Source organism: Vicia villosa, linkage group LG3, assembly GCF_029867415.1.
Source record: "Vicia villosa cultivar HV-30 ecotype Madison, WI linkage group LG3, Vvil1.0, whole genome shotgun sequence".
Classification (NCBI taxonomy): Eukaryota; Viridiplantae; Streptophyta; class Magnoliopsida; order Fabales; family Fabaceae; genus Vicia; species Vicia villosa.
Window position 1 is genome coordinate 57,683,299 of NC_081182.1, and position 55,971 is coordinate 57,739,269.

The window sequence follows — 55,971 nt, forward strand, 5'->3', positions numbered from 1 at the left end:
ATTTAATTTTTTATTATTCACTATCATAATAGTCATTTTAATGATTTTGGTAATAAACAGTTTTAATGCTAAAGTTTTTTTTTTTTGTGATAACATAGACTTAGCCAACAAAAGTAAATAATTTTATTTGGTTCAAAACACATTCCAATGCAAGAAAATGTAATAATTTTAAAAATAAATATTGAAAATATATTACTTTATTACTACACCAATAAACATAAATAATTGATGTTAAATTTTTAACAAATCTTAAAAGTGATATCCTATTGCATACAAATTGTTGTAATTGTTTTTGTTTATTGTCTATAGGGGTCACGGAACATTAGTCTCACCATTTTACGTGAGTCAAAATAGAGCTATTTTTTTTAATGTTTGACATTTATTTTTATTATTAAATTGTTTTATGTTTATTATTATTAATACTGAGATATTTATCAAGTAGAGGTGGAGTCAATGTTATAATATTTATAATAATTACCATTCAATGTTCAATATTGTTACAGACTGCTTATTATTATATAATTTATTACATAATGTTGAAGTTTAAAAATTAATGTTGTTATATTATAATAATTATCAAATTAATGTATATCAAGACAAACATTTCTCAATTTTTTTCTAAACTGCCACTTAAATGTAAACAAATGTTTATACTATGTACTGAATAAAAAAAATAATGTGCTTAATATGAATTTTTGAGGGTAAAATTAAAACAAAAATAAGTGATTCTAAAATATATTTTATTTTTTATTATATGAAGTGTGTAAACATTTTTTTCTTGAACTAAGAACCTGCAAGTTAATTTATATGGGTATAATATTGTGTCTTTTTTTAAGAAACTAGACTTGACAGGGCTATTTAATTGTAGCATGGCAAAGCTATTTACTTGTACCGGTGATATTGCTATGTCTTGTCATATTATTGTGTTGAAAATTTATATGAATATTATATACTTATTATTTATTATCCAACGGAGAAAAAAAGTTATATATTTCCTTGAGCAAAATCATACATTTTAATGTAATTTAATCCTGTTTATTTTTTTACTTAATGGTATCGGTATTTGATTTTGTTACATAAAAAAACATATAAAAACATATAAAATATTCGATGTTGTTTATGTTATATTCATGTAGTATCATCGTACAAATATTTTAAAATAGAACTTTCAGAGAAGTAATGTTTATTGTCTCTGTTTTCATTTTTTGAAATATCTTACTTTAACTTTTCTTGACTTGTGTTGAATAAAGCCTTTTTATATACATATACACATGCACACTATATTTTCTGAAACAGTATAAGTGCACAATTTAATAATATATTAATTAACACAAACTTCTTGATTCGACAGCGTCATCATAGCCTTTCTCTTCACCTTTTTGAAGTACTGCATAATGCATAGCTTAACCTTCTATCGTATACCACTTTTCTCACAACTCTCAAATTACACGGATCCCTACAAACAACTAATATTGTTTTGTCTTAACTTTATCTAAGCTAATATTCTTCATCTCTCTTTATCTAATTGCTACCGGTGTTATGGAGATGAAGAGAGGGGGAATTTTTGGAGACAAATGCGTTTTAAATGTTTGAAGATTAGATTATTTAGATTTGATGTTGGAGAAGATTGAATTATTTATACATTTATTAACATATATTTTTAAATAAAAAATTAAAATATTAATCTATTTCTTTAAGATGAAAATACCTAAAATTTTAATTTGTATTCAGGAAATATCTCACTATGATATGACTAACTATTATTTTAAAATTTATTTAAAAAGAGAAAGTAATTGTAGTCCCTATAGTTGTCTGACTATTATTAATAGCTATCTTATTTTTCTTAAAATTATCTCTTAACTGTCTATCAATTCTCAGTCCATGCACTTAAATTATCATAATGTATATCTGAAAAAAATATTGATTGTGTACAGAAGAAAAACATGTGAAAGGCAAAGAAAAAATATGACACAAATATATTGTCTATTTGTTAATTAATGAATATTTTTATTTACATGAGTTACTTATATAGAAATATTTTTTATTTATTTTAAGAATTATAACTTACATATTACAATGATTATATAACTATAAGACATTTTGATTATATAACTTAAATATTAAAAAAATCATAAATATTATTACAACACAATACAATAAAACTAAGTACAATATAGAGTATTATGACTCTACATCATATAACACTATTTTATTATATTTTATCTATGATGTAACCCATTTTAACACGTCTTGCCGTTACTTTTCATCAGTTGCTCAGCTCACCTTTGAACTGCTACATGTTTCATCGTCCTCAGGATCAAAAGCAAAAACAAAATTTCTATTATATTGTTATACAACACAAAAAGGATACAAATGTCACACAATCTTTGAATTAATATGAATTGATATTATAAAAACTTAAAATTTTATTATAGTAATATTATAATAAATATGATTTTCATTTGAAGATATTTTTAAATAAAAAATATAATATTTTTAAAAAATAATAATAATTTGTTAGTTTAAAAATTCATAAATTTTTAAACAATTGAGTAAATTCATGAATGTTTCTTTGGTTAAATACATTTTTAAATAAAAAATAAAATATTTTTTTAAAAAATAAATAATTTGTTAGTTTAAAAAATCATAAATTTTCAACAATTGAGTAAATTTGTTAGATAAATATTGAATAATAATAATAACTATATATATATATATATATATATATATATATATATATATATATATATTATTCGACATACTTTGATTTAGTTATAATTTGCATTTAAGATAATCAATGACAATAAATGGTAGAATTATAATTTTAATTGGAAGATGGATGTTTATATTAAATAGTAAAAGATTAAGGTTTCAAAATTTTAAATATGCACTCATTAAAATTAGAAGTTGAATTATATATAATTATTGATATTAAATAATGAGTAATAGTGTTTTAAATGTACAATAAAATATTTTTATGAAAATTTTTAGAGACAATTTAAAATTTAAATGGATAAATCATCACTGATAGTAAATATGTAAAGATCTAAAGAATAAAATTTACAATAATATGTAAATAAATATTTACGTTTTTTATAATAAAAATTTTTAATCTAAATTTTTTGTTTGTTTTTTATCGATTAACTACTTATGTTTTCTAAAAAATTTAAAGAATATGTAAATAAATATTTATCGATTAACTATTTATATCATATGCTATTTTTTTTCTTTGGTTCAAAATAAAATTTTTATTTTCTTTCTATTTTATTTTAAAATTATTTTATTTTTTATTTTTTTTCTTTTAATTCCATCAATATTCATTTACTACGACATTATTCTCGGTTTGTTCAACATTCATCCACTAAAGTGTATATCATTTTTTAGAACATAAAAATTATAAGTTTTAATTTCATAATTGGTATTTTTAAAATTTTCTGATAAATTGATAGAAGTAGATCAAGGTAGTTGTTTTGGAAAGACAAATATTTAGACTTCAGATGCTTATAACCAATTAACTTAATTAAAATACTGAATATAAAAAAGTCAAGTAAAAAAATTGATTGAAATTTATATGAGACATGTAAATTTAAAAGAAGTAAAGATTTTAATGTTGTTATGTCACAACATTGCAATCACTTTTATATATATATATATATATATATATATATATATATATATATATATATATATATATATATATATATATATATATATATATATATATATATATATATATATATATATATATATATATATATATATATATATATATATATATATATAAAGTTAGTTTTTGAGATAACATATAAGAAAATTTATGTTTCTAAAATGAAATTAATAATATCTTTTAAATTAGTTTTAGTGTATAAAATGTGATGCAAAAATACGATTATGTTTCACTAAATCTTTTGTACATGGAACATGAAGTTATTGATCAAAATATTGATTATTAACGGGACATGAAGTTATTGATCAAAATATTGATTATTAACGGGACATGAAGTTACTGATCAAAATATTTTTTAAGGTACACGGGGACATGATGTTATCGATCAAACTAATATTTGTACAAAATATTGATTATTAACAGGACATGAAGTTACTGATCAAAATATTCATTATTAATTATACATTCAATTATTATTTTTTTATAAATAATCAGATATTCTTTATTAAAAAATATACATTTGAAACAAATGCGCGTTACGTAGCAGAACCCGTGCAAACGCACGGGTTTGTTACTAGTTTTCATATATAAATGTTCGTAAATGAGTTAAGAAAGGAAATTGGTGAACGGAGAGAATCAATTTTAATTTTAAAAATAAAAAAAATTATATTTAAATGTCATAAAATTCATTTAATAGTATGCCTTTTAAACATTTTGTTATATAGAAAATTCAGAACACAATACTAATATGATTCATTTGATATAAAAATAAATAAATATTGATTATTAATTTCTCAACAAAAAATAATTAAAACTGGTACTAAATGCAATAAAATGCATTATATAATATGCCTTTTAAAAAAATTGACAAAAAAGTTAGAGAAAGTAAAAAATGAAAATTAAATTAAATAAAAAATATTATATATTATGTATTAAATAAAATGATTATCAAATGTCAAAAATAAAATATTATCAAAAATAAAATATTTAAAAAATCAATTTAGAACTTATCTTTCCGAACAAAATTTTTCAAACCATAATTTTTTCAACTATAGACGAGAGTGATCGATTAACTAAAATGGACCACCACTAAGCTCCAACAGATTACTATCACTTAATTAACAATTATGGAATATAAACAATCGGAGGGTCTCGTAATTGATTAGATTACTTAAGAATGACATGATATATGATCAAAAACATCTCTAGACATACTCCACTGAGAAGTCACCCCATAAATCTCACCAACCATCAAAATCGAGAATTCGATCAAGTTTATTAGCATCCTCCCATTATATTAGAACTAGGGGTGGCAAAACGGGCCCGGCCCGCGGGGAAAGCACGTTTTGCCCGCACTTTTACGCGGGGCGGGACAAGGTTTTAGGCACGCTCCCTTTAATGTGCCCGCCCCGTTTTTTGCGGGGTTTTGCGGGCATTAGTTTTTTCAAACAATTTTACTATTTTTAGGTCTAAAAGGTTCAATGCCCGCGGGCTTTCCCCGCTCTGCCCTCACTTTTTTGCGGGGCGGGGCAAGGTTTTAGACTCGCAAAATCAAATATGCCCGCCCCGCCCCATTTTTTCGTGGGCTTTTGCGGGGAGGGCATGCCCGTTTGCCACCCCTAATTAGAATCAAGTAAAATTCCTCCTTAAAAGGGAAAGCTAAAACAAATCCATATGAGAAATAAAGTAGGTAAAGGCTGAGTAGTCAGTACTCCTATATAGGGTTGAGGTACTATCACTACTATAAATAATATATTTCATGACAAAATTTTCACCTTATCCAACAAAAAAATCACGGCATAATGTTAAGGCGCACCATGTTTTATTTTTAAAAAGTAAAAAAAACCACTTATTCCTTCTGGTTTTAATATAACTGAGAGAAAAAACAATTCAAGACATGCTTCGAATCCCAGCTATTGCAGTTTGTGTTTTTATTTCCTTATAAGTGTAAACTAAATGATTTATCCTTTCGGTTTTTGTAATAACTAGGGGATATAATAATCTGATTTTACTATAAAAGCACTTTTAAACGGATTTTACCCTAATTATAACTTATGTAACCGCCCCAAATTAGTAACTATCCTTCTTTAGGATGGATTGCAAGACTGAAAAAAATGTTCAATGTTTTGTGTTCTTCTATCTAAAACAAAATATTTTTTTCTACCCTTGTAATCTATCTCACTTAATGGTGTTAATATTGTTGTTGTTGTATTTTTGGAATAACCTTCTTATGTTGTCAATCAAAGAAAACAACATTGCTTTCCTCGATTGACAATATTGAAAAATGTATTCCTAAACATGATGTAAACTAAAAAAAATGGTGACTGGTAAAAAATTGAAATCGAAACATGGCATGTTACTTTCAATTATTTATCATTCACCATTTGTTTCTTGAAACTTATTACTTCGGTGCACTTATAAGTTACACCAGGTCTTCTTCTTCTAGCATCATCGGTCATCCTCACCACATTCCATTATCCTAACCTTTCTTGGTCTTCCTGGTTAATTTTTATACACTAGAGGTTGAATTTTACGCTTGGATTTTATAGCATATGTATGCTTGCGGCCCACTTTAGAGCATAAAACTAAAAAACCACATTTATCCTTGCACTCTACTCTTATTTTTTACAAAGGTAATTTCCCTACTGTAACACCCCATATTTTCTAAATTTAATTTAATTGGAAATTAAATTATTATTTGGAATTATTCAGTATTTTGTGGAATTATTTGGAAAGAAATATGAGATAGGCTATTGGGCCAAGTGTGGTGTTAGTAAAGAGGGGGTACTATGTTAGTAAAGCCTTTACTAATTAAAATGTTATGTTTCATAAAATAAGGAAAATTGGGAATTGAGGAAAAGAGTCAGAAAGTGAAAAATGAGAAGTGGAAGAGAAGGGATGAGGAACGTAAAGAGGAACCAAAGAGGAAGAGGACCAAAGATCAAAAACTCTTGGCTAAGGTAAGGGGGGACTCTCTGGTTATCATCTATTATCGTGTTCTTAGATAATAATATTGATTAGGGATGTTGTTGAGTCAATTGGATCATATGTTAGGTTTAGGAAGGTTATGAATTGATGAAAATTGCATGAATTATTTATAGATTATGTGTTGTTTTGATGTGTGATGATGAATAGTGATGCAATTGATGATTAACTGCCTATATATGACGTTTAGAGACAGTTTTGGACTCAGATTGAGTCAGATCGCAGGATCTGACGCAGACCCGATAGTCTGCGAAATCGCTAGTTCGCGCCGCGTCCTAGTGTTGGCGCCGCGAAGGCGTACTTGTTTTCTCGCATCGCGCCGCGTGCATAGGTTGGCGCCGCGAACGTGCTTGTGTGCTTCAGGTCGCGCCGCGAAGTCTTGGTTGCGCCGCGTGCTGTAGCGTTAGTTGTTTTCTTGGAAAAGTTAAATGATGTGTAACTTTCGAACCGTAGGTCCGTTTTTAGTGCCGTTTCGAGCACGATGAATCTTATGAGATAGCCTACGTGTTTAAATGATGGAATGAGGTGTGAATCCAATTATTTTAAATATGATTTTATTTCTTGGTGAATGATGTATTGTACATGTACGTGATGAGATGTGTTAAATACATGCTACGTTGAAATATTAATCATGTGATGATTTGTTTAATTGGATGATATATTGTGGACATATGTGATAAAATGTGACAATATAAGATGTTGTTTTGAGAAACATTATGATGTGATGAATTGCTGAGAATTGTATGATGTTGATTGATTTGTTTTGGAATGATGTGGATACATGTGTGTTCTTCTTATTAATGATGATGATTGATGTGGACACATGTATGTTCTTTAATGATGATGATGATGATGATGATTGATTGTGAATGAATGATGTTGAAAAACATGTGCATACTTATTGGTGATGTGGTGTTGAGATGAGTTGTTCATCGTGATTCGATGATGTTTTTAAGTATGTTATGTGTTTTTCATTCATTCATATGCATTTGATGATGGATCCCGTCGATGAGTGGATCGTTGGTGGCTAATTCCCATTGTGCGGAGATTAGTAAGCAGTCATCGTGTGCCCATGGGGGTGTGAGCGATGAGGTTAATCGTGTGCCCATGTGGGGTGTGAGCGATTAAAGGGCAGTATCGTGGAGAGAAGTCCTGTGAATATGATTCACGAATTTTGGTACCACATGCATAGTGTCAGTTCATACATATGCATACTTTATAACATGATTGGATGTATTCCAGTGTTATAAATATTGATGATGTGTTGGTTGTGTGTTTTGTTGAATTAATGTTGAGTATGATTGCCTGTTTGAAAGATGTGTTCCGTTGATGTTTGTGTAAACGATAGATGTTCCTGATAATCTGAATATGATGAGTTGGGTGAATAATATAACTATGATGTGTTGTTATTTAAGATGCAATAATATTTGTTAACTGTGATGAGACTCACCCTTACTTTGATGATTTCAGATTGGCGAGTAGCGGCTTTTGGCTCGGTGAGGATTAGCTCATGAGTCAGTTCGTTTGGTATAGCGTCGGTGTCATGCTCTGATATTGTAACACTGGGGGGAACGTTAGTTTAGAGTTTATGATGATACTCTATTTTGTTTTTATTGGAGTAATTTTGTGGGATATTGCATAGGTGATGTTATGCTTATCTGTTGATTAATGTTCCGCTGTATAGAAACATGATTTGGTTAAATGGATGATTTTCCCCTAAGTGAAGCATGACAATTGATTTATGACAATTTGTTTTAAATTGAATTGTGGCACCCTTGTTTTCATGTTTTACTCTGAATTATTTTATTAATTTCCGCGGGGTTTAGAAGGGTGTTACAATAGTGGTATCAGAGCAGGTTGGTCCGTCCGGCCAATTGTTGAGTCAGTTGAGTTGCACGACAGTTGAATACTGTCGGTGTTTTATCCCTTGGTACGCGACATGTGAGTGAAATCACTGTCGGTACTTGGTTGTTTGTTGAAGGAGTTGGTTTGAAACCAGTGGGGGAGAAGCTTCGCTTCTCGGTTATGTTTCAGTTGAAGAAGATTTATTCAGTAGGCTGTTGTTGGAAACAGTGCGAGCGTTGTCAGAGTTTGTTGTTTCCCGAGTTAAAGGTGACTTGGAATTAAGACTTCACTGGGAATTGAGTTGGAACATCTTGAAGGAAGGTGACTAGAGGTAATTGACAGTTATTGTAAGAGAAGGAGATTGGAGAGTTGCGATGCCAGCTCTGCTGGTGTGCTGCGAAGTTGTCAGTTGAGTAGCCTTGCGTCTCGGAAGGGATTCAGTTGCAAGTTGCAAAGAGGATTGATGTAGTAATGTTCCAGAAATCGCACTTCGGCGATAGGATGTGTTGCTCAAGTCATAAGAATGTTTGGAAGTGAAGAGATACGATAAGGGGCTGTTTGGAATGTGGTAGAGTTGAAGAGAATGAGTTTTTGAGAGAGACTTTCGTAAGCAAAACGCAGGAAAATTGCTGAATAACTGCGAAACTTCGAAAATTCATAACTGGAGTTCTAGACATCCGAATTAAGTTCCGTTTGAAGCGTCGGAAAGCTAACGAGATGAACTTTGTTATAAAAATAGTTGCAGCAGCTGTAACATATTTAATTGTGACAGGATAACATTGGAAAGAGGTGGAGTTACGGTTACTCGTGTTCTTATAACTAGACTTGTTTATTGGTACTGCACGGGATGTCAGTGTCAGTGTTGAATGGATCGAAGGAATAATTAGAAGGTTTGTTAAGAAGTAATTTTAAGAATTGAATTTACCAATTGAGGAGTTTTGGATATATCGTATAGAGTGTCACTGCATGATGTCAGTGTTGCATTTTTCGGATAACGATTGGAAAATTCATATCTTGAGTTCCGAGTGTCGGATTGATGTGTCGTTTGAACCTACGAAGAGGAGGGATTGTGTTCTAATTTATGGGAGAGTTATCAATACCGTAGAGTGACCCTATGAGGAAAGGTTCTGAAGTCGGTTATGGAAGCGTGAGACTTGTTGAATGAGAATGCTTACTACCGTGATTGTCGGAAACAAAGTTGAGTGTAACATGTTGTTGATGAGATGTTCGGTAATAAGGATGGTTTGAGGGCCGATGAATTTTAGTGAAGAATGCATTAGTAGTAAAGATGGGATAAACTTTAGAACCCTTGGAATCGTATTTGTGATGGCAAAATAACGATAAGTATAAAAGAAGAATTGTAGGGAATTTCTAACATTTGTTGACGTGAGGAAGACTTTGTTGAGATTCCGAGTGAGATGATATTTGGACGTGAAGGATGTAATAGAATTTGGATTAAAACCACGAGTTATGAATGTTATCTTGGTCTTGCAGGTTAATTGTATGGTTCAAAATTCGAAGTGTTCAGTGATCATAAGAGTTGAAGTACCTCTTTGATCAGAAAGGGCTTAATATGAGGCAGTAGAGATGATTAGAATATATTTTTGGATTAGGATTTTGGTTTGGATTACCATCCTAATGAGGAAAATGTTGTGCTATTGTGTTGCGTAAGAAGTCCTTAAAATGTCGGTGCTAATGATGAATGAGTTGGATTTAATTGGACAATGTAGAGACTTGAGTTAGTATGTGAAGGCACTCCTAATAGTGTTAGATTGAGTATGCTAAAAGATGACTAGTGGTACTCTTGACGAGATTAGAGAAGGTCAGAAGGCTGATGTTGAGTTGATCGATAGGCTGACTTTGAATTACCAAGGTAAAGGCGGTGAATTCGGAATCGACGGGAATAGTATAATGAGGTTGAGTGATTGGATTTATGTAACTAATGTTTTGAGCTTCGGAAGAATATTCTAGAAGAAGGACACCGTAGTGGATTATTGAACTATGACGATGTTAATGAGTTTGGGTGCAAACTCGGAAATGGACACTATTATGAAGTAACGACGGTTTATGCTTAAATATGATTTTCAACTAATATTGACAAATTTAGGACTTGATCACCCTAAATCTCTTGTTGGTAGTAGATGGAATCATATAGAAGAGATAAGCTTGTTTTGTTACCTTAATGGTATAAGATGTGATGAATACTAAGCCGTGAGAATAATCACTCACTATGTTGTGTGAACTTATGAAGAAGTGAATATGAAAGAGTGCGACATGGTGGATGATGACTTGAGACGGGTAATCAGAGTCGCGCAGCGAAAGTGTGATGTGGAGTAGTGTTATGAGTACTACTCGCGGGCAGTAAAGGAATTAATATGTCAGAAGCCTACATAGAACATATGTGTTGATCTATATGTTGGATTTAGAATCCAGTGGATGTAAGGATGTCGTGTCGAAAAATTATAACTCTTTGGAATAATTTTCGAGACGACGAACATGTTATTATGGTTGTACGTAGTTAACGGGTATGCATTTGGCAAAGTTAAGATGACGAGTTGATACTATATGATGTTATAATAATTTTATTTCGTTGTTAAGGTGATATTGTGGATTCCAGATATAATGAGGAATTATACTCTATGAAGGACGAAGTTGATTTAATTCTTAAAGAAGAGTGAGATTCAGTTTGAGCTATTATGTAAGCAATGGTATATCCAGGCCGATGAGTGTGATTATAACTACTTGTGTACACTCATTCCGATGGTGGAATGTTTAATAGAGGAAGTAAATCAGGAATTGGTTCGTTGGATGCGAGTAAGGATTGCTAAATGGTAGATTAGTACCATGAATGATGAAGAATGATTCTTGAAAACGAATGAGTAAAGGGAGGCGGAATCGGGTAAAACTCAGAAAATCTATTTGGTATAGATGATGGTGATGAGTAATCAGAGTAATGCGGAAAAGCGGAATGTAACGTGTTGGATAATTGCTGGTGTGACTTAAGAGGAGTCAGAAAGTTGAAAATCCGATGATATATGAATATTACAGTTGAGTTCCTTGAAGGAAGCAGCTGGTGAAAAATGTAAGTATTATTTTATCGCTCAGATGGAAGAGGGTGTCTAAGGTTGGTATGTTGGTAGATGGAATTCATTACTGCATTGTTGATCAAGTGTGATCATACTATGGATTGTGTAGTTGTATTACTCAGTTGTGGAGTGTATTGTATAGGTTATGCCTCAACGTTCTATTGTAGTTAACCTTTTAGAGATATAATGAGTGGTACAACTTTTGATGGTCAAATGCGACGTAAGAATTGGGATTTGAATGTATGAAACATGTTCCCTGTTGGTGATGTCAGATAGATTTTTAGGATTGACCGATGGTAATGTTAATTGGGAGCTGAAGAGTACGGTGGAGGACTCTTATACGAGCTGGTTACTGGAGGTATGTTTTCGAGGACGAAAACTCTTTAGTGGGGGAGAGTTGTAACACCCCATATTTTCTAAATTTAATTTAATTGGAAATTAAATTATTATTTGGAATTATTCAGTATTTTGTGGAATTATTTGGAAAGAAATATGAGATAGGCTATTGGGCCAAGTGTGGTGTTAGTAAAGAGGGGGTACTATGTTAGTAAAGCCTTTACTAATTAAAATGTTATGTTTCATAAAATAAGGAAAATTGGGAATTGAGGAAAAGAGTCAGAAAGTGAAAAATGAGAAGTGGAAGAGAAGGGATGAGGAACGTAAAGAGGAACCAAAGAGGAAGAGGACCAAAGATCAAAAACTCTTGGCTAAGGTAAGGGGGGACTCTCTGGTTATCATCTATTATCGTGTTCTTAGATAATAATATTGATTAGGGATGTTGTTGAGTCAATTGGATCATATGTTAGGTTTAGGAAGGTTATGAATTGATGAAAATTGCATGAATTATTTATAGATTATGTGTTGTTTTGATGTGTGATGATGAATAGTGATGCAATTGATGATTAACTGCCTATATATGACGTTTAGAGACAGTTTTGGACTCAGATTGAGTCAGATCGCAGGATCTGACGCAGACCCGATAGTCTGCGAAATCGCTAGTTCGCGCCGCGTCCTAGTGTTGGCGCCGCGAAGGCGTACTTGTTTTCTCGCATCGCGCCGCGTGCATAGGTTGGCGCCGCGAACGTGCTTGTGTGCTTCAGGTCGCGCCGCGAAGTCTTGGTTGCGCCGCGTGCTGTAGCGTTAGTTGTTTTCTTGGAAAAGTTAAATGATGTGTAACTTTCGAACCGTAGGTCCGTTTTTAGTGCCGTTTCGAGCACGATGAATCTTATGAGATAGCCTACGTGTTTAAATGATGGAATGAGGTGTGAATCCAATTATTTTAAATATGATTTTATTTCTTGGTGAATGATGTATTGTACATGTACGTGATGAGATGTGTTAAATACATGCTACGTTGAAATATTAATCATGTGATGATTTGTTTAATTGGATGATATATTGTGGACATATGTGATAAAATGTGACAATATAAGATGTTGTTTTGAGAAACATTATGATGTGATGAATTGCTGAGAATTGTATGATGTTGATTGATTTGTTTTGGAATGATGTGGATACATGTGTGTTCTTCTTATTAATGATGATGATTGATGTGGACACATGTATGTTCTTTAATGATGATGATGATGATGATGATGATTGATTGTGAATGAATGATGTTGAAAAACATGTGCATACTTATTGGTGATGTGGTGTTGAGATGAGTTGTTCATCGTGATTCGATGATGTTTTTAAGTATGTTATGTGTTTTTCATTCATTCATATGCATTTGATGATGGATCCCGTTGATGAGTGGATCGTTGGTGGCTAATTCCCATTGTGCGGAGATTAGTAAGCAGTCATCGTGTGCCCATGGGGGTGTGAGCGATGAGGTTAATCGTGTGCCCATGTGGGGTGTGAGCGATTAAAGGGCAGTATCGTGGAGAGAAGTCCTGTGAATATGATTCACGAATTTTGGTACCACATGCATAGTGTCAGTTCATACATATGCATACTTTATAACATGATTGGATGTATTCCAGTGTTATAAATATTGATGATGTGTTGGTTGTGTGTTTTGTTGAATTAATGTTGAGTATGATTGCCTGTTTGAAAGATGTGTTCCGTTGATGTTTGTGTAAACGATAGATGTTCCTGATAATCTGAATATGATGAGTTGGGTGAATAATATAACTATGATGTGTTGTTATTTAAGATGCAATAATATTTGTTAACTGTGATGAGACTCACCCTTACTTTGATGATTTCAGATTGGCGAGTAGCGGCTTTTGGCTCGGTGAGGATTAGCTCATGAGTCAGTTCGTTTGGTATAGCGTCGGTGTCATGCTCTGATATTGTAACACTGGGGGGAACGTTAGTTTAGAGTTTATGATGATACTCTATTTTGTTTTTATTGGAGTAATTTTGTGGGATATTGCATAGGTGATGTTATGCTTATCTGTTGATTAATGTTCCGCTGTATAGAAACATGATTTGGTTAAATGGATGATTTTCCCCTAAGTGAAGCATGACAATTGATTTATGACAATTTGTTTTAAATTGAATTGTGGCACCCTTGTTTTCATGTTTTACTCTGAATTATTTTATTAATTTCCGCGGGGTTTAGAAGGGTGTTACACCTACCATTTAACACTGACCACTCACATATTGCCTCTCTAAAATTAACAAGAGAGTTAAATTCCATACCCCCACTTAAACTTGTAGTCCTTATTGAGCTTTTCTTTCCTAAACCTTTCAAACTTGAGTCTTTCATCATCACCAGATTCATCTGGATATGAGCTGTCCAATTTATCACTCCAATATTCATCATCTTCAATTTTCTTTTTAGGCTGACCTACTAATCCTGCAACTATGTTCCCTTCATTTATAGGTACAATTACATCAACTCCCATCAAATACATCTACAAAAGCAATAGCTATATCATCCTCACAATCATTAAACCCTTCAACCACCTCATCATCTATTTCGTCCATAGATGCACCTCCCGAAAAAACAAATTTTATTAAGAAAAAGTACTTCCTGATGTGTATATCCGAAAACAAAGGCACAAATGAAAATTTGAAAGGTGGCTAAGAGTTTCAAAAGTGTATTGAAATTTTGCGTTAAAATATCTCGAGACAAACAAACTCAAAAATAAAAAAATTATGGGTTATTACCATTTTGCCCCGTGCCATATAGGCGACTTTTGGTTTATCCCCCTATAAATTTTTTTTTTGTAAAACTAACCTTGCCAAATGAAGATTCTGTCGTTTTAGACCTCGCCAGCAAATGGCACATGTCATTTGCTTATGTGGCATGCTGGTTGTGTAATTCTTTTAATTTTTTAATTTTTTAAAATTCAAATATGCTGACGTGTAATTATATTTTTTATTTTTTATTATTTTTAATTCCACGTAATATTTATTTTATTTATTTTTTATTTTATTTTAATTATTTGTTTATTTATTATTTATTTTATTAATTTATTTGTTAAAATTCAAAATTTTAAAAAAGTCTAAAAAAATTTGTCTCAAGTAAAACTTGAACTCATGCCCTTTAACTCCTTACCACCAATGCACTTACCACTAGGCCATATAAATTTACTTGTAACATTTTTACACAATGCACATATTATTATCACTTCGTTATCACTTAATTATAAATTTTACTTTAATCGTATAATAAACTGAAATTAATTATATATAAAATAACTAAACAGAAATAATATATATAAAATAAACTGAAACTAATTGAAATAATTTAAATATATTAATTTAAATAATTAAATTATATATATATATATATAGATATATATATATATATATATATATAAATCGAAACTAATATAAACTTAAATTATAAATTATTCTCCTAAATATATAATTTTATTCTAATAAATAAATTGAAACTATTATTAAGCACTCCCCTCCACTCAAATGCTTGAGCCTTTAACACTACACTATAAAAATTTGTTTGTTAATATTTCACATGATATTTATATGTAGTAAACATTGTCAATACATAGTATTTCACATGTTCTCTTTAAAAATATTTTGTAATTAATGTTTTAAATACATTTGAAAAATTAATATTTTAATTATTTTAATATTAACAACTATTAGATTTATTTTAATTAATTTCCAGTTTTAATGTTTTGTTTTAAGTGCTTTTTATAATATATAGCATATAATAATAAACTGAAATTAATTTATAATATATAGTATAATTTGGATAAATAAAATGGAATTAATTTTTCAAATTATTTCAAAATATATACTATAGTTTATTATTTTATTTTATTTCTAAATTTATCTTAATTTATTCTTACATATCATTTTAAAAATAATCGTACATCAAAACACATTTTAATAGTATATATTATAATAAAAAAAGCACTTAGAATCAGAAATTAGTTAAAATAAATTTAATAATTCTTAATATTAAAATAATTAAAATATTAATTATCTAAATGTATTTAAACTACAAGGCAAATTAATTCAATGTATTGATATGTTTACTACATATAAGTATCATGTGTAATATTAACAAGGCAATTGTCATAGTGTAGTGGTCAAGGTGGAGGGGAGTGGGTTCAAGTCCCATGTGAAGCAAATTTTTTAAAATTTTATGTGTTTTGAATTTTAATAATATCAAAATAAATAAAAAATAAAATAATATATTACGTTAAAATAAATAAAAAATAAAATAATATATTACGTTAAATAAAAAATAAAAAAAGAAAAAAAATTAAAAAAATAAAAAAAATAATTAAAAAAATAAATATTACGTGGAATTAAAAATAATAAAAAATAAAAAAATATAATTACACGTCAGCATATTTGAATTTTAAAAATTAAAAAAATAAAAGAATTACACAATCAGCATGCCACATAAGCAAATGGCATGTGCCATTTGCTGGCGAGGTCTAAAACGATAGAATCTTCATTTGGCAAGGTTAGTTTTACAAAAAAAAAATTTACAGGGGGCTAAACCAAAAGTCGTCTATATGGCAGGGGGCAAAAATGGTAATAACCCAAAAATTATTTATTTATAAGATTTCTCAACATACCCCATGCCCTTCTTACGCACCACTAAATTGACAAAAATGCATATCCGGAAGCATATCTTTTTTGTTTAATGTTGCTTTGTTCCGTAGATGCACATACGGAAAACTTCCGTAGATGCATCTACGGAAAAGTTTGATGTTATAACTCGCGCCAGACCTTTCCCCTCCCCCATTCTTCACATTTTCAAACTCAATCTCTCTTAAACCTCATACTCTCTCAACCCCAAACTATATTTCCCTTACCTCAAAAGAGATATCAAGTACGGCTACGTTGTCAACATCAATTTCAAATCGCTTTCAAGTTCAAAGCGATATTTTAATCGGTAAGTTTTTGGAATTTTTAGTTATTTTAGAGTAGTTTTGAAATTGAATTAGAATGTAATATTTATATGTAGAAATGAATTGATAAGTTTAGCAATAGTGTTTAGAGACAATGTAGGGGTTGTTTGACATTTTAAACGGACGATCAAGCCACAAAAATAGAGTTTGTGGTGGCTGGAACAGTACTCAAACGCTATTGTTGCGTTTTTGAGTTTCAGTTGCTTCCGTAGATCCATCTATGGAAGAGATGGACGTTAGGGAATTCCGTAGATCCATCTATGGAAGCACCCAATGTTTTTTAAACTAACATACTTCCGTAGGTCCATCTACGGAAGCACCAAATATTTTTGAAGCTAACATACTTCCATAGGCGCATCTACGGAAAAAGTATTTTTTTTAATTTCTTGTTTATTTATATTTCATTGTTTATGTATGGCTACCTATTAGTTAAGTAGATGTTTTTACAATGCTGACATTATGACTCACGGGCCAGATAAAGATATACATGGGAGGACTGCCCAACACGCATATGTGCGTCATGAACGGGCACGTGTGTCATACCCCAAAATTTGCCCATCTCATTTCACCTTTCAAAACTCATACCAAAGTTCAACACTCAAGGGCGCACTATCCTAGACAATGACCTCCTGAACTAGGGTTTTAAATTCTCTGAAGAAAATGAATGAATCAAGGTCTGTAAGGGACTTCATAAGGCTTATGATGTTTCAAATGATCTCTATGACAAAATTCACGCTTCAATTCCAATGATTGCTCAGTCAATTGCTCAGAAAGTCAACAGTCGACTAGTTTGACCTAAAAGTCAACTGTAGTCAAAGTACAGTCAAAATTCATGATTTTTGGTCAACATCCTTATTTTGAAGTTTCATTCATCATTTGATCAAGGATTGATCATGATTCATCAAGGAAAGTTCAGAAATCAACAAAACCTAAAGTTTCTAAATTAGGGTTTTTTGACCTAAAGTCAACTGAACTTTGACCAGCCATAACTTTCACATGGAACATCAGAAATTTTCTATCCAAAGCTCAATTTGAAGGAAATTGAATTTTCTACAACTTTGTTGAAGGATAGAAAAAACACTTATAAAGGGGGGGTTTGAATAAATGTAGCTTTTAAGATTGTAAGATAAAAACAAATTTCACAATGATTTTTATCCTTGTTCGTTGTTAACTAAACTACTCCAGTCCACCCCCTTGGAGTGATTTACCTCACCTGAGGATTTAATCCACTAATCACACAAGATTACAATGATTTTCCACTTAGACAACTTCTAAGTCTTCTAGAGTATACTGATCACAACCTGATCACTCTAGGAACAAACTACTTAGATACCCTCTAAGACTTTCTAAAGTATATTGATCAACAACCTGATCACTCTAGTTCTTACAACTTAATGTAAACAAATTCTAAGAGTTACAATGCTTCTTATAAAGCTATTATCACAACTGTGATTTTCTCTTAAGTTTAAGCTTAATCTCGCTAATATATTACAACAACAATGTAGTGAGGTTGAAGATGAAGTTTGAGAGCTTTTTGAATTTGACAGCGTTTCTGTATATTTTGCGCAAGTGTTGTATTCAAAATTCGTAACATAGCTTCTCATCAGAACTTCATATTTATAGGCGTTTGAGAAGATGACCGTTGGGAGCATTTAATGCTTTGCGTGATCCGTACAGCATTGCATTTAATGTTTCACTCTTTTGTCAACTACCTCGAGCCTTGCTTTCGCTGTGTCTACTGACGTTGCCTTTAATAGCTTTCAACGTTCCTTTTGTCAGTCAGCGTAGCCTGCCAGCTAGTACTTGCTTCTGATCTGACGTTTGTGTAAACAACGTTTGAATATCATCAGAGTCAAACAGCTTGGTGTAGAGCATCTTCTTGTCTTCTAACCTTGAAGTGCTTCTTAGCGTGATACCATGAGAACTTCAGTGCTTCTGCTTCTGATCTCAAGTTCTTCTGATGCTTTCATAGACCATGTTCTGATTCTGCTTGACCATCTTCTGATGTCTTGCCAGACCATGTTCTGATGTTGCATGCTGAACCTACTGAGTCAGTGCTTCTTGCGCTGATTTTGTGCATACTCTTTATATAATTCCTGAAATGGAAATTGCATAGTATTAGAGTACCACATTATCTCATACACAATTCATATACATTGTTATCATCAAAACTAAGAATATTGATCAGAACAAATCTTGTTCTAACAATCTCCCCCTTTTTGATGATGACAAAAACATATATAAATGATATGAATTTGCAATCAGAATATCAGACGGCTAAAGACAATTACACAACTATAGCATAAGCATATAAACATAGTGTGTGAATATGTCTCCCCCTGAGATTAACAATCTTCCCCTGAGATAAATAATCTCCCCCTGAAATAAATACTAGAAGAAATTTATAAATAAAGGACTTCCCTGAGTATTTTCCATTTCAGTTGAGACGATCACATATGCTTAGATCTTCAGAACATTCATGGCTTCTGATTCTTGCTTCCATAGGATAGCTTCAGAGCTTGAATTTCTTCTTGAATCATTGCATGCTAGATTGTATCAGAACATTGTTGAATGTACAAGAGCATCATCAGAGCTTCTCTACATCCTGAAATGTTACAGAATAAACTAAACGACAAAAGTCAGAGCATGAATGAATCAGAACATAATATATGTATCAGAACATATAATATGTATCAGAGCAAAAACAATAATGTTTCAGAGCATATTTAGAACTAAAACATGCATCAGAACATATAAGGAATAAGAATGAGTTAGAGCATATTCTATCATCATAATATCATAACATTCTTCCTTCTTGCTTCTGATCTTGAAGCTTCACAACACTCAGCTTGCTTCAGTTTCCATGAGCTTGATTCCATACAGAATTGCTTTTTCCCATGTCTTTGCTTCTCATGTTGAGCTTTTAAAAAAATCTTCACTTCCTGCAAAACACTCAAAGACATAGAACTTGCAATTTCTTGTTAGAAATGTGGAGACTTTCTCCCAGCAACTGATAATATAAATCAGATCATTTATCACATTTTCTCCCCCTTTTTGTCATAACATCAAAAACACAAAAGTTTCAGATGAAAAACAAAACAATTATGAGAGAAAAGAAGGATAACTTTCATTGATTGTAAAAAGAGAAATATCAGAAAGTACAAGGAAAATGCATAGAAGACAGATGCAAGAAACAAAGAGAAACTACTAAGACACAAAAGGACTAAGACGACCCTAGCTTAGACATAATCTTGGCCAGCATGTCATGAATCCCAGCATTGCTCTCAGTCTGCCTCTCCATGAAAGAGCGGAACTCAGCATTGGTGTCTTCTTGCTTGTCCATACGAGAAGCTAACTCAGCTTGGTTCTTCTAAATTACCTCTAGAGTCTTCACCAGAAGAGAGGGTTCACCAGAAGAAGCTTCACAACTTCTGTTCAGAGGGACAGCATTCCCAACAGCAGCTTCCATTGTGAGATCATCATCTTGATTTTCCTCAACAGGAATAAACTCAGCAGGATGATCTTCAGCATCAGCTTCTCCCATATCAGCATCTTCTTCATACTCAGGAGCAGGAAGATCAGAATCTCCATTGTCAAGAGCTTGAAGAATGGCAGCAAGATTCCTTGGAGCAGAAGGACCTTCAACTTCTGGCGGGTCAACAACTTCTGGAATGACCAAATTGGGGTCTTCCTCAGAAGGATTTTCCCTCAGAAAGTCAAACAAGGACTTGAAGTCTCCAGTCAGAACTGGATACTTAGGTCTCCAGACCACAATCTCCCTGCAAGGATTGTCCAGCAACTCATCAACAAACACCTTCTCCTCAAGAACTCTCCTGTTTCTGATGGGATGATAATATACACCATTATCAACTTCAAGAAGATATCCAGCATAACCAGGTGCAGCAACCACTAGTCTCTTCTGAACAGCCATAGCTCCCACCTGAAAATCTTGGTGAAAGCTTCTCCAGAGGTTTCTAGTAGAAACATCATCAAGATCATTGAAGAAGACATCTTTCAAGAGATCCAGCCTACTGATAACTTCTTGTTTGAACAACTCCAGGTAGATATGAGGTTCAGGTTCAGGAGGATTGAAAGTGAATTTGTAGTCAGGGTAGAGAAGGCAGTATGGGTTGGATTTTCTGATAGGAAAGGGATGGGATAGAGAAGTGGAGCTGCAGTGGTTGAAGAGGATGGAATATCTGTGGAGATGGTTTATGAGGATGGTATATCAGTGGGTGTGGGAGGATAGACATTTAGTGGAGTGGGGTTCAAAACAGGTGTAGAAAGAGATGGTTGAGGAGGATTTAGAATGGTGAAGGTGTTGTGAGGTTCAGAAGGAGAAGGTTGGATGGAAGATTGAGGTTCAGAAGGAGGTGGTTGGTATACTTGCCTGGGAAAATTTGTAGTTCTTACAGTACGGAATGATTCCCTGATGCGCTGGTCTTGAAATTCTGGAGAGTTTACTTTGACAGGATCAAAGGTGACCCTTTGCTTCTTGGCTTTCTTGACTTCTTCTTCTTGAGCCTTTCTTTTTAGCCTTGCTTCTCGCTTCTTCTGATCCTTCTTCTGAAGGTCAGCCAGAGAAGGAAGCACTCTTCCACGAATCCACGCAGGATCAACAGAAGATTGAGTTCTTACAGAAGCTTCCAAGTATTGCTTAACAGCCTTGTGAAGTTCTGCTTGGAACAAGGTAGCAAAGCCTTCAACCGGAATCCTTCTGGTTAGAATATCTGGGGAGATTACAGGAACCGAAGTTACCTTCGTGATAAGTTCCAGTCTTAGCAGATCAAAAGCATTGATGACATGCCCTTGAATGGCTCCAAAGAATCTAAACGTTCCAATAGTCTTTAGAGAGTCCATCAAATCACTTTCTATCAGAATGTCTGAGATCATTCTGGAGAAAGGAATAGTATTTCTTTGAAGATGAGGATACTTCTCACGTTCTTCATCTCTTGACTCTTCAATAGCCATCTTCAGATTCTGAAACAGAATGTTGGAGATGTTTAGTTCAATTCTTCTTCCAATGCAGAAGAGAGTGTATTTGTGATCAGGACTAATGTACATGGAGGATAATGATCTTCTTCTATGATGAAGAGATCCCAGAATAATTTCAGCCCAGACTTGATAGAACGCCCTCAATGTACTAGTTTGGTGAGATTGAAGACCAGTTGCATAAGATATTTGTCCTTCAACCTGTGGCCAACTAACCCTGGCAGGAAGTGGACCAGTACATCCTTCTTCATCATCCAGGTTGTACAACTTCCTTATCAACTTCTCAGTAATCACAACTTCATGCCCTAACACGAAGGAGATGATTGCAGTTGGAGTAACTGTTGCATGAGCCCAGAAATCTCTTACAAGAGCCGGATAAATTGGTCCAACCTTGTGCCATTGTCTTTGCTTCAGGTTTGAAACCATGTGCTCTCAGATTTTCAAAGTCCACTGAAGACTCACAAAGAACTTCCATCTCTGCAGTAGGAATGGAACAGGTCTTCAATGGAGCAAAACCTCGCTTGCTCAAAACCAGTTGAGTGGAAGACATTTCTGCTTGATTTGAGGAACTTGATGAAGGATTCATGATGATATGCTAAGTTTCAGACACAAACTAGGGTTTATGCGATGAATGCAAAAAGAGAGGGACGAATGAAGAGAGAGAGAGAGTGAAAAAGATGAAATGAAGATGAAGGGGAGTATATAAAAGGTTGGAAAAAAAACTGCAAAATGGTTTAAGTGAAATGATTACAGAAAAACATGACATCAATTTGCATTTAATGAGATATGACATTAGGAGAGATAAAGTGACAAAATGAAATGATTTGCACAGTTACCTAGGGCGGCGTCTCCTCAACTGCATGCATGCTTGTCCAAAAATAGTGAACACGTGTTCATTTTCTGGAGAACTGGTGACAGCTGTTTTACTTTAAAAGAGATTCTCAATCAACTTAGATAATGAAACGTTAGTAATAACATAATCAGAACTTCTAATTGATCATTGTCAGAACTTCTTATATACACATAATCCCAACACATTTCAGAATTTAACCATACATTAGATCTTCTCATCTTCTCATTCTAGGCATAAATCCATACTGATATTGTTCAGAATAAACTTAAACCTATCTTCAGCAAGGGGTTTTGTAAAGATATCAGCCCATTGATGGTCTGTATCCACAAAGTTTAAAGAGAGAACACCCTTCTGAACATAGTCCCTAATGAAATGATGTTTAATCTCAATATGTTTAGCTTTGGAATGTAAGATAGGATTCTTAGATAAACATATGGCAGAAGTATTATCACAGAAGATAGGGATGTTACTCTCGTATATTTGATAATCTTCTAGCTGACTCTTCATCCAGAGCATTTGCGTGCTACAACCAGCAGCAGCAACATATTCTGCTTCTGTTGTTGAGAGAGCAATGGTAGCTTGCTTCTTGCTGTACCAAAAGATCAGATGACTTCCTAGAAATTGACAACTTCCAGAAGTACTTTTCCTTTCAATTCTATCTCCAGCATAGTCAGCATCACAAAATCCTACTAAGTTGTATTCTTTAGATTTTCTGTAGACTAAACCAACATTAGTAGTACCTTTCAGATACCTCAGAATTCTCTTAACAGCAGTTAAGTGAGATTCTCTAGGATCTGATTGGAATCTAGTGCACAAACAAACACCGAATAGAATGTCAAGTCTAGAAGCAGTTAAATATAGAAGAGATCCAATCATACCTCTGTACAACTTCTCATCTACCTTCTTACTTACCTCCTCCTTACCTAGAACACACGTTGGATGCATAGGAGTTGTGGCTTCTTTGCTTTCTGAAAGATTAAACTTCTTCAGAAGTTCTTTCACATACTTTGTTTGATGAACATAAGTTCCATCAGAAGTTTGATTGATTTGAATCCCAAGAAAATACTTGAGTTCACCCATCATACTCATTTCAAATTCAGCCTGCATAGACTTAGCAAACTCCTTTCCAAGTGAAGCATTAGATGTTCCAAAAATAATATCATCAACATAAATTTGACAAATTAAAATGTCCTTCTTAGATGTTTTACAGAAGAGAGTCATATCCACTTGTCCTCTAGTGAAACCATTGTCCAGAAGGAAAGAACTTAATCTTTCATACCAAGCTCTAGGTTCTTGCTTCAATCCATACAATGATTTCTTAAGTTTGAAAACATGTTCTGGAGACTTATTCAAAACCAGGAGGTTGGTGGACATAGACTTCCTCATCTATATAACCATTTAAGAAGGCACTCTTAACATCCATCTGATACAAAGTGATGTTATGCTGAGTGGCAAAAGAAATTAATAAGCGAATAGATTCTAACCTGGCCACTAGTGCAAAGGTTTCAGTATAGTCAATTCCTTCTTGTTGACTATATCCCTGAGCCACCAGTCTGGCTTTGTTTCTTACCACTTCTCCCTTCTCACTAAGCTTGTTTCTGAAGACCCATTTTGTACCAATGATGTTGAATCCTTTTGGTCTAGGAACAAGATCCCATACATCATTCCTTGTAAACTGATTTAGTTCTTCTTGCATAGCAATTATCCAGTCTGGATCTTCTAGAGCTTGATCAACAGAAGTTGGCTCGATCAAAGAAACAAGACCTAATTGACATTCTGCATTGTTCTTAAGGAATGCTCTGGTTCTGATAGGATCATCTTTCTTTCCAAGGATCACATCTTCTGAGTGAGCTGAGGTGAGTTTAGAAGCTCTTCTGATGGTTGGCTCTTCAGAAATTCTGAGATTCTCTAAAGATGAAGCAACTTGATCTTCTGATTCTTTGCTTCTGAGATTTTCAGCTTCTGAAACTTTGCTTCTTGGTTCTACAGCTTCTGATATATCAATATCTATATCTGCAAAATTCTCAAACTGCTTTGGCTTTTCAAGACCAAGCTTATCATCAAATCTAATATTGATTGATTCTTCTACAACCAATGTTTCAGTATTGTATACTCTGTAGCCTTTAGAGCGTTCAGAATATCCAAGAAGGAAACATTTTTTTGCCTTAGAATTAAACTTACCAAGATGATCTTTAGTATTCAGAATAAAACACACACATCCAAAAGGATGAAAATATGAAATGTTGGGCTTTCTGTTCTTCCACAATTCATAAGGAGTCTTATTTAGAATAGGTCTTATAGAGATTCTATTCTGAATATAACATGCAGTGTTTATTGCTTCTGCCCAGAAGTGCTTAGTCATATTGGTTTCATTGATCATGGTTCTGGCCATTTCTTGTAGAGTCCTATTCTTTCGCTCTACAACTCCATTTTGCTATGGAGTTCTAGGGCAAGAGAAATCATGGGCAATACCATTTTCTTTGAAGAACTCCTCAAAGAATCTGTTCTCAAATTCACCACCATGATCACTTCTGACCTTTATGATTTTGCACTCCTTTTCAGATTGAATCTGAGTGCAGAATTCAAAGAACACTGAATGAGACTCATCCTTGTGTTTTAAGAACTTTACCCATGTCCAGCGGCTATAATCATATAGGATGACTAATCCATATTTCTTCCCTCTGACAGATGTTGTTTTGACTGGTCCAAACAGATCAATGTGCAGAAGTTCTAACGGCCTTGAGGAAGAGACAACATTCTTAGATTTGAATGCAGGTTTGGAAAACTTGCCCTTCTGACATGCTTCACAAAGAGCGTCTGATTTGTATTTCAGATTTGGGAGTCCTCTGACTAGATTTAGTTTGTTAATCTGAGAAATCTTTCTCAAACTAGCATGTCCTAATCTTCTGTGCCAGACCCATTGCTCTTCAGAAACAGACATAAGGCAAGTCACCTTCTGCTTCTCAAGATCTGAAAGATCAATCTTATAAATGTTGTTCTTTCTCTTGCTTGTAAATAGGATTGAGCCATCCTTCTGACTTACAGCCTTGCAAGACTTTTGATTGAAGATTATGTCATAACCATTGTCACTTAATTGACTTATGGAGAATAAGTTATGCGCTAATCCTTCTACAAGAAGTACATTAGTTATGGAAGGAGAGTTACCAATACTTATGGTTCCAGAGCCAATAATCTTGCCCTTCTGATCTCCTCCAAACTTGACTTCTCCACCAGATTTAAGCACCAGGTCTTGGAACATAGACCTTCTTCCCGTCATGTGTCGCGAGCACCCAGAGTCCAGGTACCATGACATTTTGTGCTTTGTCTTCTTTGCTGCTAATGATATCTGCAACATAAATTATCTTCTCCTTAGGTACCCACAGTTTCTTGGGTCCTTTCTTGTTAGTTTTCCTCAAGTTCTGATTGAACTTGGGTTTAGCATGATAAGTAACAGGAGGAACAACATGATATTCTTTAGGTTTGGCAGCATGATATTTTTTAGGTTGTGTCACATGCTTCTTGGTGTGTGAAGTGTTAAAACTTTTGGCATGTGAAGTGAGCCTAATATCATGTGAGTGGCCATATTTGAACTGATCATACAATGGCTTGTATGTGATTTTCAAATCATCAACAAGTTCAAATTTTTGTGAGGTATCACCCTCATAGCCAACGCCAATCCTTTTGTTTCCAGAAACACCATATATCATAGAAGCAAGATGACTTCTGCCAATATTTCTGGATAGGAACTTTCTGAAGCTCGAGTCATATTCTTTCAGAATATGATTGAGACTAGGAATGGATTTTTCTGATTCAGAAGGAGATCAAATATCTTTGGATAATTTTAAAACTTTTTCCTTTAGTTCAGAATTTTCCACTTCCAGCTTCTTAGTTTCAAATTCAAATATCTTTTTCAGCTTTTTGTATTTGATACTAAGATGAGCCTTGAGTTCCAGAAGTTCAGTTAAACTAGAAACTAACTCTTCTCTAGATAGTTCAGAAAATACCTCTTCAGAATCTGATTCTGATGTAGATTCTGATCCGTCATTCACTGTCGCCATCAGTGCAAGGTTTGCCTGCTCACCTTCAGAGTCTGATTCTGATTCTGATTCTGAATCATCCCATGTTGCCATAAGACCTTTCTTCTTATGAAACTTCTTCTTGGGATTCTCCTTCTGAAGTTTTGGACATTCATTCTTGAAGTGTCCAGGCTCATTGCACTCATAGCAGATGACCTTCTTCTTGTCAGATCTTATGCCTCCAGAAGATTCTCCTCTTTCAGGCTTCTTTGAACTTCTGAAGCTCTTGAACTTCCTTTGCTTGCTCTTCCAGAGATGGTTTACCCTTCTGGAGATCATGGATAGTTCATCTTCTTCTTCTGATTTTGATTCTTCAGAATCTACTTCTTCAGCCTGAAAAGTGTTAGTGCATTTTTTATAATTAGATTTTAACGCAATAGACTTACCTTTCTTCTGAGGTTCATTAGCATCCAGCTCAATTTCATGACTCCTCAGAGCACTGATCAATTCTTCAAGAGAGACTTCATTCAGATTCTTGGCAATTTTGAAAGCAGTCACCATAGGACCCCATCTTCTTGGCAAGCTTCTGATGATCTTCTTGACATGATCAACCCTTGTGTATCCCTTGTCAAGAACTCTCAATCCAACAGTTAGCGTTTGAAATCTTGAGAACATCTTCTCAATATTTTCATCATCCTCCATCTTGAAGGCTTCCTATTTATGGATCAAGGAAAGAGCTTTAGTCTCCTTGACTTGGGAATTTCCTTCATGGGTCATTTTCAATGACTCATATATATCCTAGGCAGTTTCACTGTTAGATATCTTCTCATATTCAGCATGAGAGATAGCATTCAGCAAAACAGTCCTACACTTATGATGATTTTTGAATTGCTTCTTTTGATCATCATTCATTTCTTGTCTTGTAAGCTTTACACCAGTAGCTTTCACTGGATGTTTTTAACCATCCATCAGCAGATCCCATAAGTCACCATCTAGACCAAGGAAGTAACTTTCAAGTTTATCTTTCCAGTATTCAAAGTTTTCACCATCAAATACTGGTGGTCTAGTATAACCATTGTTACCATTTCCATTGTATTGCTCAGCAGAGCCAGATGTAGATGTATTTGTTGGATTTTCACCAGACATCTTGACTTAAGCGTTTTTCTCTTCCTGAATCTTTTCTAAACACGGTTAAGTGCTTGCACCTTAGAACCGGCGCTCTGATGCCAATTGAAGGATAGAAAAAACACTTAGAAAGGGCGAGTTTGAATAAGTGTAGCTTTTAAGATTGTAAGATAAAAACAAATTTCACAATGATTTTTATCCTGGTTCGTTGTTTACTAAACTACTCCAGTCCACCCCTTGGAGTGATTTACCTCACCTGAGGATTTAATCCACTAATCACACAAGATTACAATGGTTTTCCACTTATACAACTTCTAAGTCTTCTAGAGTATACTGATCACAACCTGATCACTCTAGGAACAAACTGCTTAGATACCCTCTAAGACTTTCTAGAGTATACTGATCAACAACCTGATCACTCTAGTTCTTACAACTTAATGTAAACAAATTCTAAGAGTTACAATGCTTCTTATAAAGCTATTATCACAACTGTGATTTTCTCTTAAGTTTAAGCTTAATCTCACTAATATATTACAACAGCAATGTAGTGAGGTTGAAGATGAAGTTTGAGAGCTTTTTGAATTTGACAGCGTTTCTGTATATTTTGCGCAAGTGTTGTATTCAGAATTCGTAACATAGCTTCTCATCAGAACTTCATATTTATAGGCGTTTGAGAAGATGACCGTTGGGAGCATTTAATGCTTTGCGTGATCCGTACAACATTGCATTTAATGTTTCACTCTTTTGTCAACTACCTCGAGCCTTGCTTTCGCTGTGTCTACTGACGTTGCCTTTAATAGCTTTCAACGTTTCTTTTGTCAGTCAGCGTAGCCTGCCAGCTAGTACTTGCTTCTGATATGATGTTTGTGTAAACAACATTTAAATATCATCAGAGTCAAACAGCTTGGTGCAGAGCATCTTCTTGTCTTCTGACCTTGAAGTGCTTCTTAGCGTGATACCATGAGAACTTCAGTGCTTCTGCTTCTGATCTCAAGTTCTTCTGATGCTTTCATAGACCATGTTCTGGTTCTGCTTGACCATCTTCTGATGTCTTGCCAAACCATGTTCTGATGTTGCATGCTGAACCTACTGAGTCAGTGCTTCTTGCGCTGATTTTGTGCATACTCTTTATATAATTCCTGAAATGGAAATTGCATAGTATTAGAGTACCACATTATCTCATACACAATTCATATACATTGTTATCATCAAAACTAAGAATATTAATCAGAACAAATCTTGTTCTAACATTTGTATCTCACATGCCAAGTCTAAAAATTCTTCATTTGAGAGATATGGATCAAAAGATTATAGGTCCTTTTTGAAAGTCAACCAAAAGCAGTTTTTTGTCAAAGCCCATATTATCAAGATAAAATCCTCACATGGAAAAAAGCTTCCAAAGTGGCTTGTAGAGGACATCTTGAGTTTTCAAAAAAGTCCTAGAATTCCTCCGTATCTTAAAAATTGAGGGAGATATGCCTTGTCAAAGTTGAACCATTTTTAAGGAAAAAATGTGAAATAAAAGGCTCCAAAATGAATCTTTTTGCAAAGGGACCCAATCTTTTTTGGCCCAATCTTGTTACCCAAGTCATCAAAGAGATCCAATCCCAAGGCCACGAATTTGTGTTAATTATTTGATTTTTTATATTGAATTTTATTCATTTAAAAAATGATATAATTCAAATAAATAAGATAATTAGCAAATATTTGATTGGAAAAAGCATTCCAATCATATTCAATCATCAATTAGACAATATATTTGACTCAATTTCGTGGAAAGAAGATTGGTAAAAGATTGGATTGAAATTGGCCTATTTTAGAAGTTTTTACAAATCAATTTTTCCAAAAAAAACTTCAATCTTTGATTCATCAAGATTTTGTCTATAATTATTGACCTAATTGGTTCTATTATAAATACATGGCATGCTCAGACCTCAAGGATTGGGATTTCTGCCCAAAAAATCGTATTCCAACCTCCATAAGTTCAAGAAAAAATCCAAGTCGGTTCTAGTGCTTAAGAAGGATTCAGAGATTATTGAAGACTCAGAGACAATCCTTGGAGGTCCAGGAAAGTTTCCCAATCGCTCCTAAAGCTTGGCAGCTCCGAAATCGTGCTCACACGGTCACGGTTTGTAATGATTTTTTTTAATTTCGAATTCATATATATATATATATATATATATGTGCATCATAAATTGCATTTGAATGCACACTCATGTTTGGAATTAGGTTGGCAATCTTTCTGTACAATTTAATTGGTGTTTAAGTGCAGGAACCATGTTACACCATGGTTAGGGTTCTTGGATCGTGAATTGGGGCTATGCGATTAGAGGCCGAATTACCCAAAACCAGTGGTGTTTTCATGCTTAGGGATTAACATATAATTGATCTGGGCTTTTAATTTGAGGTTTTCATGATGATTTTGAAGCCTTGCAGGTTATAGCTACGAAGAGAATCGTAGCAAAACCATAGCGAATTCGTAGCAGGAAAAACAGTCTTCAGGAGGAAGACGAAGACACCAGGGCGCGAAACCTTTTTTTGTTTAAACTTTATTATTTAATTCATGTATATTACGCGTGTTTCATTCTGATTTCAACTAAGCGTCTTAGCGCAGCTGGTAAGGGATATTGCTGGCATCCCGCTGAGCTAGGGTTCGATCCCCAACATCGACCTTATTTTTTAATTCAACAGCTGAACATGGATCCCACGCCTCTCTCCCACTCGTACACATGGTGAGTTCACTCCCAGCCACCGTCAGATATCCATCAAATTAGATCCATTGCTCCAGAAAGCGCAGGTGTATCATGGAACTCCCAGGCTTGCCACACCTAATCAAAGCTAAGTTTTTTTTTCAATTTTTTTAGTTTTAATTACATAAATCTTTTTTTATTTATTTACTTCTTTTTTCTTTCTCTTATTTTATTTAATTTATTTTATTTAAAACATATTATTATATAATAATTTTATATAATTACTTATCTTATTTAATCGAAGATTCGTTTTTTTCCTCGTAATGTTAAGAATAATTGTTTTTAATAATAATAAAAAATATTATTCTTCATGTATGTTTTTTATTGATTAACTAGGATTCATCCAATAATTATTTAAAATAATTAACTATCATATTTAATCGCACGTTCAATTTTCTTAATTTCTAAACAGTTATTTAAAATGTTAGAGTAACTGCTTTGCCTGTTTTGATTTAAATTAGGGTTTGTGTAAATAATCGATTGGTCTTTAATGCACTAACCTTTCTCTTCTTCATTCTTATTTTTCAGGGTTTATCAAGGATCGATGAAAGCTCAAGCCATTCGATTACCCTAAGATAATTATATTCCTTCTATATTTTGCCTCTATTTCCCTGCAGGTGTTTATTGTAATAGTTTAGGTTTATAATTCCTGCCTTTATTTTGCTGCCCACAGGTGCTTATTGTAATAGCGTAGGACTTCGTTTTTTGCCTTTTATTTCGCCGTAATATTAATTGTTGTGGTTAGTAATCCTAGGGAGTGCAAGCCTTGAATTAACCTAGAATAACTAATTACAAGATAAAATAACTGAATTTAACCACGTGATTATGCCACACACACACCTTTAGGGTAACCTCTCTTGTTGCCTGTTGCCTTATTATTTGCTGCCGTGTTGCCTTATTATTATTATTATAAAATAGTCAAGTCCCTCGATCCCGAGGATACCTGAAGCAAATGTTGCCCTCAGTTCATTCATCATCAATTCCGTCCCTCGATGTTGCCTCGGTAAATGATGATTTGTCCCAATTGCTAAGGTATCCTCGCATGATGCCTAAAAAAGATTAATGACTATTATATCCTTCCCTAAGACTACCTGCCCTATTTATGGTAGGATCAGTCTTGTGGCGAACGATAACTCTGATGACCCTTTACATCCAATAGAAGGACTTCCTACCCTACAATGGTATTGATAGCCCTGAAAAGCTAATAGAACAAATTTTAAAACTTAGGGTAGTTGCTACTAATTGCTTGCTCTAAAATTCAAATTACTTTTCACACCTCCTTTTCAAAACGATTTCCAAAAGGATACGCTTATTTACAAGCTAAAGTCCTTATTCAAAAATCTTTTCTAAACACACACGACACTCCAAACATTTCAAACATTTCAAAGTGAGCTAAGCAATTAAGAGCCCATGGATAACCATGGATACAAAAGGTGCTTTAAACCTTTCCTTTGTATAATTTCCCCCCAAACTCAATCTCTTTCAAAAAGTTTTTTTCTGTTCTTTTAGCCTTTCTTTAAATTGGATAAAATAAAAGTCGGTGGCGACTCTTACTTAACCACGACATTTCTTTAAAAGTCAGTTTTCCCACCGTATTACAACGTGTTATATCCCATGTGACTGATGGGGCTGCTGTTTCACCTGATACACCTACTCCAGTCGGGACTTCTACATCTGTCCTAGTTGAGGGGCTCTCAAATGCTGTTCCAGTTCATACACTCGCTCCATCTGTGAATTATACACTTGTCCAAGTTGAGGGGCCTTCCCCGTCTACTACTACTTCACGGAGACCCCGGGATGATGCTGAGGGTTCCTCATAGATGCCACCACCCTACAGACATCGTTGGACACTTCTTCTACTTCTATTCCTGTGCCAATGACGGGCGATGCAGGATGTGCTGTGCCACCTCCGCAGGGACACGAAGATGGGCCGGTGGTGCTAGAGCCTATCTGATACCCTGGGGGTTCTATAGACGCATCCCTTTTGACAGGGTATGACAATCGTACAGCTAGGCGTATATGAGATTGAGAGGTAAATTTTAGTTTTTAGTTACTTTTTATTTTCGTCAGTTCTGACCTTGCTTATTACTAACCGTTTGATTTTTTTATAAATTTCAGAGTAGGGATCCCCAGAGGTTTTACAACCATGGGCGGAAGATTACGAATCTCGCGCAGATGAGCCATAGTTTCAGGAGGTACTAACAGCATTAGGCATGAGAGACCTCTGTACGCTCGGCTACCATACTATACATAATGGTATGCTTGGAGAGGGATATAACACATATCCATAAGTACAACTGGAGAGCGACTGTATTGGCGTACAACTACCACAGACTTGGAGAGGGATTCCCGTGGAAGGCAAGGACAGTTGCGGGCAGCCGTACTCTATTGGTGGTAACAATCTTATACTCTTCTATTTTTTTAATATTTTTTATAGTACTTTAAAATAACCGCGTTTTTTTCCAGGGTTAGATACTACAACACTTCCCAGACATTATTGATTGGGGAGAGGTAGAGGAGTACACAGAGGTCATGTCGTGTGCCCGTGCTTTCACCCCCTTAGAGGTAACCAGGTGCCGGATCCCTACAGGCGCAGTCATGACCGCATGGCCGCCCAAAGACATCAAGTACTACTGCTATGCTGAGTACCAGGAGACGGTTTCGTTTGACGAGATAGCTCTGTATTCTGGATGGTTGGCCGTCAGCTCGATCATTGTTGTACATTATCTTCCTGAGCGCTTCATGCGTTAGTTTGGATATAAGCAGATGATATCTCGCGATCCTACTGTCTCAGCTCCTATCTCCATGACCCGCAAGAAATTAGATGAGGTCTTTGCAGACTGGGAGCATCACATGGTCCCTGATGAGGCACGGGCGACGGTAGTAGAGCACAACTGGAGCTGTGCCGAGGGATACATCACCTGGTACTACAAAGTCTCACACCCATACATGCTTCCAGCTGCAAAGGGAGGTCCACCCAAACTAGCCCACGAGGAGATTCTCCGTGCGCATCAGGCTCAGTTGGACCACACTCAGGATCTTCTTCCTCTGTATTGTCAGATAGCTGACAGGGGCCTCAGAGTCATTGCAAAGGGTTTATTCTCTGAGGGGACTGCTTTCTAGGTGTGTGCTGGATGATATGATCAGACAGGCAGAGAGTGCATTTCTGTACCGTTAACATCGTGCCAGGACCCGCGGGACACTTGACGCTAGGGGTAGAGTCAGCAGAGCCATTGGTGAACTCGGAGGCGGAGGTAGAGGAGATGCGCAGGATGACACCCGACATACTCAATAGTTACATTAGATGATGTATTTATATTTCATTTTTGTATGTATTTGATGATGTATTCGACACTTTGACCGACATTATTTATATATTGTATATTTATTGGTCTACCTACTGTTGTCTTTTAAATGCAATTACTTATCGAACCAAGAGAAATAAAAGCATACTATTAGCACACAACAATTGAAAGAAAACTGGCTAATTCTTGCATATAATTTCATTCTGTTTAAATAATTCTCCATTGGCGAGAGTAAGATATGACATAAGTAACTTTTGGACCACTACAAAAATAACTTTAGGTAGATACCCTTCCTCTATTGAGTTACAAGCCTAATAACATATATAAAATTTAGTGGTGTATATTTATGAACAATAAAACAATAAGAAAACATCTTTGAAAAGTCCTTAATTCCATCTTCGAATTTGCATCTGCGAAAGTAGGGGGACAAAATTGAAATTTTGCATGGTGTTGGTGTATAAGATATTCGAGGTTGGTTGAGAAATGGGCTTTTATTTATTATTCTGTCAAATAAAAAGAATCGAACAAATTCCAGTAAAAAAAAAAGGAACGATTAAAATAGTGAATTGCTTTGGACTCAACTTACCCCACTCGCGAAAATAACAAAACCTTTCATGATCCCTTGATTACTCTAGTTTGAATTTGAAAACTGGGTGGGTATTTTTCACAAACACTTGGCACGGATTCGCAATCGCAGAAGCAGAGACTAGTAGTTCTACACAAACATGGCGCATCCCAAAGTTCTCATGGTATCAACTCTCCAATTTCAACACACGTTGTTTTCGTATCTTTGTTACTTACTATTTTTTTTGTACTTTTCATTTCAGGTCGCAGAGAAACCTAGCATCGCTCTCTCCATCGCTACCGCTCTTTCCCACGGGCAGGTACTCTACTACTTTCTCATCAGCATTTTGTTAGGAATCAGGAATAGTTTAATTTGATGTTTTAATTTAGTGGATTTATTGCTTTGCTAGATAATCGACCTAAGATGAATAATTATACAACTATGAGCTGAAAATTTGCTGAAAAATGCAATTAAGCAGCTGTTCAGTTGATTTTTACAATGTCAGTGACGTTTTCTGACACATTTATATGAACAGATGTCTACAAGAAGAGGAAGCACAGAAGTTCATGAATTCGACGGGAAGTTTCTTGGAGGGCATGCGCGTTTTAAAGTGACATCGGTTATTGGACATGTATTCAGGTTCTTTTCCGACTAATTCACAACGAAAATACTCTTATTTATAAATTATATCTATACATACCGTAGTATTTTATGATTCATTCGTGCTTCTTGTCATTTCTTGTTCTTTATGTGGTAATCACACTCGATTAAATGTTAGTGACTGTGAGTACTTATAGGCAAAACAGGAAAATTTATATTATGATGTTGTTTTGTCTGTTCTTGGAAGGAAAAATAGCGCACTAGTGATTATTAAATTACCCTAGTTGTTCGACACAAACATCTGTACGGCTTATGTTAAAATTGTAGTCATTAGATTGGAAATATAGCAGGCAGAAATTGTCTTGTTATGTACTTAAAATTTTGAAAAATAAACGTCAGTTAATATTGCAATTTGCAAACCATGCTGTTTTGTTTTTTTTGATACCAGCATGTTCATTCCTGTTTGGTTTGAGTATTCACTGCAGTTTTTATTTCTTTTGTTGATGATCTAGTGTAGATTTTCATGGTAAATATCAAGATTGGGCCACCACAGATCCCTTAGATCTTTTTCATGCTCAGATTATAAAGACTGAATCAAATCCAAAGGTATTTCTTCATGAATATTTCTTTTCAGTTTTAGTTCCTTTATATCATTTCATATAATCATTTATGCATTATTTTGAGCTATTGGGGCAAGATAGATTGAACTTTTATGTGTATTTTTCAACTGAGACCCCATTTTGTGATGCTTTATCTAATCATTACAAGAAGTAAGAAGGGTAACAAAAGAGTATTTTTGTCGGTGATATGTCACTTACAGTGTTGTCAAATATCCGGTTATATCGCCGATATACCGGTTTTCCATATCGGAATTTGCCTATCCAATACGAGATCCGATATCCCGTTTCAATTTCGCCACGCTCCGCATATCGGCCGTTTTCCGGTATACCGGTTTTGAATTTCATATCAGAATTTATACAGATCTAACTAATGCTAACCCAATGCACGCGCTGCATTGCTCTGATTCCCTAACTGATACAATCTTATCATAATGCAACATATGTGATCATATCTGCCTTTAAATATGGACAGCACATATTCTGTAAACAATTTTGTGTTAATAATGAACCATACTTTTGATTTAAATCTACTTGATCTTTTTATTCTATAGATCATAGTTTATTTGGTCAAAGAAGGCACTGTTTTAAAGTTTCACTTAATCTTGACTCTTAGAAAGGATCTTTTTCATATGTTTTTTGAACTTTTGTATTATTTCTTATTTTACCACCCGTTATTTCAGTGCTGAGAGTTGATGGTTGATACTATTTTAAATGCCTTTTTAATGGTGTCGAGAAGCCCCCACCCCCATATTTAAAAGTGTTAGTCCATTAAAGCTTGTTGCTTATAATTGGGTTTGACTGCATATGGAGATGTGTTATCTACATTTGATTTTTTTCCAGTAATTTCTCTTAAGTTATTAACATCATGTGTTTCATTCAGGCACATATTTGTAAACATTTAAAACAAGAAGCTCGTGGTTGTCATTATTTGGTATTGTGGTTGGATTGTGATCGTGAAGGAGAGAATATATGTTTTGAGGGTAATTATTATCTTTTTTTCCTTTTAACATAGTCTCCATCATTGTTGTTATTGTTGTTATTATTATTTATTATTATTATTATTATTATTATTATTATTATTACTATTATTATTATTATTATTATTATTATTATTTATTTCTTGATACTTTTATAAGTGTAATCTTTCTGTGCTTTTGTTATAGTAAATTAGTAATGCAAATTATTATTTTGATGATCTGGATTTTTTATTTGGGTCATGAGAAAACAAATTTTAGCCCTTCAAGCAAATATTCTCCTAGTTGTCGGTAATCTTCACAAAAAGAAAGTATAAGACAATCACCCTTAAGTTATGTCCTTTTTGCTTAGATATTCTTCTAGGTAGTAAAAAGGGATTTTTCGGCTAACATTAGCCTTGTATGCTAAATATCACTTTGGATTTGTGAAAAGGAATTAATCTTCCCCCCTATTATCAGTGCCTTCTGTGTATGGCCTTCATTTGACCTTAATAATTAAATTTCACTCCCCTATGTAAGCACTAAGATATATTGTTTTACTCAGAATCTTGCCATTTCTTTTAGTGTTTTTTTAGCGATTTATATCAAATTTCAAACAATGTAACAAACACCAACACATACTAAGACTAACATACTAATACTTGTCATTTCATAATTATTTTAACTGTTTGAAATATTGAATATTGCAGTTATAGAATCAACCGGTTTCAAAATAAATGATGTCTATCGCGCACGGTTTTCTTCTGTTACTGAGAAAGATGTTCTGAATGCTCTAGCCAACCTTGTCAGACCGAACAGGGACGAAGCAATGGCTGTAGATGCCAGGCAAGAGATAGATTTGAAAGTTGGAGTTGCCTTTACTCGATTTCAAACGAGTTTTTTCCAGGGGAAATATGGGAACCTAGATGCCAGAGTCATCTCGTTAGTTTTCTGCTCTCTTCTGTTGTATTTTCTGCTCCACAATTTTTCTAATTAGTTTTTCTTTAAATTTAAAAATTGATGAAGGTTGGCTTCTCACTCTTTTAGATTTATTGGAAAGTAAAATAATGCATCCTGTGCACAATCCAGATCAACAATGAACTGAATAAAGATTCATTGCTCAATGCTTCAAATCTATTCCCTGCTTCGATAATAGTGTCAATAAATATTAGCAAGTCAGTGTGATTTGAGTGAGGGGTTACTTAGTTTTAGGTTTGGAACTGTAGCAATCTCAGATAGTTGAGGACTTCTTAACCACAGATAACTGCCAAGTATATTGAGATCACCAGGCTTGAGGCTTCATTTTGATACTGCTAGTTCCAAAAAAAAAAATATTTGGACTGATCAGCTTTCGGTTCTCACAATTATACAAGTGGTTTTGAGGTTAGCTTTCTTTTAGTTCAAGCTTTTAGGACAATTAATAGTATGACATGGTATCCTAATTTGATCCTTTATCAGTATTTAACTTAACTAGCTGGTAATCCCTTTCTAATAAATCAGTAACTACACATTTACTATGACCTTGATGTGCTTAGTTATATGTTTTCCTGTTCATGTTTCAATTATACGTTTGGGAATTGAGATTGGTTAGGTTGCTAGGCTGGATATGCATTGCCAACCGGTAATGCAAAATGCAATATCATACTCCATCAGATTGACTGGCTTCTCAACTCTATTCAACTGTAGGAATGAATGATCACGTTTCTCTAAATGTCTGATCAACCAACGTACTTGTCATTATATCATATTGGTTAAGCATATATAACATTATTAATAATTGCTTTATATTTCAGCTATGGACCCTGTCAAACTCCAACTTTAGGATTTTGTGTGCAGCGGTATTTGCAAATAAATACTTTCAAGCCAGAAAAGTTTTGGAGTTTGCACCCTTACATAATTCAAAGTGGCTATGAAATTCTGCTAGAATGGCAACGCAGCAAATTGTTTGACATAAATGTGAATAATCCTATTCTCTCAAACCATCAGTTTCTTTATTATGAACTTACGAAAGACATATGCTTGATAGTTTTATGTCTTTTCAGGTTGCTATGATGTTTCAAAAGCTGGTTGCTGAAGATGGGATTCTGGAAGTGACTGATATATCAGAAAAACAGGAAACCAAAGGTCGCCCTGTTGGTCTAAACACAGTGAATCTTCTGAAGGTTGGTGATAAAATGGGGAAGATAGTAGTCAATTCTATAACAAGTAATAGCAACAGTTTAAATGTCTATTAGATGCAAAATTCAATTATTATATATATTAAATATATCCTTCAAAGCTAACTGGTATTGGGAATACATTTTATGGGTCAGCAAGTGGCAGTCTAAATACTTTTTTGCAGTGACATTTATCCTTGGTTGGGGACTAGTTATATGAGTAATGTTGGACTTGAGATTTTGGAGACAGCATCGGTTGTTGGGGTTTTCTTTTTCTATTGTCAATTTCTCACTTCAATGGAGAATGTCTTATCTGTTTATATTTGATAATTTTTTTTCTTTCTTTAGTAGCATTTTAAACCCAAATATATCTTTTTCTCCTATGATGTGATGCTAAAAATGGAACAAAGGAGTTTGACTTCATTTTCTAAGAGAATGGAAATGGTTCTTGTATATGTAGCTTTCTTTTTAGTACAGCTGTTTGATAAATCAACTTGATTACAATGTTTGTTCTTTCCAGGTTGCTTCAAGTGCTCTAGGATTTGGTCCTCAGACAGCTATGCAACTAGCTGAACGATTGTATACTCAAGGCTTCATCAGGTTTTCACATAATTTGTTAGCTATTGTATTATAATGTTAGATTTTCTTAAAAGCATGGAATAATCTTTGATTGGTTCCTGTATATGCTTCATAAGTTATCCACGAACAGAAAGCACGGCATACCCTCCGTCATTTGACTTTCGTGGTGCACTCTCTGCACAAAGAAATAATCCAACTTGGGGAAACTATGTAGAAGGGCTACTCACCAGTGGTTATCAGAAACCTCGATCGGGAACAGATGTGGGTGACCATCCTCCCATTACTCCAATGAGATCTGCATCAGAGGATATGCTAGGAAATGATGCTTGGAAGCTGTACCAATATATCTGTCAATACTTCATAGGGACAGTGTCTCCGGACTGCAAGTATGTAAGGTAAAATCCATACTGTCCCAACAACATTTATTGATTATTTCCTTTTCTGGTTTTGGTTCATTCAGTTATTCCACAAATTTCCATTGTTATCTGAGACCGTCTGGTTTGTTTATACTTATTGTGGTCTCTCCTCGATCATATTTAATCATTATGATAATGATAATGGCGAGCAACACTAAATTACTAATACTGATGTCAAACATTCTGTATCAACTTAACAGCCCAAGATAATATCTCTTCTTACGTTCATGATATGTATGCACTGGAACCTATTGAAATTTCCACTCTCTGAGTTTGTTCTTGTAAGACTGCTGCAAAAGTGCGTATGATAGAGGATGATGGATGTGGCTTCCCCCAATTATTTTTGTTGCTATTACCATAAATTCATAATCATATAATTGTTTGGTATTTATATTGGCATAATATTTGCATTTTTCCATCCAAGCTGAAGTTTTGTTCGAACCTTTGCAAATATTCACCAGTAGATGCTTTGTCTTATTGCATGAATGAGATAACTACTAATATTAGATTTCTTATACGCTATTGTCCTACTTCCAGGAAAAAGGTTGAGTTTTCAGTAGGTGGAGAGTCCTTTCATTGTTCAGGGCAGCATGTTATCACCAAAGGATTTACAGCTATTATGCCTTGGTTGGCGATAAATGATAAAAGTATTCCATCATTTATAAAAGGGCAGAAAATAAAAGTATCAAAAGTTGAGCTCTATGAAGTAAGTGTGGAACCTCCTGTCTCAAATTCGGTTTATGTAGTGTTTCGGTATTTCCTGATTACTTGTCGTTAGTTTTACTAATTTGGATGGTTGGTGGCGTTTTCGGGTAAGCCATCAACTGGGTCTGTTCATGGGTCATTAATTGGATTCAAATATAAAAAATATTTGGGTTGGATCATATATAACCGTTTCATGGAAGATAAAATGTTAAACCTCATGTCACATAATATTTGTATGCATTACCGATAGCTAACACCACAAATTCAACAGGGGAATACCACTCCTCCAGATTTTCTTACCGAGAGTGAGCTGATCTCTCTAATGGAGAAGAATGGAATAGGAACAGATGCATCAATTCCTGCACATATTAACAATATATGTGAGCGGAATTATGTGCAGGTAGTCGACATAGAGCTTTGGTTTGTATTTCATTTTCTATAATGCTTGGATATTCATCTTATCAAATTGCAGGTACAAGCAGGCAGGAAGCTCGTCCCAACCACATTAGGTATAACTTTAGTAAGAGGTTATCAATCAATTGATCCAGACCTCTGCCTGCCCGATATTCGTAGCTTTATTGAGCAACAAATTACTCTTATTGCTAAGGGCCAGGTAGATCATCATCGTGTGGTGCAGCATGTAATTGAACAGTTCAAGCAAAAGTTTTGTTACTTTGTGAAGAAGGTTAACTATCTACTATTTAGTGCTTGTTTTTGGTTATCATATGTATCTATATGATTCTTCTTAGTTGTTGCAGCATGACAAGTTTTCATTTGTTATTTTTATCTCAACTAAATAATGTTTCTTGATTTAAATTTGTTTCCTTCCCCAACTTGAACATCATTTACCTTTGGGTTTTGAACTTGTTTGATTAAAAATTTAAAATGATTTCATGTTCTTGTTTTCAGTTAGATAGGAATAATTGGATTAGGCAATGTTTATATATGTTCCCGTTATCTATTATTTTCCTAGTTTGTTTCCATCTTTTACGTTTTATTTTTGACATCTGTCTCTCTGTCAAATTTTTTATTTATAAATTTATGGAGCTTACTTTGTAAGTTAGTTTATTATGACGCAACTCCAATTTTATCAGCATGCTAAATAACTCTCTATTTTTTCAAGCCAACATAAAAAATAATTGCATTATGATTTTAACTTTTTGTGGGAACATTTCCAAACATGACTCATTTTAAAATAGCCTTTCAAGTTTCTCTATAAAATTGTACCCGTTCGAACAGGGGTCTAGGATATACTTTCTTAGAATACAAGTACTAATTCTAGATGTATGATATGACATCAGCAGCATATTACTTGAAGATTCATGTTTAAGTCATTACATTAGTATAGCAGAATAGTTGTTATATTTTAGGGTTAAGTTTTGAAACAATACTATTGTAGAATTATATGGGCCCAGGAGATTTCTGAGTGAACTTTTTAGCATCTATCTGTGAGCTGCTGCATGTTGGATTTGTTAAATCATGAGATGTTCTGTGGCTTCCTTCTATATTCCTTTATCTCCAAATTTATTAGACCCCGAGTCACCATAATATTTGCAAATAAATTGCTGATTCATGGATGTATTTTACACTGTTCATCTACTAATTCTGTTTCTTTTTATCTGGCTCAGATTGAGGCTATGGATGCACTATTTGAAGCACAGTTTTCTGCACTTGTTGATTCAGGGCGTATTATGAGTAAATGTGGTAAATGCTTGCGATATATGAAGTATATTTCTGCCCAGCCACCACGTTTGTATTGTGGCACATGTGAGGAAGTTTATTATCTTCCACAGAAGGGCACAATAAAGGTAGTATCAAAATCTGATTTCCAGCTTATCCTGTCTTTTCCTCTTTGCTTCTTATCATACATGATATTTTGATATTTTAAAGAGTCGAAATTTTTGTTTCATTAGATAAGGAGGGATGGAGGAGAAAGTTTAACAGATTTGAATAATGGTTTGATGCAAAAGACTAGCCACTGACCCATATTAATTCTAATTAGATAAGGAAACTAATCATAATGATTACTAGACTCTTAGTTCTGATCAAATAAAGAAAGTAGAACAAATCATGGAATATAAATAAACTAGATTAAGACCCGTGCGATGCGCGGTTGTTAATTAGTTGATTAGTTTTTTATTGAATTTTATATATGTTTAAAATTTGTTTTGAAAAAATATGATTACTGAATTTATTTCACATGAAAATATTATTTGTTGTAAATGGTATGATGAAAAAAATACCATACCATTTAATTTTTCAAAATAGAACGAAATTAAAATTATTTTAAAGACACTATATTAAAAAAAATATGAAATTTAGTATTTTAATGTTAGATTGAAATATTTTTGTCTTTATAAGGTTTGAACTCATGACCTTGCGGTTTAGACTATTGACAAGTGGAGATGAGTTTTGGGAGATGCCACATATGAATATCGATAATATTATAAATAGATATGAAAACTAATCCTAAGAGATAATATAAGATATTGTAAATAACTTTAAAATACAACCCAGGTATTATGGGATATTTTCTTAATATTTAAATGTTATCCTAAACTATCTATTTAAACCCTATGTTTTCACATAGCTCTGAACAATAAGCCTGCTGTTTTCACCTGTTGTCCCTGGTAAAACAGTCCAGCTGTTGTAAACTGTGAATGATTTCTATCAAAAGAAAATAATATTATGACAGTTGAGTTTAGTAGTCTTCCTTTTTTCCCCCCCTCTTTATTCTGAAAAGTAAAGATATTTTCTCATCCTGTCTCCTCTCTTCGCAATAGAGTAAAAGTGTACTCTCTATCTCTCTCTTGTACTACATCAGTTTTGTTTATGCCTAACTTCCTTTCAACCATCTGTGCCTCTTGCCTTGAAAAGAATATAGTACAAAATATCATTAAAAAGAAGTCGTACAAAACCCTGATATTTTAAGCATTCAAGACCTCTGATCTGCACGTATATTGTTACTTCAGAAGGCCATTAGAGTTTGCCATTTCATTATAAGAATTTTTGTTATAGCTTTTAAACTTAGATCTCTCCCTCAGAGTAGTTGCATTGAACAGCCGGGCCCTGTCAGTGACTTAAGATTGTTATGACCATCATTACATGTATGTACTAGTATGTTGGAATTTCCACCTTAATTGCGGTTCGCCACTAGACGCCTTAATTGCGGCACTTTGATTTGCCTTCATTGCAGCTCCCAACACCTTCTTTGTGTTGGGTTTGAAGGGGTGGATTTAATCCCATATTGCTTAGAGATATGGTCCGTGTTGTGTTTATAAGTGGGGGTAATCCTCACCCTACAAACCGGTTTTGTAGGGATGAGTTAGGCCCAACCCAAATTATGAGATAGCATTACAAGTCCGATTTTGTAGGGATGAGTTAAGCCCAACCCAAATAATAAGATAGCACGTACCAGTGACTTCTCTAGTTGCTGGTTTGGCTGAACACTTCTCTAGTTGCTGGTTTGGCTGAACACGTAAGCATGCCTTTTCATCATTCATTCCATACTAGCTTTGGCTGAACACGTAAGCATTTATTTCCTTTACTACTTGGGACACCCTCACAGAAGTATGGAGCAAAGGTATGAATGAAAATGTATTGGGTATCTGCAATTTGAGGTCTAAGAACTTTGCTCCTGTGGGTTAATAGTACCCGACATTAAACATTTTATTATGCATTTGAGTTTGTCTTTATTGGTTTATTATATTGCGTGACATGCCCTATATGTGTTATCCTCATTTGCACTATCTGTTTCTGCAGCTGTACAAGGAACTGTCTTGTCCTTTAGACAATTTTGAGCTTTTGATCTGCTCCGTGGCTGGCCCAGAGGGTAAATCATTCCCGCTATGTCCTTACTGCTACAGCAATCCCCCATTTGAAGGTATCAAAGCACTCATCAATACGTCTAAAACTAGTACTTCTGGCAAGATTGGCAAGGGAGCTGGCATGCCATGCAACCTATGCCCCCATCCCACTTGCCCAAATTCTTTAGTTACCCAAGGTGTATGTGCTTGCCCAGAATGTAGTGGGACACTTGTCTTAGACCCTATAAGTGCTCCCAAATGGCGACTTTGTTGCAATATGTGCAATTGCCTAGTTTTTCTTGCAGAGGGTGCTCATAGAATCTCGACAACTAAAGAAAAGTGCCTTGAATGTGACTCTTCAATCATAGAAGTGGACTTCAACAAGAAAACAACTCCTCTGGCAGACGGGGCTACATTGCACCGGGGTTGCATTCTTTGTGATGTATTACTACACTCCCTTGTGGAGATGAAATATGGGAGAGGCTTCAAGCGTATGAGCTCACGTGGAAGAGGAAGAGGAAGGGGAGGAAGAGGAAGAGGACGGAGTGGTAAAATGATGGATCCGAAAATGAGTTTTCGAGATTTCTAGCTTCAAAACTTATGTTTTTGAAATTTTTGCAACACGTTTGTTGAACTATCATTTGATTCATTTACTATGAATTCGTTCTTAGCATAATTATCTTCTTTGTTGTTTGGGCTCCAGTCTATTTCAATAACAAATACCAAATGAAACTTTTCAAGTTTATGTGTTTTTAAGTGGGATTGTCTATTGTAACAAAGGACACTGTTTTGCATCTCGAACGATTTAGATTAATGTAGTTATAAAACGAACTCAACCACACACATTCCTGTTCTGTTACAACAGCAGAAAATCTAAATCCTCTACAAGATTACAATCTTTTTAAGTTCAGCTCTCAATAAAATTTATTCACTTTAGTTGAGTATTTATTTTTGTTGTAAAAAAGTTTCTTCTTATAAACTGCAATATTATAATGGAGGACAGAAATTTCAATTAAAATTTAGTAAGAACTAAACTTAAAAACTTATAATTCGGTAGGAAATTAGAATATTAAACTCTTTTAAATTCGTAAATAACAATACTATAATTCATTTTTAAAATTATATTTTTCTATAAAAGATACATAAGAAAATATCTTTAGAAGGAACATATAATTTTTTAAATATATTTTAATAAATATTATTTTAATGAAACTTTTTATTTTACTCTATCTTTTTAATAAAATTAAGAAATAAATACCTACTGTACTTAATGAAAATAAATTATTTCTAAGTATAATGTTTAATATAATAATAAAAAAGCTATTTGAATTTTTTTTAAAGTTGATGCTTATTAATATTAACCTGAGTAGTTTAAATTAATGTTGATGAAATTAGATGGAGTTGGGAATGACGTATCTAAGTTGTCTCTACCTATATCCATATATCCATTGAAAACAAACAATACTACAAAGTGACAAACGTAAATAACATGACTCTCAAGTGTGATTCATTTGTCTTAATCTTCATCACCATCCACTCAAGAATATTCTTACATCCCAATATTTTAATTATTAGTATTACTAACAGCTAATAATAATTTACCAAAAAATTATTAAAATAACGAATAAATAATAATAATTACATTATTACAATACAACCCACATCCACAAGGAGCGTGGTGCCTTCTCCACCAACTGCTTTTCTTTTCTTGCTCACACTTCCCACCATTCCCAATTTTCCATTACCCATTAAGCTTCAAATTCAAATGGCTCTGTGTGGCTCTTCTATATCTTCACCAAACTTGAATTCGAAAATTGGGACAAGAAACATATCAAAATCGACTTCTTTTTCTATGAATTCAGATACCACAATTTCGTTATCGTTTTCCGGGAGTGTATCCATGGGTCTTAACTTGAGGTTGAATCTCGCTTCTTCAACTTGTAGTGTTAAGAGAAACAGGTTTAGGAACCACGGTTCGCGTTTGAAGGTTGTTTGTATTGATTATCCACGGCCTGAGCTAGAAAATACCGTTAATTTTATTGAAGCTGCTTACTTGTCTTCCACCTTTCGTGCTTCTCCGCGTCCAACTAAACCTTTGAAGGTTGTTATTGCTGGTGCAGGTAACAAATATATATCAGTTTTTATATATCAAAATTGTAACTTTGCTACCTAATTTGTTCTATTGGTACATGATTGAAACCTAACATAGTTGACTAATTGACTTGACTTGAGCTTTGTCTTCCAATGTGTATTTCAAATTATCGCAGGACTGGCTGGTTTATCAACTGCAAAATATTTGGCAGATGCTGGTCACAAGCCTATATTGCTGGAGGCAAGAGACGTTCTAGGTGGAAAGGTTTTCCGGCTAATTTAATCCCATTTGTCAACAACTTTCTATTTTGTGCTTCTTGTTTTCATCATTTTAGCTTTTTGTTTAACTAAATAAGAAGCGTATTCATATTTGACTGTCGCTAAATAATCTAATTGAAGCATTGGTTTTTGTATTATCAATAATTTAAGTATGATCACTAATTCATTTTCTTGTTTTATGAATTATTTTTCTGACATCTTGGAGTGGAAATGTTGAATTTCATCAAGTTCTTGAAAGATCTAACCGTTCGACCAAGTTATTTATTATAACTGTTTTCTTTCTATTGTCTCTTTTCTAAGGTTGCTGCATGGAAAGATAAAGATGGAGACTGGTATGAGACTGGCTTACATATATTTTGTAAGTTCATTACAATCTCAGACTCAACTATTTCTGTTACATATTAGTTGATATCATAATATCACGTCTCTTGACACTAGAAGAGAAAGAAAGTAAAGAGGTAAAAAGAAAATGACATAACAAAATCATTCTTTCATTTCCTTTACCTTCTACTAGAGTATGCTCTCGATAGTTTTGGTCTTTAACACAATACCAAGTTCAAGCCTTTTGCCTTCATGACCAAAAGGTTTAGGATTTTGATCTTTGCTGCCTCATACGTTTAATTACGAACTAAATTTCAGAAAGAATGCATTAGTTAACCCGGACTTTGTCCAAGCTTCAATCTCAAAGGGATTTTGCACGAGTGTAAAAGTTGGTCTTCTCCTAACAGTGCTTATTACCAGTTATCCCTTGGCACATGTATTGAACTAAATTGATATCTCTTTTTACTTTCATTCAAAATGAATGACTATCTGAATCCTTGTTTATAGAATTATAGTTATCCTGACTTAACATTTTCTTTTTCTTTTTCCCGAAGTTGGGGCTTACCCTAATGTGCAGAACTTATTTGGAGAACTCGGTATTAACGATCGGTTACAATGGAAGGAGCATGCTATGATCTTTGCTATGCCAAGCAAGCCTGGACAGTTTAGTCGATTTGATTTTCTCGAAGTCCTTCCATCTCCATTAAATGGTAATATGCAAGACTTGATGTATGGTTACATATTCACATAGCTACCGAAGTTGAAAGTCTATTTAATACATGGGTAGTGCTAGCAATACACTCTCTAACACACACATTCCAACACACTTTCTTATTGATTAAAATTTATATGGGTCCCACCAAATTTACAAGGGACCTACATAGTTTGGCGAGACTCGTATAAATCTTAACCATTAAAAATGAATATGTTGGAATGGCTTCTATTATTAAAATACATACAATATTGGAAATTTTTGTGCTTATGCCATGGCTATGCCTCAAAAACTTGAATTCAAATTAAGAAAGAACCCTTGGCAGTTTTACAACTGAATGCCAGTTTAAATTTGATTTTGAATATATTTAATGCATTTTTTAGCTTTAGGGTTAGTCTTTTAGTATAAAGGGGGGAAAAAAGAATACATAGAGATGATACGGCACATAAAACTTGTAGTTTGAATAAATTGCTCTATGGTAGGATCAAGATACTACAATAACTCTTTTTCATATATTCTAACACATTTGATAATCATCGAAACCATGTGTTAAATTGGTTTTATTGATGCGAATCGAACCGAAAACACCAATGCTGGGATCAGGGATTTTGGTATTTAAAAGTGATTCCTATATTCACTGTCTCTCTTATTTTACATGACTGGACTATACTTATTCTTGTAAAAAGAATTTCTTCCTAAATGTTACCAGTGTTTACACGCGGCGTGTTGTGAATGTCATAACAGGAATATGGGCAATCTTGAGGAATAACGAGATGCTGACCTGGCCAGAGAAAATCAAATTTGCAATTGGACTTCTGCCAGCTATTCTTGGTGGACAGCCATATGTTGAGGCTCAAGATGGTCTTTCTGTTAAAGAATGGATGAAAAAGCAGGTATGGCAGTTGTCTTGATTCTTGTCAGTCTGTAAATGGAGTGGAGTCTTAACCATCTTAGTGATACTGGTATTCATTCTGAAATGGTTGATTTAGGATGGATTTCCAGTGACTTGGTGGTAATAACAATTCTTTTTTATCGTAGATGATTCAGCTATTATTATTGAAAACAAAATCACATAATTATAGGAGGGAAAAGGGGATATAGATGAAGTTCTCTTCATTTTATTTTGTACAGTTGTCTCCATGTGTTGAGGTGCAAGTAGTTTTGGTTTAAATTTATGTAAAGGGGTTTCCTTGCTTCCTAGAGTTGGAGAATAAATAAATTGTGTACTTTGTTCTTTTATTTTGTTTTATCTCTTAATTTAGTGACGTTAGTCCTATCGATTTTCATTACTGGGAAATAAAGAAAGGATATCTGTAGTTTTTTCTTGGTTTTGATACATTATTATTTTGAGAATAAATTGTATTTGCCTTCGGTTGAATTCACGCGAACAGATTGCAACATTTTCATGGTCGACATATTGCAAATAGTTTGAGAATAACATGTTGTTTACTCCATGTTATAGGGCATTCCTGAACGGGTAACTGATGAAGTGTTCATAGCAATGTCAAAGGCTCTAAACTTCATCAACCCTGATGAACTTTCAATGCAATGTATTTTGATTGCATTAAACCGATTTCTTCAGGTGTGATCATTTCCTTTTGTTAAAAATCATTAAGTGTTTTGATTGAGAAGGCCATTTCATTCACATTATATTTGAATGGAATCAGATTAGCAACAAACTCATTCTTCTCAACTAATTTTTATTCTATTAAATTCTTCAATAGGAGAAGCATGGTTCTAAGATGGCCTTTTTGGATGGCAATCCCCCGGAAAGACTTTGTATGCCAATTGTTGATCATATTCAGTCATTGGGCGGTGAAGTCCATCTTAACTCACGCATTAAATCAATTGAGCTAAACGATGACAATACGGTGAAGAGCTTTTTACTAACTAATGGGAAAGTGATTGAAGGGGATGCTTATGTGTCTGCAGCACCAGGTATGTTTATAAAACTTCCACACTAATATTTTAATTGTTTTTATCAGCACTCTTGGTCTTCGATCTCTTCACATTTCTGAGGATTTCCCCGCTTTAAAACAGTGGATATTCTGAAGCTTCTTCTACCTGAGAACTGGAAAGGGGTTCCTTATTTCCAGAGATTGGAGAAATTGGTTGGAGTTCCAGTCATAAATGTTCACATATGGTAAGTAATGGCTTTTATTGTTGAAAACTAAGTCCGAGCAAACATTATACTCCAACTTATTTTTAAATATTGTGGTCATTAAGAAATCTGTGGCTGTGGCATTTTGACTTAAATTTTACAAAATGAATAAAATATAAAGATAAAATAGTTGTGGAAAAACCTATTCGAGTTCGAATATGTAAAATAATCACTGGCTCTAACTGGTGCAGTAATATACTTGTTATTGTAAAAAAATCCTCTCATTATATTGACCATTTTTCTCCAAATTCAGAATAACAGTTAGTTTGTAAATATTTGTCAATGAGGATTATATTATCAGCCTCAAGCCCACCAGTGTGCTGCTGACATACATATTATTAACATATCAAATTTGCAGGTTTGACAGAAAACTGAAGAACACATATGATCACCTTCTCTTTAGCAGGTTTTTTTCTCTCACTTTGAAACACTTGTGTTGTGTCTGTTGCAATTATCAAAGATTTTTTACTTTTTAGCTGTGAAAACCGCTTCCTTTTTGCTGTGTGAATTGTACTTATTTCCTTCTTTGCACTCCTAATAGCATTTTTTGGATTATAAATACATCATTTCATCACCTTACATCTACAATTTATACTTTTCATCTTGCAGAAGTCCCCTTCTGAGTGTATATGCTGATATGTCGGTAACTTGTAAGGTAAAATCCACCACCCAAATGTATTGATTAGCGCCGATGTATTTCCTCTGTCTATGCCAAAGTTGTGGCCTCAATAGTCTAGGCTAGCATATACCTTTACATGTTTGTATTAAATTGAGATAGGACTTTCTGGATAATCAGCAAACTGTGCATACATTATTTCCATTTTTTGTTATCTGCAACCGAGTTTCTTCTGCATATCACTAAACATTGGAATACTGTTTCACTGTCTTGTTTAGGAATATTATAACCCGAACCAGTCTATGTTGGAGCTGGTTTTTGCACCAGCTGAAGAATGGATTTCACGCAGTGATGAAGATATTATTGATGCCACAATGTCTGAACTTGCCAAACTCTTCCCTGATGAAATTTCTGCAGACCAAAGTAAAGCAAAAATCATCAAGTACCACGTTGTTAAAACACCAAGGTCATTGAATGTCATTAAGTTCAATTTTTTCTTTAAAATTCTTTTTCTAAACATATACTGAACTTGCATCTTTTTTATAATTATTCTGTGTCCTAATATAAATGACTAAATTGTTGCAGGTCTGTTTACAAAACTGTTCCAAATTGCGAGCCTTGTCGTCCCATACAAAGATCTCCTATAGAAGGTTTCTATTTATCAGGAGATTACACAAAACAAAAATATTTAGCTTCCATGGAAGGCGCTGTTCTTTCTGGGAAGCTGTGTGCACAGGCTATTGTACAGGTAAATCTGTCACGAAAGCATCTACATAGTTTGCAACACAAGGATAAAAGAATCATCCGCAAGAAATGCTAAATTTTGAACACTTTGAAATTATTATCTGTTCTATCATTATCAAATTCTGCTTGTGTCGTTTTCAACGTTCCTCCTATCATTATCTGTTTCATTGTCATATGCAGGATTCTGAGCTACTTACTGCTAGGGGGCAGAAAAGAATAGCTCAAGCAAGTAGTGTTTAACAAAAGCAAGATTTGAAGACAAGTTCTGGTAAAAATACAGGAGCATCGTATCAACTTTGTAGCCTTGAGTGACTGATAACTAGCTTATCCGCATTATGATTCACTATATCAGTTCATACAAAACCCGGCAAATATTTAGACCATAATATGTTGCAGTCAACTTTAGAGAAAAGCCAATATCAGAATATAGAAGTTGGCCAATACCTGAAATGTGAGCCCTTTATTATCTATCCTCTAGTCATTGTAGCCATGCTTGTAATATCACAGTCACATTTATTATTTAATCTTGCATTGTATACCCAGCCTTTTTCTTTTAAATTTATGCATTGTCTTGTCTTGTTGTATATAGAGTCGAGTGAGACGAAATGAATTATGTATTTCAATATAGCAAGTAGATTTTGGATTTGTGTGGGGTCAATGTACTTGCCGAAACTCGCTTGGCAGAATAATCTTAGCCAAAGCGAAGAACCGGCTTGACATGCCGCGAGTCCTCTGGAAAGAGAGGGGCGGAGTTTCTCTTGCATTCTCTTTTCCTCCCAAAGTTCTATCCTCATAAGCTTTATACACAAGGCAAGAGCCTTCAGATATTCTTTTCTTCGGATGATAACGGTATGACCAAAATGGCGAGATCCGGGAGTATTGATGTCTAGGACTGGGTGGAAGGAGTCATCCCCGTACCGTCTAGTGGCACGAATGATATCAATCAAAGTCAAAAAAATTCAAAACCTCTGGTGAGTAGCAAAATATTTCCAATAGAGCATATTTAGAGCGAACCAACTAACTCCAATAATTCTCATTGAGAAATTGCTCTTAACTAAAGCAGCTTGTTGTTCTTCAATTCACTTGTACTCAAGCTTATATCATAAATGTCACCTTTGTAAAACAATAAAAACAGAAGCTAGGTGAAATAATAAATGTATCTGTTACGACCATGTAAATAAAAAAACTAATCAGCTATAATTTTAATCCAAAGTGCGCAATTCACTTTTGCATTGGGTGTTCACATGTATTAGAGTAAGGTTAACTTTAGTAGTAGCTCAGTCTCAAGACTAACATCTGGTTACTCATATATATAAATAACATAGTTGGAGTTACTTGTAACCAACTCTTTCATAATCAAAAGTTAGTTACAAACAAAAATGAAAAGTTCTAACTACCTCTTTCAATTCTCTCTAATCTAACATGTTATCAGATTTCTAGATCAAGATCTAAGGCTTGTTCATGACTGAGCCATTGCATCCGTCACAATCGCAGTATCATTTCCATAATCTTGATGTCTCGCATGGTCTTTCCATTATTATGCATGTTGTTTGTGACCAACATTATCCGATCAAAGTATTTTGCAGTATCATTTCCATAATCTTGATGTCTCGCATGGCCTTTCCTTTGTTATGCATGTTATTTGTGACCAACATTATCCGATCAAAGTATTTTGTGTCCGTCTCATCTTCCTTCATCTCCAAGACCTCAAACTCCATTCGAAGTGCTTGTATTTATGATCTATGCACCCTTTTACTCCCTTTCTACTTCCTCCTCATTGAATCCCGTATTTTTTGAGTAGTCTCCTTCCTAAGAATTTTCTTCAAAATGCTTTTGTCTATTGATGAGGATAGGTAATTTTTAACCTTCAAATCTTTTAGTTTTAGATATGTTCTCATAACATAACTCTTGTGCTTGAGTTTCTTTTACCGCTTCATGTGGTCATTATAACTTGGGTCAATGATATGTCACTTCTCTTTAGATCAAAGTAGATTCTCCATTATAAGCATACTCCAGTGGTCATAATCGTTGTAAAATTTTGGAATGCTCAATAGGTTTTTCCATTCATTTGCCATATCGCTTTTCACCCTTTCTCTCATTTATGTGTTTTCGAAGTCAGAACCTTAACCAATGCTCTGTTACCAATTATTGAGAATACAAAGGAAACACTTTGATACTTTATTAATTATAAATTAGGCTTTCAAATGGACTTTGGAAAACAAAAACAAAAACAAAATACTCCTAACAATAAGAAACAAAATTAGCTAGCTAAAATCAAGGAAACATAATGAAAATTAAGTTTAAGACCTATTCTACAAGTCTATTATTAATAGACAGTAAAAGTAAAACCTTTCACTAGTTTGGTACATTTTTTATCCTCTTGCAAAAATAAACATGAAAACTCAATATTTATAAATTAATCATTGGGTATTACAAGACCTTGATGATCCTTTTAAACCAAGTTCTCCTAGGTGTCATTAAAAAAGATAATGTCAATCATGATCTAGCGAATAAATCTGAAAGTTGAGGCGAACCCTAACCTCCTTATTATTAGGTTCTCAACCCTTTACATACTTAAATAAGTTAATAAAGAGACAAGCTCCTAGTTCATCCTATAAGCCTCAACATGCTTTGGATTCCCAATATGTTGCGTGTGAGAAAAGGAATCATCATCAATATCCCTAGTAACGAGGCCATTTTGGTTCATTCCATTGATTCCTTCTGCATAATCATTTGTATTTCCACAAGAATGATAACTCGAAGGTTCGCTTCCATCTTTTATAGAATTCCAACCAGACCAAAACTATCATTGAAAACAATTAGGTTCACTATGGGCAGATTAACTGCTAAAAAGGTGACGATTCGCATTTTTGAATCTACTACTTCAGTTCGAGATGAAGCGTTACTCGTATCATCGCCACCAAGTATGTCTAAAACATTCACAATGTCATATCCCATATTGGCCATGACTAAATCTAGGAAGGGAAAATAACAAACTATAAACAAGGAGAGAAATATTCTCTAAAATAAATGAAAGTTCAGGAAGCGGTTAAAACACAAGGTAGTTGTGAGGTTGGCCACAAACCCAAAAGGAGGAGGCTTAGTCACCAGTCCAAAGTCACATCCACCAAGGCATTGAAAGCGCATTGTAACCCTGCTATGAAGCCCCATACTAGATTCACGCTACAAACTGCTTTCTACCGTTATATGTCATCGGACGACCTCCCGCATTAGTCGAAAAGTAAGATACATCCATAATCGCCCTCATATATGGCATCCCATGTGAAATATGAGGTATTCTCTTAGCCGTGACTCACATTTACTCTTCATTCTCTTACTGACCTTGGTGTTGTGCTAAACTTGCAGCTTCACCCCAATACCGCTGCATCGAATACTGCTCTATCGCATCATGACTACACTCCATCGTTTTATAAAACATTTATGGTTCCTTAAAAGAACAGTTCCTGATGCAATAAAAAACTTCAGTATACCGTATGTACTTGCTAAAAGTACAATACATGTCAACCCTTAGTGATTAATGGTTGTAATAGATTTATGGTTTGTTGTAAGGTTAGAGTTAACTCACTCAAGAGGTCGAAAACTCTTTATATGATATTTGCATGGTGAGATTGATACTCTCTGCCATTCTAGAAATGAGATATATAAAAAGTCCTTGGGCTAGGTCAAGGAGTGATGACCTACTCGCTTGCTAGATACGTGGGGAGAAAGAAGTTTGTTCTTCCTTAAATCATGTAGGTGGTGATAGTTCATTTACCTTAATCTTCGACTCTGTTATGGTGGGACATGTCACCTCTCACGTTTATTGGGAATTAGACAATAGATATACTTACAGACACACATGGCTAAATAGGGCGATCCACTTTAGATATTTTGACAACTTTAAGGCTCATATTGGACAACCTTAGGTTATTTAGGGGTAGCTCGCCCCACTAATTTATTTAACCTCGACGCTCTTTTATGGACAAACCTGTTTAAGGCTTCAGCAAAATTGTAACGTATTTTGTACACACATTCAATAAATTAAATTTATTTTAAAATAAATTAATATATAAAATAACATGTAATTGTATGATTTTATCATAGATACATCCAATTTCGAATGAGAATTGATATCTATACATTAAGTCATACACGTGTTAGCTGAAGATTTCGTTTTATAAATTGGTTCTTCGAAGAAGTAAACATTCGAAGGAAAGATGGTTACTGATGACCATCCCTTAAAAATAAAAGAATGACTCCTGATGGCCATGCTTCGAGAATGAAGACTTCTAAGTTCGTTATGAAGATAATGAATACTGAAGCTAGTAGAAGTGTATGTCTTCGAGGACTTAGACAAAATTTATGAAATATGTTCAAGTATTACTACTTAGCGTGTTTTTGTAGTGTTTTTAAATACACTGCCACGCGTCGAAGAAGGATTCAGGCGGGAAGATTTGAAATTCGAAGACGGTTTCGTAACTGTCTAAATAACAGATGGCGTCCCTGGAGTTCTTATGAGAAACGTGGCATTAGATTAGCGTAGGGCCGTTAAGGTCGAAATTAGTATAAATAGGAGTCTTAATGTTAGGATTCTGTGTGTTCATTTTGTACAAATCACTCACATATTACTCAAGTATCAAGTGTTAAGAGAAAGAGTTCGCTGAGAAAATGTACGTAT

The 55,971-nt window shown here is 34.1% G+C and overlaps 2 protein-coding genes across 3 annotated transcripts; both read left to right on the forward strand.

Annotated features, from left to right (window-relative positions):
- The first annotated feature begins 34,499 nt into the window (after positions 1–34,499).
- Positions 34,500–45,433, forward strand: LOC131661558 (DNA topoisomerase 3-beta-like). 2 transcript variants are annotated; one of them, XM_058931139.1, is made up of 15 exons: positions 34,500–34,718; positions 34,797–34,853; positions 35,070–35,173; positions 35,647–35,740; positions 36,635–36,734; positions 37,418–37,649; positions 38,501–38,663; positions 38,750–38,869; positions 39,384–39,463; positions 39,559–39,837; positions 40,396–40,564; positions 40,835–40,963; positions 41,036–41,248; positions 42,192–42,371; positions 44,326–45,433. In XM_058931139.1, the coding sequence occupies exons 1-15, from the start codon at positions 34,695–34,697 to the stop codon at positions 44,956–44,958; spliced, it is 2,577 nt and encodes an 858-aa protein (XP_058787122.1). In that variant the 5' UTR covers positions 34,500–34,694; the 3' UTR covers positions 44,959–45,433. The 2 variants fall into 2 exon arrangements, with proteins under 2 accessions (XP_058787122.1, XP_058787123.1); XM_058931140.1 differs by lacking the exon at positions 34,500–34,718 and having other exon boundaries at positions 34,812–34,853; positions 35,652–35,740.
- A 577-nt stretch (positions 45,434–46,010) lies between these two features.
- LOC131661559 (15-cis-phytoene desaturase, chloroplastic/chromoplastic) lies at positions 46,011–51,851 on the forward strand. Its single transcript, XM_058931141.1, has 13 exons — positions 46,011–46,489; positions 46,637–46,725; positions 47,040–47,097; positions 47,615–47,770; positions 48,517–48,665; positions 49,235–49,354; positions 49,497–49,710; positions 49,813–49,915; positions 50,292–50,339; positions 50,543–50,588; positions 50,828–51,015; positions 51,135–51,297; positions 51,474–51,851. The coding sequence occupies exons 1-13, from the start codon at positions 46,135–46,137 to the stop codon at positions 51,531–51,533; spliced, it is 1,749 nt and encodes a 582-aa protein (XP_058787124.1). The 5' UTR covers positions 46,011–46,134; the 3' UTR covers positions 51,534–51,851.
- Positions 51,852–55,971: the final 4,120 nt, after the last annotated feature.

Bases quoted from the DNA above. Each gene is read 5' to 3' on its own strand.
- LOC131661558 (XM_058931139.1), top strand. From the start codon at position 34,695: ATGGCGCATCCCAAAGTTCTCATG. The intron at 37,650-38,500 runs GTTAGTTTTCTG...TTTATATTTCAG, and splicing joins CTAGATGCCAGAGTCATCTC to CTATGGACCCTGTCAAACTC. The intron at 39,464-39,558 runs GTTTTCACATAA...ATGCTTCATAAG, and splicing joins TATACTCAAGGCTTCATCAG to TTATCCACGAACAGAAAGCA.
- LOC131661559 (XM_058931141.1), top strand. From the start codon at position 46,135: ATGGCTCTGTGTGGCTCTTCTATATCTTCACCAAACTTGAATTCGAAA. The intron at 47,098-47,614 runs GTAAGTTCATTA...TTTTTCCCGAAG, and splicing joins GACTGGCTTACATATATTTT to TTGGGGCTTACCCTAATGTG. The intron at 51,298-51,473 runs GTAAATCTGTCA...TGTCATATGCAG, and splicing joins GTGCACAGGCTATTGTACAG to GATTCTGAGCTACTTACTGC.